The sequence below is a fragment of the Benincasa hispida genome, chromosome 3 (genome assembly GCF_009727055.1).
Source record: "Benincasa hispida cultivar B227 chromosome 3, ASM972705v1, whole genome shotgun sequence".
In the NCBI taxonomy this organism is placed as follows: domain Eukaryota; kingdom Viridiplantae; phylum Streptophyta; class Magnoliopsida; order Cucurbitales; family Cucurbitaceae; genus Benincasa; species Benincasa hispida.
This window is the reverse complement of record NC_052351.1, coordinates 46,416,972-46,489,060: the sequence shown is the minus strand read 5'-3', so window position 1 is coordinate 46,489,060 and position 72,089 is coordinate 46,416,972. Positions and strand designations below refer to the sequence as shown.

The following is a 72,089-nucleotide window of genomic DNA, read 5'->3' as shown; positions in this document are numbered from 1 at the left end:
ACTCTTTATTCTTATTATGCATTGTCATTATGTACTTCGATTATATATTTATAAAATGGAACTTGCTTATCTACATCTGTTCACTCTCTTTAAAACACGCATGAGTAGCTAAATCTATCGAATGGGTTGAGAAGTACTTAGCTAACATGACCTAGGATCTTCATTGCATGCGATCATCTTGTCTTATGTTGCGCCCAACACCTTTTAGAGCTACTCGAGAGAGAGTCTAAAGAAAGAACCTAAGACTTGAGAGAGCTAGGTTAGAATCTAGACTCGAGAGAGTAGGATTAGATCTGCATAAGCAAGAGATAGGGACTTAGAGATAAGCTCTGTTTGCTAACATGCATCGCATGCACCCTAGAGGTAGGTTATGGTAATATGCAGTTGCCTTGTATGTGTGTATGTTATTCGTCATCACATAGACAAAAATAGAGGCTTAGATGTAAGTCCTATAGACATTATTGCATATATCACATGCATTTTAAAACTAGAAGCCGTAACATTTGCATTGAGAGATGATTTACTATTGTATGTGTGTAGCATGATCGCATAACATGAATACAATCATAGGAAGTGTTAACTAACCCCTTCTCAACCCGTTCCCCCGCATATTCATCGCATCTTCCGTATTATTAACTCTTTTCTCAACTCCACCACATACATTTTATACTGTAAATAACAAACTAACCAACTCCTTGATGTATTTGTTACCGCAAGGTGATCTAAAAATTACCATCGCATATTGTTTTCCCTAGTCCCTGAGTTCGACCCTGGGCTTACCAGGCAACTCAGTAGGATTTATACTTAGATCTTACTGAGAAAACTTGCATGCTCAACACATTTTCCACCAACGCAATCCTTACCATTATTTCATCGCATAACAACATGCATCATCTATCAAATAGTCCTGGTATTCTAAATCCATGTACTCTCCACCCCGATCAGATCAAAGTATTTTAATTGTTTTACCTAATAGGTTTTCAACTTCAGCCTTATACTCTTTGAACTTTTCAAAGGCTTCAGACTTATGTTCCATTAGGTATAAATAACCATACCTCGAATAATCATCTATAAAAGAGATGAAGTATTCGTACACTCCTTTAGCCTTTATATTCATCGGACCACATAGATTCGAATATATGAGCTCTAAGGGCTCTATAACATTTTCCAGTAAAAGGTATTTTCATCATTTTTCCTTCGAGACAGGATTCACATGGAGGTAATGAATTATCTTCTAACTTGCTTAGATGTCCATTCTTTACGAATCTCCCGATCCTATCTAGATTTATGTCGCCTAATCTCAAATGCCAAAGGTATGTATCATTGTTACTTGGAGAAATTCTTCGTCTTTTAGTTTGAGTATTAGCAGTTTTAAACATCTCATGATTTAAAAGTGATTTTGATTCAGTTGGTCTTAACACATATAAGTTGTCTTATAGTTTAGCTGAACAAATAATCACACCAATTTCATAATGAACGCTTCATGTGAATTAAAATAAATTGAGTATGACTGTTCAATTAAACAAGAAATAGAAATAAGGTTCCTCTTCATTTTGGGAACAATGTATAATTTTTTCAAAAACAAAAATCTATTTCCAAAAAATAACTTAGCAGCTTCTATTGCACGAGCTGAAATGGCATCTCTCATTTCAACCTTAAGCGTCATTTCACCCTCTTCTAGTTACTGAAAGGAAGTAATTCCTTGTAAAGAAAAAAAGATGATTAGTGGCTCCCGAATCAAGTATCCAAGCATCATGGTCATTTTCCACTAAACAAGTTTCCAGGACTAGTAAATCATATTTACTTTCATTCTCTTTCTTCTTTTCAACAAGATACTTGGGGCAATTGCGTTTTCAGTGACTATCCACATTACAGTGGAAGCATTTATCCTTGTCAACCTTAGCTTTGCCCTTGCCTTTGCTAGCAGCGAGAGCTTTTCCCTTTCCTTCTTTCATTTTCTGGATCTTTTTATTACTAGAAATTGAAGGAACATATTTAATTCCAGAGGATGAGCCCTTATGGATTTTTTTTGGAATGAGCAACATTTGTCTCTCCTACTACTGGTCCCTTATCTTTCATAAGAGACTGAAAAGTTTGTAACTCACTTAAAAAGGTAGTCAGATTGTACTGTATTTTGTTCATTACCGCATTGTTGCGAAACTTAAAAAAACTCTTCCGAAGAGATTCCAAAATAAAGGACACCTGATTCTGTTCGTTTATGGCCACACCGTTCATTTCGACGACATTGAAATGGACCATCAGATCGAGAACATGTTCTCTCACTGATTGGCTCTATTTCATGCACACATTATAAATGTACTTGAGGGCCTCTTGACAGATCTGAGTGAACGGTTGTCCAAACATCTCCTGGAGGGACTCCATGATATGACGTGTAGTCATCTTGGCCTCATGCTTCTTGATAAGAATGTCAGACAGACTTGCCAAGATGTAGACTCGGGCCTTGTCATTGGCCTTCGTCCAACGGTCATAAGCATCCTTCAACACTTGAGATGCATTTCGAGCGGGGACTGGAGGACATTCCTCTATCAGGAAAAATCATAGATCATCAACAACCAGAATCATATTTAGATTAGATTTTCACATCACATAATTTTCATCGGTTAATTTCTCATTTTTAAGCAAAGATATGATTGTGGAAGACATGTTGAAACATATAACAATCAATTGACCTTATTAGTTATCTTTTTCATAACCCATTACTTAATTATCCAATCAATTTAGCAAAAAACAAATTTAATCAAAGAACCCTAATTAAACTTTTGATTTTAGTTTTTGCAACGATACTTCAGAGGTTTAGGGCAACAACCACCGAACGGTGATCAACTACTCCTTCCCTAAATTGAGATAATCTCAGCCAATTACTAATACCAGAATAACTATTATTCCTATAGTTTTTAGCTACTGTTGTTTTGGTCGATTCATTAACTGACCTTCCCATTTTTGGATCCCAAAGGTACGCTTCAGCAGGCTATCGAAGGGAAAGACAACTGTTGAAGATTAACCTAAGAAACCATATATATTGCTGGAGTTTGCGTCGTTCTGACCCCTATGATAAGGCCTTCCAAAGGAATGGTCGCTCTAGGACGACACACAGGCGAATCATAGGAATCTCACAGTGCAACCTAATGGAGGAGACCGTGGGATACGTTGACACACGTCCCTCTCCCACATGCTATGAATACTTTCCTCATTCATCTTGTTATTGACCCATGCAAATACTCTCCAAAGGGAGGCTACTCCCAGGGCGACACGAAGCCGAGCATGAACCTCATGGTGTGAACTCTTGGGAACATGCGAGCTAAAATTTGATATATCATATATACCAACTTTCTCCCACTAAAGTATTTTAATATTTTATTACACTTAGTTAAAATCCCCACTAATGAATTTTTCTAAGTCCTTTAAATTTTCTCAATATAAAATACTTCATTTCATTTATTAAACTTTTTTGATAAAATCAACCATCTATAGCATGCTTATGCCCAACTCGCCTTCCAAGTCGGTTTCCAGGTGGAGGTGTTCCATTTCTGTCAGCTTAAATACCCTTCCTAAGCAGAACATTCCTTAGACAAAGGTTTTTTATGGGCAATTATTTTATAAATTTAATCTTTTATTGAAATTCATTTTAATCCTATTAAAACAATTTTTTTTTTTTTTAAAAAAGTTTAACCTATTCCTAATCCTATTAGAAATAACATAGATCAATTTTAAACAATTTAAAAATAAGTTTGACCCATGTTTGCATGCAATCTAGATTATAAATTTTAATTTATTTCATTAATTCTATAACTCTCTATAAATTAATGAATTATCAAATCTATAAAACTTCGAGCATTCATATACACCATTCCACTATTTATTAGAACAATTTTAATATATAGTATGATGCATGAATATGCTTAGGTTAATCATACAATACTAACATAACACTTATATTATGATGCATGAGCATGCTAATTCGATCATGCATATAAAAAATATAACCCTTTATATTTATTTATGATGCATGTACATATTTATCCTAAGGTGGGCATTTTTGAATCTATATGACATACAATATGTAATATGAATTCAAATAATAAATCATTTAAAACATACATTCAATGCATAATTAAATTAAACAGCAAAAGTTAGATCGATTTTGGCACTCTAAAACAAAATTAATTGATTAAATTAATATAACCATTGTATTAATTTAATTAATTAATAAATAAAATAGAAAATTACAAAAAAGGTTAAAAGAACAGCAACCTAGACGTATGCGTGTGCCGCCTTGAGTCTGTCCATCTTCGGAGTGTTGCAACACTGTGGGCAAGACATCCACAGCTCCGAACTTGCAGCCAGACGTTAGCGACTCTGAACTTGCCTTGAACACTTCTGTTTCTTTCTGATCTATTTAGCAATCGTTGCTCTGTCGATCGACACAGAGATACAGACTCGAAGCATGAATTAAATTGCCCAAAAAATACAATGTAGTTTAATCAAATTAAAAAGTAATCTAGTGCTAAAATAAAAAACATGCAATTTTACAAACCAACCATTCAAACATTTGATAACCTAGAATATAAAAACCCACCTCTAAACGATTTTGTTAAAAAAAAAGAAGAAGAAGAAGAACGAAGATGCAAGGAATTGACTCTGATACCAATTGAAGGGATCGGATCTCGCAGCGGAAGCGTTTTCGTGTGAGATCGCCTTGCATCCCACGATTCGATTTTTACAATAAAAAAAATCGTTGTACTAGACGGAATAGATAAACACGTAAACTAGCATGCTATTAGGGAAAGGGTTAGAACGATTTTGACCTTTATGGATTCTCCAAGTGCCACAAACAATCATCTCTAAGGTTTCAATGAACGGATCTCCAAACGGTCTTAATCATGAACAACTCCTTGAGCGATCTCGAATATTACCACGAGAGTTACCTTGTTATTCTCTGGGATTCCAATAAAGAGATATGTGGTATCCAACTATTGGGAGAAGGAGAGGAGAAAAGTGTTTTGGAGAGTTGAGAGGATATTATGGCTTAGAGAAAATTTTGCACAATAATATTAAGGAGTTGCGTATTGTCAGAGTTTCTCTGTAATCAAAGTGTGTATTTAGTGCATTCTCAAAGGGCTATAGAGGGGTCTTTATATAGAGAAGGGTCAAGCATCTTTTTCAATATATTTTTCTTTTCTATAATTAATTAAATAACATTTATTTAATTAATCAGCCAATTTAATGAAATAACACTTATTCAATTAAATAGCCCAATTAAAGAACACTTATTTAATTTGCACAATTAAATATATTTAATTTTGATTTGCACAATAATTAAATAACTACTTATACATTAAACCCAATTTAATTTATACATTTAATTATCATATACATCCCATGTATATGTGCAAAATCTCTCTATTAATTAATTTTTTATGAATCTAATTCACTTGAATTAATTAATTTTAAACTTATTCAAATATTACTTTCCAATTTGATTATAGATCATATCCATAACTAATTATATATTAATCACATTAATGTATAGTTTCCTCAAATTAATTTAAACAATTCAAATTATCTCTCTTAAGTATTCTCTAGTGAGCTAACAAGGGGACCTGGTGGACCAGTAGATCGGATGCTCATATGATATGAGATTAATTAGTTAAACTCATTAACCAAGTTAATCAATATTCGTTAATTGTGGGTACACTCCATTAAAGACCCATAACTGAACTCTTCTCACTACAGATATATTTCTGTATCCATGGATATTGACCAATACCCTCAAGTTAGTCATTCACGAGTGTTCATAACTCCAACTGGGTCAAATTACCGTTTAACTCTTAGGTTACTTTTGGTTCCTTAAGTACTAGTGCTTCTTTAATGAACAACCTGTTTATGAATAAGCCAAGAAACAGAAACCCTCTCGGGTCAATGAGAGGGTAGGGCCATTTGTTCAAGTCCCCAAGACACCACTTAAGGGAACACTCATCTACTTACCCTTAAGGAGGGAATGGGTGAATTCCATCTTGTATTATTATGTTCTCAGCTCTCCACTCGGTCTTGTCTCTAAAATGGTAGGCTTATCGGGTCAACAATCTGACCACCATCACCCATACAAATCAAAGGACAATCCTTCATAAACAAGAGCTCATAATATACTCAGGATCGCCTAGGTCATCCTATTGAAATAGAAACCTACTAGTCAACGGTGTTACATCTAGTGGTTACTATTTTGCAGTCCAGTCTTATACAAACTCTTGCATAGGATACCCCACTCACATGTCACCTACACAAACGCATTGGATCATTATGTTTGTATCAAATACAAAGTGGGCCGTATACATAGTGTTACCAGGATAAGTACTCAACCTTATCCCTATACTATAGACCCTTTAGGCTGTATCTTGAACGTTGATCCCCGTGTATCACCACATACAATTCAAGACTCATAAGGCAGCCTTGGATATTAGTTTATTGGATTTAGGGTTATTTAGACAAAATAGACAATAATACAAATAATAACATCTATTGATTTAACATCTATAACTCTTTATTGGTGACAGTCAATTAATAACATTTACTATCTACGAGTTTTAGGGCATAAAATCCAACATCAAGTGCCAAAGATAAGTATTAGGAGAAACTTTTCACCTTTTATTTTGAGTTTCAGCTGTTTTAAACATCTTAGTATTCAAAATAACTTTTGCTTCAGTTGGTTTTAACACATAAAAGTTATTTTATAGCTTTGCAGAACAGATTTGAACACCTTTTAAGCTAATGAACACTTCATTAATATCAAAAGTTACTTTATAAATTTGTTCTAACAAACAAGAGATAGATATCAAATTCCTTTTCATATCAGGAACATAAAATACATTTTCAATAAAATGTATGTATCTCCAAAAAATAACTTCAAGTCTCTTACTGCTTTAGCTGAAATGACTTCTCTTGTTCCAACCTTGAAAGTCATCTCACTACTAAAGAAATTGGATTACTTGACTTTTTCCAGTGTCAAATAAAGGGTATACTTGATACTTATAAAAGTATCAACTATTCGAGTGTCAAGTATAGTGTGATAACTTGACTCGAAAAAACGTCAAGTAATATGTTTCTTGATACAATTTTCGTGTCAAGTAAGATAACTTGACATTGGTGGTATGTCAAGTTTTTAGAGTGTCAAGTATAGTGTGATCTCTTTGACCTTTTTTTATGTGTCAAGTATATGTCTTTTTGTTTTCAAATTAAATGCCCCAATTTCTCATTTTCTACCTTATATTCCAACAATACAATTACATCAAATAAATAAACATTATACATTTATGATCTATCAACTCAATATATTCATTAAAAATCCATATATTCAACTATGAACACTCACAAATTATAACAATATTTCTCTTTCACATGTACATGCACAAAATAAAATTTCAACTATTGCTTTTGTATACAAAACTCAACTTTCAACAAAAACAAAAGTGACAAATTGTTTGTACATTATTTAATTTATACATTGAGCTTTGAAGTCTAAAGATCGAGAACTAAGGGTCAAGCAAGCCATGTTCAAGCAAGTCAACCTGCAAAATAGAATAAAGGGCGATAGCATCAAATTTCAAAATATATAAATAAGTGTTAAAATACAACAACGTAATCCAACCTACGAAAAGTTCAATAATAATGGTTACAAAACGCAAATTCCAGCAACTATGTAATAATTCCAAAAGAGTTTCAAGACCTTAATACTTATCAAAACGACCAAACATTGTTAACTTTATTGGATAGTGGCTCCAATCCCTTGAAATCTTTGAATTGAACATCAAAAATTGAAAATAACTCAATTATTAAACCAATACTTCAATGGAACAAAGAACTATTAATACTAACCTCCAAACTTACAAAAATCTTGCCAAGATAGGTCTCAAACCTAATGGACAATAACTCAACTCCTTCCAACACTTCAATCTAATACCAAAAAAATGACTGGTATTACTAAGTTAATGTCAAAACTTATTGAGTGTTAAAAAATTTTCAAGTAAAACCACCAACACCAACCAAAATATTGTGGGCAATAATGGAACAAACCCAATATCAAACAGCAAACAAGATATATCTTATATACTTACCTAAAATCTTACCGAAATCAATATCAACCTGTTGGACAACACATTAATGTTCTCCGAATCTTGAATCTAAAGCCAAATAAAAAAGAGCATCAATCAATTTGGATAAAAAAACTTATGGGTATTCAAAAATTTTCAAGAAACCCACTAATGTAATTAAAACTCACCAAACTTACCAAAACCTTACCCAAAAAGACAAGATTCTAGTGAGATAGAGTATAGATCTGATGAGATAGAATGAAGCCCACACTTGAACAAATCTGTTACAAAGTTAGACCTCAACGAAGATATGGATGACCTTGACGAAAACAAGTGGATTTGGCTAGACCAACTTGGCTGAAGCGACGAAAGCGGTTAGGGGCATTCGGCTACAAATTTGGGCGAAGCTGAAGCGACGGAATCGATGGAAGCATTCAGCTACAGATCTAGGCGCGGCTAAAACGACGGAAGCGGTTGGGGGCATTTGGCTACAAATTTGGGTGGGGCTGAAGACTCGCGAACAACGTGCGCAGCTGGCCGGCTGGTGCGACTGAGCAAACGATGAGGTAGTTGAGCAGACGAGGAAGAGGGCTGACGTGGCTGAGCAGACAACAGAATAAAAACCTTAACAACAGCGGCGCGAACGGAGGCAAGGAGAAAATGAAGGCTGACGACGGCTAGGGCTCTCGGGTGTATGGAAGAAGAAAAAAATTGGGGGGAAGGGGAAGGTCATATTGAGATGGTGAAGGAGGAGAGAAAAAGTTTTTAATTTGAGAGAGGGAAATGAAAATGGGAAAGGGAAATGTTATTTTATTTGATAATTTTGGTAGGAGAGAAACCAAAATTTAGAGGGAAATGAAAATTAAAGACTCTACACGATCGTTGAGTAACACTATACGATTGCTTACCAAATGTTACATGATTGCTGAGCTCGGCTACACGATCGCTTACTCTGCTATATGATCGCTGAGTAACAAAATGCTATACAATTGCCTACCAAATGCTACACGATCGCTGAGCTCAGCTACACGATCGTTTAGCTCTGCTACACGATCGCTAAGTAATAAAATGCTATACGATCGCATACCAAATTGGATGCCTATCAAATATCCGATATATTCCGTCAATCTCCGCTTTTTTAACCCTTTTACTTGATATGAAAAAAATGTCAATAGCTTTTTATACTTGACACGTGAAACGTGTCAAGTAAGACCTTATATTACTTGACAGAAAAATAATGTCAAGTAAAGGTTCTCGTGAAAATATTCGAAATATTCCATCAATTTCCGCTTTTTTAAACCTTTTACTTGACACAAAAAAAATGTTAAGTAAGAGCTTCTTATACTTGACACGTGAAACGGGTCAAGTAAGACCTTATATTACTTGACACGAAAATCATGTCAAGTAAAGGTTCGCGTGAAAATATCTGAAATATTCCGTCAATCTCCACTTTTTTAACCCTTTTACTTGACATTTTGTTGTCCAAAATCATATTACTTGACGTTTTTTCCACAGAAACGTCAAGTAATTAAAAACTACAAGTGTCAAGTAATGTAGATTTTGTAGTCGTGTCTCACCTTCTGCAAATTGTCTCTAGGAACTAGTTTCTTGAATAAAAGTACAAATATGGTAAGCAACCCCTGAATCAACTATCCATGTAGAGCTATCTTTTTCCACTAAACATGTTTCAACAACGAGTAAATCATATTTTCCTTTTCTTACCTTTTCAGCTTTCTTCTCAACAAGGTATTTGGGCAGTTCCTTTTCTAGTGCCCATCTTCGTTTCAGTGGGAACATTTTCTTTCGTCTGTAACTTTTTTCTTGCCTTTACGTTTTGCAAGAGCCTTTCTTTTCTCTTTTCCATTGGAACACTCTTATTCTGTGAAGTTGAAGGTTCATACTTTGTCCCTAAGGACGATCCCTTTTGGAACTTTTTGAAGGTAATAATATTTCCTTCTTCTTCATGTCCCTTACACTTCATAAGAGACCAGTAAGTCTAGAGCTTGTTTAAAAGAGTTGTCAGATTATTCATCATTGCATTTATACAAAATTACAAGAAACTCTTCGGAAGAGATTCCATGATGAAATTGACTTGACTTTTTTCATCTATGATAGCGTCGTTTGCCTCCACCATATTGAAGTGAACCATCATATTAGAATATGTTCTCTAACAGAGGTTCTTTCTTTCATGCGGTAGTTGTAAACGTATTAAGTGTTGGGGTTGATGCCTTTAATCTCGTAGGGTCCTGTAGTTTGTAAACATCTGTATGAACAAACATTTTGTGATTTATAATATGAGATATTTTATTCACTTCTGTCTATGAAATATGAGATATTTTAGTTGCATTAACCACAAACCAATAAACTAAGATCCCTGGTTATCGTTGTAACTTAAGCATATATATGGATACATACAAGTGGGTCGTGCTTTAAGTGATAACCTAAATGGTCTGTAGTATATGGATAAAGGAGGAAAACCTTATTCTGGTGACATTACGAATGTGGATTCGTCTTATTGGAGAGTTGGGAGCTCAGCTACACAAGATGGAATTCACTCCTTCCCCGAAGCAGGGGTAAGTAGATAAATTTCTCCCTTAAGGGTTGATTCCAGGGCTTGAACAATGTGGCACCATTCTCTTGGCCCGAGAAGGGTTTAGTCATAATGGGACTATGATACATTGTTCATTAGAGGAATCAGTGGTACTTAAGGAGTTAGATGTAACTATAAGGGCAAAATGGTAAATTGGCCCAGTTGTAATTACGAGCGTTTTGTGAAGAGTCATCGTACTATTGATTGGTTATATCCGATGGACACAAAAATATATCTATAGTACGAAGAGTGCAGCTGTTGATCTTTAGTGGAATGCCCAATAGTTAATAGATGGTGGATATCGTGATTAAAGAGTTTAGTCAGTTATTCACGCACCGTTGGAGCTTTAAGCTACAAGTCCATAAGGTCCCCTTGGTAGCTCAATGGATTCATGTTGAGAATTGGTTTTTAGGTTAGTTTGAAGTGTTCAAATTAACAAGAGAGAATTTGATTATATATGATATAATTCAATTAATTCAATTATATGTGATATAATTGATTTAATGCATTTGATGCATTATTTGATTAAAAGAATTAATATAATATGATTTATATTAAATGCCATGAAGGAGAAAAAGAACTATGGTTTATATGTTGCATATGATGTGGTAGTAAATCTATAGGTTATAAATATAATATGATAAATTAGTTATTATATTTATTTATAATAAAATAATTATAAGATAATTGTTTTTCGATTTTTTCTCCAAATAACCACCTTAGTGGTTGGTTATGTACAGTTTATGGCAACTATTGGATAAAAATGAAAAACGTTTTCATTTTTCATTTGACGGTACGAAAAGCAAGTTAATCAGATAACTTGTCGAGAGAGAAAAGTAAACGATCGAACGAGTATCCTATACCATAGCTACTCACTGGTATACGATCGAGTACCCAAGTCTAAACGACAAACTTCTTCCTTCTTCCTCTTACTCACTCGTCTACTTGATCGTCCAGTTCCTCTTTCCCTCTTCCCAAATCCATACAGAGCCCACACCTCCTGGATTGTCACATCGAGAATACCAAGGTAGCCTCATGGTAGTGTCAAGTTTCTGTTCGAGAGTCGAGGATCGAGTTTTACTCGATTGTGTTCAAGGTTTTACTAGTTCGTGCAGTTTGCTGATTTGCTTGCATTGTGTTCGTGCTGTTGAACGATTTGCTGATTGATCAAGGGAATATTAGAATAAAAGTTCTTCAAAGGTATGCTCACTTGATCCCTTGTTTGTTTTTACATTTGTAGCATGTTGTAATTTACTCGTTGTGCATAACTATGCTGTTAGATTGTAAATGTTCTTGTTCTTTCACAATGGGATTTGGAATGATCTTCTTCTACTCATTGGTTCTCTAGATAAAGAGTTCCTTCATTAAGAACATCATGCCTAACAGATGTGGACGTTTGCCCGAACATCGTCTACAACGAATCATGATCTCCTTAGCAGTGACCATGCTCTTGTGTTTTTTAGTTGTGCTAGCTAAAATATAGCCTCAGGCCTTTTCATTTGTCTTTACCCATCTGTCATAGGCATCCCAAATATTTTGATTCATTATCGAGATGGGAGCTGGAGGAAATTTTGCCGTTAAAATGAACCTAAAATCATCAATTACTAGTATCATATTTATATTTGATTTCTATGTTGAGTTATTATCACCGTTAAACTTATTCGAAGCGAGTAGATGAATTATTGAGTTTGACATGCTAAAAATATAAACAAATTATATTAGTGAAAAATTTTATTAAATCCAATCATGTTTTAGCAAAAGTAATAAGGTACCCTATCTCATTAATTTGCAACGATACTTCAATGAGTCAGAATAACTGCTACTGAGGGATAGTCAATTACTCCTTCATTGAATCAAGACATTCTTGGCTTAATACTAATACTAGAATAACTCTTATTCTTATCGCATTTATTTATCACTCTTTGGTTAAGAAATTATTAATACTTAGTAATTATTGTAAGTGTAACTAGACATTTTCAGATCCCAGAGATGGGGATCAACAAGCTACCGAGGGGCAGACAATGCTGAACATGGACCTAAAAGACTCTATCCGTTTATGGAGTTTTCATTGTTCTAATCCCAAGTCACAACCTTCCGAATAGGTGGTCGCCTAAAAATAACACGCAGGCAGAACATGGGAATCTCATGATGCAACTTAATAGAAGAGATCGTAGGATGTATTGACACACTTCCTTTTCCTACTTACTATGAACAACTTCCCATATTCACCTTGCTATTGACCCATGCAAACACTTTTCGAATGAAGCGGTCACCTAAAAAATAACACGAATCTGAGCATGAATTTCACGGTGTGAACTCTTACGGGCGTAAGAGCTAAAAATAATATATCATTTATATCATTAATCTCCCGTTGAAGTGTTCTTAACGGTTTGAGTAAACTTTTATTTCAGTATATTCTGGCTAATTAAAACAACCTAAGTCTAGATGTTTATCCGAGTATAACTTTTATACTGGATTTAACCTACAATGTCTAAGTGATAAACCATTTATTATCTCATATCGCTCATGCATGCTCATAAAACCGGGTTAAAAAAACTCAAGAATCGGTTCAATCTCCAAGTAGTAGGTGTTTCGTAAACTGTAAACTTAAGTACCTCCAACCTTAGACAGGATCTTGCCAGGTGAGTTTGTAATAGAAACTTTACAAGATAACAACCTATTTTAACTATTAAAACAAGTTGTCATTTGTTAACCCTAGATTAACATACATTTATCTTTGTTACAGGTTTTAAATGTCTAATTCATTTTATACACTTGTAACTTACACATTCTCCATAACATACATCATACATTTCATAATTGAATATAACCACTTACATTAAAACTTAAGAAATCCTATGCATACTATATATTATAACACTTATAACATACTTTCAATGCATGTAACATGTTTTGCTGTGGTGGGATTTTTAATATACATGGCATACTTTATGCACAAACAAGATTTAATTTAATTAAACATACATTCATAATGAATAATTAATTAAACACACACTGAAGTTGACTAGTTTTGGCATCCTAAGCAAGCAAACAACTAAATTATTACAATAATAACTCAAAACCGGCTTAGAATCGCTCCTGGACACTTCGAAGTGGCCCAAACTAGCTGAAAAATCCTTGAACCAGACTTCAAAGACACCAAATCAGGTTGAACCGGACAGGAATGAGCTGAACCAAGCCAAACCGGATTAGCTAGACCGCTGCCCCTCACGTGCGCGTGTTTCTGAAAATGCTGAAGAACAACACCGCGACGCTGTTAAAGAAGCGCCACGACACTGCCACGATTCTAGGCTTGCCGAAGAATAGTGTCGCGATGCCACTTGACAGAAGCAGTTTCCAGCTACTTTTCGTATTACACCTTACTCCAAAAACTTCCAATTATAACCTAATTTCAACTCTAATGATTCTAGGAGTTTTATGTACCTTTCTTCACACATTAAAGTCAGTAAACAAGGAGCCAATTACAACAATTACAATCAAATTGAAGGAAAATTTTGATATCAAAACTGTAAAATATCCACTTCAGCAACCACAACATTCATCACATGAATTAACATCTACCAAGCTAAAATTAATACAAATTGATTCTTAAATCATGCTCTGATACCAATTGAAAGAGTTAACAACACGCATGTAGAAGCAATTAGGACCATAAGCACTCTAACTACATTAATTTTGAGGATTAAGCATGCATGTTCATAATAGAAAAATAGGGTCTGAGATAACAACCTTTGTAGAAACTCAAAATTTATGCAACTCTTTTGTTAATTCTGATCATGAATATGTCGTGGACCACTGCTAGAGTCTTTTCCACTATTCTTTGACCTTAGAACAGATTGTGTAATCCAAACTGTGGTGAAATTGAAGGGAATTTTGAGGAATTGAGAGTAGTTTATGAAAAGGAAGAACAATTCTTCTTCAAAATTTAAACTTGCATCAAGATTTCCAGCCAATTTTTCTTCTATTTATAGAATAAACACATGCAATCAAATTGCGTGTAATCTTGACTCTAAATGAACTACTAATCAGTGGGATTAAATGTTTAGCTTAGTGGGATTTGTGGAAAAACCCACTAATCCCAAATTCCATTTTTGAATTTAAATTTCATAAATATAAATTAAAATGGATTCTAATTTATTTTTTAAATTTTAATTTCATAATATTAAATAAAATTAATTCAAATAATTAATTTTAAATAAAATTAATTTCTTTTAAAACAATTTAAAACAAAAATTAATTTTAAATAATTAATTAAATCACCAATCCCGAAGATGAATTACTATTCATGTGTAATATTTAAATCACATTTAAATATTCTCTAACTCTATAATTTGTTTAATTCGACAATTAAACATCAATTATATTGCATATAATCAACAATAATTCCTAAACTGAATTTGAACATTTCAAATTCTCACATCACACTGTCCTAAGATTTAGTCCGCTATGAGCTAGCACGGGACCTAATAAACCTATAGATCATGAGTTCCAAAGATCCGAAATTAACTGGCTAAACTCTTTAACCTAATTAACCAACATTCGTTAACTACTGGGACACTCCACTAAAGCTCTGTAACTACACTCTCCTCACTGTAGATATATTTCTATCCACTTAATTTAATTATGATTAGTAAGTCGATCCTTTATAAGTTGTTTGTAATTACAACTTAGTCAAAATTACCGTTTTACCCCTGTAATTACATCTTGCTCCTTAAGTCCCACCGATTCTTTAATGAACAATTGGTTTGTGGTCCAACCACAAAACCGAGTCCCTCTAGAGCCAATGAGAGGGTGAACCCCTTGTTCAAGACTCGGAGTCAGCACTTAAGAGAACAACCTATCCACTATCCTTAAAATCGGATAGGAGAAAATTCCATCTTGCAAGACTATGTCCCTAGCTATCTATCCGGTTTTACCCTTAAGATGGAAGGCTTATCGAGTCGGTGATGTTGAGTCACTCTCACCCATGCAGATTAAAGGATGATCCCGAATAAATAGGAGTTCATAGTTAGCTCAGGATTAATCTAGTTACCTAGGTCATTGAATTGAAATAGTCAGTCTTATTAGTAAACGGTGTTATAAAGTAAAAGTGACTATTTTGTGGTCCGATCTTATGCAAACTCATTACATAGGACATCCTCACTCGCATATCTCCACATGAACGATTTAGGATCACATCATTTGTATTAAATACAAAGTGGGTTGTATTAACAGTGTCCCCAAGATAAGGTATCTATCCTGATCCCTATACTATAGATCATTTTGACTATTACTCGAACTTGATCCCCTTTTATGTCTCTACATAAAGTTCAAGTATTCATGCTATAAGCAAGGGTTCTTAGTTTATTGGATTTAGGATTAAAAGGTGCAATTCACTTATTCAATAGCATTTTTACTGAATAACCTTAATAACAACTTTATTGTAAAATAGAATATGTTTAAAGTTTACAAACCACAAGTTTTAGGACATACAACCCAACACTGACGTCGTATACTAAGCATCGGGAATTATACTTAACTCCTGATAGTATGTATTTGGGCATCGGGAGAAGGTCTTTCGATAACTCCCGACACATTCTTTACCATTTTCCGACGATTTCAAGCGTCAGAAAGTGGTGTTTTCTTGTAGTGACTCTCAAAACCAACCTAAATTATTTTCTATAAAGTGTCTAAGTGACAATTTAATTTTCAAAACAACCTAGAAATGCATAAGTGTCACTTTAATTCTCAAACCAACATAAAAAAGTGCCCATAAAGTCTCCAAGAGACAATTTGTCTCCCTAAACAACCAAATAGTTCATATGAGACACTTTAATTATCAAAACCAACTACAAAGTACCTAAAAAGTGTCTTAAGTGAAACACTTTAACTCTCAAAATCACTTAAAAATGCCCAAGGTCCACATTCAACTAAAGCATGTAATTGTCTGTTACAATTGCAGGATAGCCACAACATATTACAACTCAAACATATAATAAAGGCACTAAATGAACGAATAGGCTATCGTAACTACAAGATAGCAAATCAACAATCACTGACTTCAGACAAGAGACATTGTGTCTTTAGCACCTAGGAACGAAATTTCATTAGTCATACATTTATTAGAAAGAAAGAAAAATGACCTCAAACTCTAAAATGTTTAACACTACTACAATTTTGGCCTTTGTTGACGACTAAAAATGTCAAAAAGGACCTAACGTTCAGGAAGAATAATACTCACCTAATGTTCCAAATTGCTCCTTAGTTATTTGAAAGATTCCCAAAACAGTAAAAACATGTTCTTAAAGTTAAAAGTTAGTTTGAAACTATATTTAGAGAATGAAAACACTATTAATCCCAATATGAAAATTCTAAAATTACAAGAACTACCAAACCATATGAACTATTCCAAAATTACAAACTATATATATCCCCACCAATCCATACATACACAAAATCTAACCACGAAAAAGGTTGCACATTGTAAGAATAAAACTTCTCGGCAAAAAAAAAAAAAAAAAAAACAAAAAAAAAGTACAACCAACTGATCTTTGGTAAAAACTTTCTAATGTAATTAGTGGAACAAACACTTTTCAATGTAATATCTTTAGTAGAACACACTTAAATAAGTAATAAAATTAGTACATTCTCATAATCACATTAGAAAATCAATTGTGAAAGAACCTAATTGGCTCAAAATTCTTTTTTTAAAGCATTTAAAGTCATGTTAATATAAACATCCATCATATATTATCATAGAAACCAAAATTCTCAAAAAAACAACTATATCCCACAATAAGAATGTTCACACTAAGAAATCGAATCATAAATCTAAAAAGAACAAATCAAAAGGATTAATTATAGTACTTATTTATTTAATTAAAGTGTGGATTTTTTATTACACAAAAAAAAAATTTCGGATGACCATAGGTAACATGACATTAATCTTAAGTAAGTTGGGAACTTCTGCGTATGAGAACGGTCCTTTAATTTGCATGGGTGCGAGTGGCCAGATTGTCGACTCAAACCAACCACTTTGGGGATTCGTCTGATTGAGAAGCTGGGAACTCAGCCACACAAGATGGAATTCACTCCTTCCTCGAAGCAGGGGTAAAAAGATAGATTTCTCCCTTAAGGGCTAATTCCAGGGCTTGAATGATGTGGTGCCATACACCTTCTCATAGCCTGAGAGGTGTCCACTCATAGTAGGACTATGATGTATTGTTCATTAGAGGAATCAGTGGTACTTAAGAAGTTAGATGTAACTACAGGGGCAAAATGGTAAATTGTACTTACTAGCGATCTATGAAGGGTTATCGTATTGTTGATTGGTTATATCCGATAGACACAAAAATATATCTGTAGTGAGAAAAATGCAGCTGTCGATCTTTAGTAGAGTGCCCGACAGTTAACGGATGGTGGATCTCATGAATTAAGAGTTTAGTCAGCCATTCACGTACCATTGGAGCTTTAAGCTACAAGTCCATAAGGTCCCCTATATAGCTCAATGGATTCAAGTTGAGAATAAATTTTTGGATCAGTTTGATGTTTCAAATTGACAAAAGGGAGTTTGGTTATATATGATATAATTAAACTGGTTCAATTATATGTGATATAGTTGACATGATGTATGAGATACATTAATGGGAGGGTTTTGATATAAATATGATTTGTATTGAGTAAAGGAGAAAATGACTATGGTTTAAATGTTACATATGATGTGATATTGAAATTATAGGTTATAAATATAATATGATAAGTTAGTTATTATATTTATTTATAATTAAAACAATTATGTGATAATTATGGGTGGTTTCTCCTTTAACCGTGCGTGAAAGTAGGAGGTTATATTCAGTTTTTATAACTGAAGAATAAAATGAAAAATGTTTTCATTTTTAAAAGAATCACTTCATTCAGAGCATTACCAATCGTTTAGCTGATTAGGGACTATACGATAGCCTTTTAAGCGAGAGTCTAAACGATTGTGTAACACGCCTTTCTCTAAACGATCGTGTAAAGCAATTTACTAAATGATCACGTGCCTAGAGAGATTCTCTAAACGATCAAGCCTGTTTTTCTAAACAATCATGTACCTGCTGTGTTTTACTAAATGATCAAGCACACAAAGTCTATGTGATAGACAATTCCTTCTCCCACTTTCTTGGTCGTTTGGTTCGATTGTTGCTTTCTTCCAACCCTCTACCAAATCTAACAGAGCCCACACCTCCTGGATTCTCACTCCGAGAATACCAAGGTTTCCGAGTGGTGGTGTCTAAGAGGGTGCTCGTTCATGGAGAAGATTGTTCGTAACGACTAGACGATTGGGTAGGCGATCTGGGCGAGAGCGAGAGATTGTTGTCCAAGTTCATCACGAGAGCGGAAGATCAGTAGAAGAAGAGTTCTTCAAAGGTATGTCTCTTGTTCCCTTTTGTATTTAATTACTAAAGCACACTGTAATTTGTTAGAAGATGCATAACTAGTTTGTATGTTTGTGAATGCATTTAATTTTGTCACAATGGGCTTGGATCGATCTAGCTTCCACTCATTGGTTCTCTTTGATAAGAGTTCCCTAAATTGGTATCAGAGCCAGGTTTTGATATTTCAAATCCATTACTATATAGAATTGCATTTACTTAGTTGGTGGGTGTAAAGCTTGTCTACATTCTGTTTAAGTGTTAAATATGTTTGTGGATGTAGATTAATGTTATTTCTAGGATGATTGCCTCTGGTTATTGAATTCTTTTACTTTTTGAAAGTTATTTGTAAAGACCACTGTGTTTTTGGGAAAATTAACTTACTATCGAGTCTGTAATTCAAAGTGTTTGAGTCAGTTTGAGTCGCTCGTGATGAAGCTTTGAGGCATGGTGATACATATTACTTCGAGGAAGAAGAAGACAAAGCGTTGGTCAGGTCATATAAACGATGGGGGTAAGCGACCGTTGAGTATGGGATACTCGATTGCAAGGTGAATGCACGCGCACTAAACGATCGTGTAGCTCAGCATGCTTCATCGCATAGTCACTGTCTACACGATCACATAGTAATTGTTACTTGGCGCTTGTTCTATGATCGTCTAGACGATCATGCTTCACAGCATTGTAGTCGTCTATAGGATCATTTAGACTTGCATTTAATTTTAGTGCCCTAAACGATCGAGTAGCCTTCATGCTTCATCGCATAGTCAAAGGTACTCGATCTTAGCTAAGCGATCATGGTTACTCACTCAATTTACTAAACGATCAGGAAGAAGTCTTCTCTGGGCGGTTTAAGACCCGATTCGCTTGTGAACTGGTTTGCTCGATGGTTTTATGTAATAGATAGAATTTAATTTCTGGTTTTTTAGGCTAATCATCCCGGTCCATTAATTTTGTGAATGTACATAAGATGTATGTTTTATTATATGTCATATGGTATGTCATATAGTTTAAATCCCATCATAGGTTATGCATTGGTCATGCATCATCTCTATATGTAAGAGTTATGATATAGTAGTTTGCATGATTAAATTACTTAAGAGCATGCTCATGCATCATATAATATAAGAGTTATATTTATGCATGCATTAAGCATATTCATGCAACATCTTTATATTATGAGTTTTATAGTATAAAGGTGTATGGAAGCATGTATGCTTAGTTTATTACCAAGTATATAAGAGTTATATATAGTAATGAATGGACATTGCATGAAACATGACACATAGGTTAAATTTGTAAGAGTTATAAATACTTAGTTTTGCTTAGCAATGGGAATGGTTTTGGTTGTTTCTTTTGTAAGTGTTATAAGGGAAATTGGAACTAAAATCACTCAGAAAGACATGCATATGAACTTAGGCTTGAATCATGTTTTAAAAGAGTTTTAAAATTTGATGGAGATAGACCTAAGATCATGGTTCTAATGATATTAGAAACCTAATGTTTAATCTTTTAATCAGTTTAATAGGATTAAATTGACTAATAAGGGACCTTTTGTTTAAGGCAGGTTCTGTCTAGATTGGGTACTTAAGCTGACGGAAACGGAACACCCCTACATGGGAACCTACCTGGAAAGGTGAATTAGATAGATTTGACGCATGCATGAATTTGAGGATAGTCCGTTAAAGAGTTTAATGGGACTTGACTTGAACTTGTTTAATTATCAAGGACCAAGAGTTTTTTTTTTTAGCAAATTAAACACACTTAGATAAAATCAGTAGTCGGATGGTCTAAGTTAATGAACCCCTAAGTAGAACATTCAATGGGAGATACTTGGGGTATATGATAGTTCACTTAAACCTTTTCACGTTTCTCCCTTAATGTTCACACCGTGAGATCTATCCTCGGCCTTAAGGCACCCTGGGAGTGTCCCCATAAAGGATGGTGTTTGGGTAGGTCAATACCAAGGTGAATGGAGAGAATGTTCATAGTAAGTGAGAGTGGGATGTGTGACAACATATTCCATGGTCTCTCTCATTAGGTTGGATAACGTTTCTGTGCATCGCCAGAGGCATCCTGGAAGTGTCCCCCTATAGGATGGAAGTTTAGCATGACTCATTATTTGATCTCCTGTATAGGATAAGGTCGCTTTAGTCTCTTGTCCTAATCTGCTTTTTTCCTACAGTGGGTACATTAGGGCGAGACTCTAGGGCCGAAAATGAGGGGTTACACTTACACAGAATTGTTAAAGGTTAACAGTTCTGGACCGAAAAATGGTGATTGTTAGTGTCAGTTACAAGAGTTGTTTCTGTCTAATGGTTGAGAAGGTCTCATCCCAGTGAAGGGGTATTTGATCACTCCACTGGTGACTTTTGTCCTAACTTACTGGGGCATCATTGCGAAATAGATGTCTTTTCACTTAGGGTACATGAAAACTATTTTGCTAAAGCTAAAATTGGTGTTAAAAGTGGTAATGCATACTCATTAAGTTTGTTCTTTTTTCAGCAACATAAAAATGGCTACAACCACATTAGCTCTATAAAGTACCGATAAGTTGGCTGGCGAGAATTATGCTAGTTGGAAACACACGATAACTACAATACTGATCATCGATGACCTAATGTTCGTCCTTACGGAGGAGTGTTCTCCTATTCTGACTCAAAACGCCTCTCGAAATGTTCAGAAGGCTTATGAGAGATGGACACAGGCGAACGAGAAGGCCCGAGCTTACACCTTGGCCAATCTAAACGACGTTTTGGCCAAGAAGCATGTGCCTATGGTCTCAGCGCATAGACAACTGTTCTGGAAATGTTCCTACTGGGAGTGTTCGGACAACCGTCTAGACAGCTCAAGAACGAACCTCTCAAATACATCTTCAATTCCAAAATGGAGGAGGGTACATCTGTTCGTGAACATGTTCTGAACATGATGGTCCACTTCAATATGGCAGAGATGAATGGGTCAGCATCAATGAGGGCAGCCAGGTTAGAATTATTCTGCACTCGTTGCCAGATAGATTCTTACACTTTGTCAGCAATGTTGTGCTGAACAAAGTAGACTATACTCTTACAACTCTCCTCAACGAGTTGCAGGCATTCCAATCCTTGCTGAAAAGTAAGGAGAAGAAGGGTGGTTAGGAAAATGTTGCTTCATCATCAAAGAAGTTCCATCGGGGTTCAACCTCAAGAACAAAGTTTGCACCTTTTACTTCTAACACTTCCAAGTGGAAGAAGAAGAAGGGTGGTAAGGGGAAGGGGAAGGAACCTGCTAACCAACAACCTGTCGTACAACGGGGTAGGCGACCAACACTGATTGACAAAGGAAAGTGTTTCCATTGCAACCAGGATGGGCACTGAAAGCGGAATTGTCCTTGCTGGATGATGGAGAAGAAGAAGGCTAAGGCCAAGGCAAAATAAGGTAAATATGATTTACTAATTTTGGAAACCTGTTTAGTGGAGAATGACGATTATGCCTGGACTATTGACTCTGGGGCCACTAATAATGTTTGTTCTTCTTTTCAGGAGATTAGATCCTGATGACAGCTTGAGGCTAGTGAGATGACGATGCGAGTAGGCACTGGACACGTCATCTCAGCTATGGTAGTGAGAGGACTCCAGTTGAATTTATAGAAGAAATTTATCATTTTGAATGATGTTTATGTTGTTCCCGGGTTAAAGCAGAACTTAATTTCTATAAAGTGTTTGATTGAATGTAATTACACTCTCAACTTTTCGATGAATAAAGTTTTATTCTAAAAGACGGTGTTAAGATTTGTTCAACAAAACTGGAAAATAATTTGTATGTGCTAAGCCGTTAGCAACAAATTCCCTCCATAACATAGAGATGTTTAAAATTAATGTAACTCAAAATAAACAACTTAAGGTTTCTCCTAATGAAAATGCCCAACTTTGGCATCTTCGATTAAGGCACATCAATCTCAATAGGATTTAGAGGTTGGTGAACAATGGACTTCTAAACGAGTTAGAGAAAAATTTTGTCCTATGTGCGATTCATGCCTTGAAGGCAAGATGACTAAAAGATCTTTTACTGGAAAAGGTTATCGAGCCAAAGAGCCTCTAGAGTTAGTGCATTCAGATCTTTGTGGTCCGATGAATGTGCAAACCAGGGGTGGCTATGAGTATTTTATCACTTTTACTAATGATTACTCTCCAGGTATAGATATGTTTATTTGATGCAACAGAAGTTAGAATCCTTTGAAAAGTTCAAAGAGTTCAAGGCTAAATTTGAAAACGCATTCGATAGATGGATTAAAATACTTCGATCAGATTAGGGTGGAGAGTTTTTGGATTCTGAGTTCTAGAACTATATGATAGAACATGGAATCATTTCCCAACTCTCAGCGCCGGGTACATCTCAGCAGAATGGTGTATTGGAGAGAAGAAATAGAACCCTATTGAACCTGGTTCGGTCGATGATGAAGTACGGTTGCTTATTGGACTCGTTTTGGGGTTTTGTAGTGGAGACTGCAGTTGATATCCTCAACTGTATTCCTTCCAAGAGTGTTGCCAGAACACCTTTGGAGTTGTGGAATGGGTGCAAAGCTAGTTTGCATCACTTCCGCATATGAGGTTACCTAACACATGTGCTTGAGGCTAATTCAAAGAAACTGGAACCACGTTCGAGGTTGTGCCTATTTGAAGGCTACCTCAAATATACACGAGGGGGCTTATTTTATGATCCTGGGGAAAACAGAGTGTTTGTGTCGATGAATGCTACCTTCCTGTAGGAGAATCATATGAAGGAGCACAATCCACGTAGTAAGATCGTGTTGTGTGAACTTTCCAACGAAACTATTGAAGCTTCAACAAGAGTTGTTGAAGGGTCTGTTCCATCAACAAGAGTTGTTGATGGAAGTTCATCTGGTAGGTTTGAACCACCTCAAGTGTTGAGGGAACCTCGATGTAGTAAGACGGGTGCGAACCCACCTGTTCGCTATATGGGTTTCACTGAAATCCTAGCTATAGTAGCCGATGGCGAAGTTGAGGATCCGTTGTTTTATCAGAAGGCAATGAAGGATGTTGATCGGGATGAATGGGTCAAAGCCATGAATCTCGAGATGGAGTCAATGTACTTTAATTTAGTATGGGATCTTGTAGATCAACCTGATGAGGGTAAAACCTATAGGTTGTAAATGGATCTACAAGAGGAAATGAGGTGTTGATAGGAAGGTGCAAACCTTCAAGGCTAGACCTGTGGCAAAGGGTTATACCCAGGTGGAGGGAATCGACTATGAGGAGACTTTCTCACATGTTGCCATGTTAAAGTCTATTCGTATTCTCCTATACATTGCCTCATATTGTGACTATGAGATATGGAAAATAGATGTCAAAACTGTCTTTCTGAATGGTAATCTTGAGGAGACTATTTATAGGTGCAGCCCGAGGGATTCATAGCCCAAGGTTAAGAGAAAAAAAAGTTCACAAACTGAATTGGTCCATTTATGGGCTGAAACAGGCGTCTCGATCTTGGAACATTTGGTTTGATATTGTGATCAAATCGTACGACTTTGACCAAAATGTCGATGAGCCTTATGTCTAAGAGAAAATCATCAATAGTTCAGTAGTTTTCCTAATGTTGTATGTAGACGATATCCTACTCATTGGGAATGATTTAGGTTTACTAACATCAGTGAAGAACTGGCTAGCGACCCAATTCCAAATGAAAAATTTGGGAGAGGATCAGTTTGTTCTGGGTATTAAGATCTTTTGGAATTGAAAAGACAAAGTGCTAGCGCCGTCTTAGGCATCGTACATTGACAAGATGTTGCTCAAGTACTCAATGCAGAACTCTAAAAGGGGCCTATTGCCTTTTCGGCACAGAGTTACATTATTTAAGGAAATGTGTCCTAAGACACCTCAAGAGGTTGAGGAGATAAAATGGGTCCCCTATGCATCTGTCGTTGGCAGTTTGATGTATGTGATTTTATGTACTAAACCAGATATCTGCTAATCCAGGACAGGGTCATTAGACCACCGTCAAGAACATTCTCAAGTATCTTCAGAGAGCGAGGGACTACATGCTCATGTATGGATCTAAGGATTTGATCCTTACTGGATACACAGACTCTGACTTTCAGACTGATAACGATTCCTGGAAATCCACTTCAGGCTCAGTATTTGCTCTTAACGGAGGAGCTGTAGTGTCGCGAAGCACTAAGTAGGAGTGCATCACTGACTCCACGATGGAGGCCGAGTATGTAGCGGCTTGTGAAATTGCTAAGGAGGCTGTTTGGCTCAGGAAGTTCCTGATTGATTTGAAAGAGTTTCCAGGCATGTCTAGGGCCATCATCCTTTATTGTGATAATAGTGGTGTTATGGCGAACTCCAGGGAGCCTAGGAGTCACAAACGTGACAAATATATAGAGCGGAAGTATCATCTAATCTGCGTGATAGTGCAACGAGAGGATGTGATAGTCACGAAGATCGCTTCGGAGCACAACGTTGCTGACCCGTTTATGAAGGCTCTCATGGCTATAGTTTTTTAGGGTCACCTTCAAAGCATGGGTCAATGGGACTGCCCGCGGCTGGACTAGGACAAGTGAGAAATTTTTGTAATATGACTTAGTGCCCTAGTTTATTGTTTTGTACTTATTTTTATCTTATACACCCACTCACTTTAGGACAAATGGGAGATTGTTGGGGTTGATGCCCTAAAATTTCGTAGGGTTTTGTAGTTTGTAAACACATGTATGAACAAACGTTTGTGATGTAATAACATGAGATATTTTCTTGACTGTTGTCTATGAAATATGAGATATTTTATTTGCATTTACCACAAACCAATAAACTAAGATCCCTGGTTATCATTGTAACTTAAGCATGTATGTGGAGACATACAAGTGAATCATTCCTTAAGTGATAACCTAAATGGTCTGTAGTATATGGATATAGGAGAGAAATCTTATCCTGGTGACACTACGGATACGACCCACTTTGTAGATAGTTACAAGTGTTGTGATGTGCTACAGATGGTTTGATCCTGATCATTTATGTGGAGACATGCGAGTGGGGGTGTCCTATACAAAGGAGTTTGTATAAGACCAGACCACGAAATATTTAGTATTGTTATATAACGTCGTTCATGACAGAGACTTTCATTTCACTAGGATGACCATAGGTAAACATGACCTTAATCTTGAGTGAGTTGGGAACTCCTGCCTATGAGGGCGGTCCTTTGATTTTCATGGGTGCAAGTGGCCAGATTGTCGAATCAAACCTACCATTTTAAGGATTCGTCTGATTGGGGAGTTGGGAACTCAACTACACAAGATGGAATTCGCTCCTTCCCCGAAGCAGGGGTAAGTAGATAGATTGCTCCTTTAAAAGTTGATTCCAGGGCTTGAACGATGTGGCGCCACACCCTTCTCATGGCCTGAGAGGTGTCCACTCATAGTAGAACTATGATATATTATTCATTAGAGGAATCAGTGGTATTTAAGAAATAAGATGTAACTACAGGAGCAAAACGGTAAATTGGTCAAACTATACTTAAGAGCGATTTGTGAAGGGTTATCGCGCTATTGGTTGGTTATATCCAATGGACATATAAATATATCTATAGTGAGAAAAGTGTAGCCGTTAGTCTTTAGTGGAGTGCCTGATAGTTAACGTATGGTGGATCTTGTGATTAAAGAGTTTAGTCAGCTATTCATGTACCATTGGAGCTTCAAGCTACAGGTCCATAAGGTCCTCTTGGTAGCTCAATGGATTCAAGTTAAGAATCAGTTTGGGTCAGTTTGAAGTGTTCAAATTGACAAGAGGGAGTTTGATTATATATGATATAACTAAACTGGTTCAATTATATGTGATATAGTTGACATGATGTATGAGATACATTAATTGGAGGATTTTGATATAAATATGATTTATATTGAGTAAAGGATAAAAGGACTACGGTTTAAATGTTACATATGATGTGATATTGAAACTATAGGTTATAAATATAATATGATAAGTTAGTTATTATATTTATTTATAATTAAAACAATTATGTGACAATTGTGGGTGGTTTCTCCTTTAACCGTGCGTAAAAGTGGGAGGTTATGTTCAATTTTCATAACTGAAGGAAAAAATGAAAAATGTTTTCATTTTTGAAAGAATCGCTTCATTAAAAGCATTACCAATCATTTAGCTTATTAGAGACTATACGATAGCCTTCTAAGCGAGAGCCTAAACGAACGTGTAACGTGCCTTTCTCTAAACGATCATGTAAAAAAATTTACTAAACGATCGCATGAGTAGTGAGATTCTCTAAATGATCGTGTAAACGATCAAGCCTATTTTTTTAAACGATCGTGTATCTGCTAAGTTTTACTAAACGGTCAAGCACACAAAGTCTATGCGATAGACAGTTTCTTCTCCTACTTGCATTGTCGTTTGATTCGATCGTTTCCTTCCTCCAACCCTCTACCAAATCCAATAAAGCCCACACCTCCTAGATTCTCACTCTGAGAATACCAAGGTTGCCGAGTGGTGGTGTCTAAAAGGGTGCTTGTTCGTGGAGAAGATTATTCGTGGCTACTAAACGATTGGGTAGGTGGTCTGGACGAGAGCGAGAAATTGTCGTCCAAGTTCTTCACGAGAGCGAAAGATCAGTAGAAGAAGAGTTCTTCAATGGTATGTCTCTTATTCCCTTTTGTATTTAATTACTAAAGCATGAAGTAATTTGTTGGAAGTGAAGGAACTCTTATGAAAGAGAATCTATGAGCGGAAGCAAGATCGTTCTAAATTCATTATGACAAAATTACAAGCATTCACAAACGTACAAACAAGTTATGCATTTCAGAACAAATTACGACATGCTTCCATAAATAAATGCAAAGGGATGAGAGACTTACCTTTGAAGAACTCTTCTTCTGTCTTTCTCTCACTCTCGTGAAGCCTTGGATTAGCACTTTACGCTGTCGCAACGAATACTAACGCAATCGTTTAGTGTATCGCCTGGTCAATCACGAACAACCTTATCCACGAATAAGTAACAATTGGGACACCACCACTCAATGACCTTGGTATTCTCAAAGAAAGAATCCAGGATGTGTGGGCTCTGTTGGATTTAGTAGAGGGAAGGAGGAAACAACGATCGCACTCAACGACCAAGCAAGTTGGAGAGGTTTGTGTCTATCGTATAGACAGTGGTGCTTGATCGTTTAGTAAAGGTACACAATTGTTTAGTAAATCACGTGTGATTGTTTACACGATTGTTTAATGAAGCTCGCTCGCCATGATCGTTTAATAAAAGCTATGTGATCGTTTAGTAAAAGTTATACGATTGTTTAGACAAGGGCATGTGTACACGGTCGTTTAGACAAACACTTGAAGCTGTCGTGTAGTCTCTCGTGAGCTAAATGATAGGCAGTGTACAAGCAATGAAGGAATACTACGATTCACTTCCAAAATGAAAACAATTTTCATTTTATCCTTCAGTTATGAAAACTGAATAAAGCAACCTCCCACTTTCATGCACGGTTAAGAAGAAACCACCAACAATAATCTCATAATTGTTTTAATTATAAATAAATATAATAACTAATTTATCATATTATATTTATGACCTATATTTTGAAACCATAGTCCTTTTCTCCTTTACTTGATATAAATCATATTTATATCCATTTTCTCCAATTAATGTTTCTCATACATCATGTCAACTATATCAAATATAATTGAACCAGTTTAATCATATCATATATAATCAAACTGACCCAAAAACTGATTTTCAACTTGAATCCATTGAGCTACCAAGGTGACCTTATGGACCTGTAGCTTAAAGCTCCAACGGTACGTGAATAGTTAACTAAACTCTTTAGTCACGAGATTCACCATCCGTTAATTGTCGGACACTCCACTAAAGACCAACAATCGCACTCTTTTCACTACAGACATATTTCTGTATCCATCAGATATAACTAGTCAACAATATGATAACCCTTCACAGATGCTCGTAAGTACCATTGATCCCTCTAATTAACAATACATCATAGTCCTACTACAAGTAAACACCTCTCGAGCCATGAGAAGGTGTGTGGCGACACATCGTTCAAGCCCCGAAATCAGCCTTTAAGGGAGTAATCTATCTACTTACCTTTGCTTCAGAGAATGAGTGAATTCCATCTTGTATAGTTGAGTTGCCAGCTCCCCAATCAGACGAATTCCCAACTCACTCAGGATTAAGGTCATGTTATCTATGGTCATTCTAGTGAAGTAAAGTCTCTGTCATGAACGGTGTTATATAACAAGATTAAACACTTCGTGGTCCGGTCTTATACAAACTCCTTTGTATAGGACACCCCCGCTCGCATGTCTCCACATGAATGATCAGGATCAGACAATCTGTAGCACGTTATAACACTTGTAACTATTTACAAAGCGAGCCGCATCCGTAGTGTCAGTCGAATAAGATTTCTCTTCTATATCCATATACTACAGACCATTTTGGTTATCACTTAAGGCATGATGCATTTGTATGTCTCCACATACATGCTTAAGTTACAACGACAACCAGAGAACTTACTTTATTGGTTTGTGGTAAAGAAATTAAAACATCTCATGTTTCATAGACAACAGTGAAGAAAATATCTCATATTATTACATCACAGGCATTTGTTCAATTCAGGTGTTTACAAACTACAGGACCTAACGAGAGTTTAGGGCATCAACATCAACAATATCCCACTTGTCCTAAAGCGAGTGGGGTGTAAAAAAACAACAAGTACAAAACAATAAACTAGGGCACTAAGGCCCAGCACAAAATCTCCCACTTGCCCAAGTCCAGCCACGGGCGGTCCCATAGACCCATGCTCTGAAGATGACCCTAAAAAACTATAGTCATGAGAGCCTTCGTAAATGGGTCGGCAACATTGTGCTCCAAAGTGATCTTCGTGTTTATCACGTCCCCTCAACGCACTATCTCACAGATGAGATGATACTTCCCCTCTATATGTTTGTCGCACTTGTGAATCCTAGGCTCCCTAGAGTTTGCCACAGCACCACTATTATCAAATAAAGGTTAATGGGCCTAGACATGTTTGGAATAAATTTCAAAACAATCAGAAACTTCCTAAGCCAAACGGCCTCCTTAGAAGCTTCACAAGCTGCTACATGCTCGGCCTCCATCGTGGAGTCAGCGATGCACCCCTACTTAGTGGTTCACCACACCACAACTCCTACGTTAAGAGTGAATAATGAGCCTGAAGTGGATTTCCAAGAATCCTTATCAGTCTGAAAGTTAGAGTCCGTGTATCCAGTAAGGATCAAATCCTTAGATCCATACACGAGCATGTAGTCCCTCGTTCTCCGAAGATACTTGAGAATGTTCTTGACTGCGGTTCAGTGACTCTGTCCTGGATTGGACTGATATCTACTGACAATTCACACAACATAGCAGATGTTCGGTCTAGTACACAGCATCATATACATCAAACTACCAATGGTAGATGCATAGGGGACCCGTCTCATCTCCTCAACCTCTTGAGGTGTCTTAGGACGCATGTCCTTAGACAATGTAACTCCATGCCTGAAAGGCAATAGGCCCCTTTTGGAGTTCTGCATCGAGTATTTGAGCAACATCTTATCAATGTACGATGCTTAAGACAACACTAGCACTTTGTTCTTCCGATCCCGAAAGATCTGAATACCAAGAACAAACTGAGCCTCTCCCAAATCTTTCATTTGGAATTGGGTCGCTATCCAGTTCTTAACTATAGTCAGTTGATCTACATCATTCCCAATGAGTAGGATATCATCTACATACAACACTAGGAAAACTACTGAATTGTTGATGATTTTCTTGTAGACACAAGGCTCATCAACGTTTTGGTCAAAGTCGTACGATTTGATCGCAGTATCAAACCGAATGTTCTAAGATCGAGATGCCTGTTTCAGCCCATAAATGGACCGATTCAGTTTGTAAACATTTTGCTCTTGACCTTGGACAATGAATCCCTCGGACTACACCATATAAATGGTTTCCTCAAGATTACCATTCAGAAAGGTGGTCTTGACGTCCATTTGCGATATCTCATAGTCATAATATGAGGCAATGGACAGGAGGATGCAGATAGACTTTAACATGGCAACAGGCAAGAAAGTCTCCTCATAGTCAACTCCCTCAACCTGGTATAACCCTTGTTATAAGTCTAGCTTTGAAGGTTTGTACCTTCCCATCGGCACCCCGTTTCCTCTTGTAGATCTATTTACAACCTATAGGTTTTACCCCATCAGGTCGATCTACAAGATCCCATACTGAGTTGAAGTACATCGTCTCCATCTCGAGATCCATGGCTTTGACCCATTCATCCTGGTTAACGTCCTCCATTGCCTTCTAACAAGAAAACAGATCCTCAACCTCGGCATCAGCTACCATAGCCAGAATTTTCGTGAAACCCATATAGCGAACATGTGGGTTGGCAACCTTCCCACTACGTCAAGGTTCCCTCAACTCTTGAGGTGGAACTGACCTACTAGATGAATTTCCATCAACAACTCTTGTTGATGGAGCAAGCCCTTCAACAACTCTTATTGAAGTTTCAGTAGTTTCGTTGGAAAGTTCACGCAAAACGATCTTACTATGTGGACTGTGCTCCCTCATATGATCCTCCTCCAGAAAGGTAGTGTTCATCGATACAAACACTCTGTTTTCCTTATGATCTTAAAAGTAACCCCCTCGTGTACCTTTAGGGTAGTCTACAAATAGGCACAACCTTGAACGTGGTTCCAGTTTCTTTGGATTAGCCTCAAGCACATGTGCTGAGCAACCCATATGCAGAAGTGGCGCAAACTAGCTTTACGCCCATTCCACAACTCCAAAGGTATTCTCGCAACACTCTTGGAAGGAACACAGTTGAGGATATAAGCTGCAGTTTCTACTGCAAAACCCCAAAACGAGTCTGGTAAGGAAGCGTAACTCATCATTGACTGAACCATGTCTAACAAGGTTCTATTTCTCTTCTCTGCCACACCATTCTGTTGAGGTGTACCCGGCGCTGAGAGTTGGAAAATGATTCCATGTTCTATCATATAGTTTTGGAACTCCGAATCCAAAAAATCTCCACCCCAATCTGATCGAAGTGTTTTAATTCGTCTATCTAATGCATTTTCAACTTTAGCCTTGAACTCTCTCAACTTTTCAAAGGATTCAGACTTCCGTTGCATCAAATAAACATACCCATACCGAGAGTAATCATCAATAAATCTTCTTTCAAGAAGTTTTTCATTCACAGGAGTGATGAAGTACACATAGCCTCCCTTGGCTCGCACATCCATCAGACTACAAAGGTCAGAATGTACTAACTCTAGAGGCTCTTTGGCTCGATAACCTTTTCCAATAAAAGGTCTTTTAGTCATCCTGCCTTCAAGGCAAGATTTGCACACAAGTAAAGAATTTTTCTCTAACTCGCTTAGAAGTCCATTCTTCACTAATCTCTCAATCCTATTGAGATTGATGTGTCCTAATCGAAGGTGCCAAAGTTGGACATTTTCTTTAGGAGAAACCTTTTGTCGTTTATTTTGAGTTACGGTAGTTTTAAACATCTCTATGTTATGGAGGGAACTTGTTGCTAACGGCCTTAGCAGATACAAGTTGTTTTCCAGTTTTGCTGAACAAATATCAATACTATCTTTATGAATAAATACTTTATTTAAATCAAAATGAAGAGTAGATTTACATTGTATCAGGAATTTTACAGAAATTAAGTTCCGCTTTAACTCGGGAACTACATACACATCATTCAAAAATGATAAATCTCTTCTGTAAAGTCAACTAGAGCCCTCCCACTGCCTAATTGAGACGATGTGCTCGGTACATACTCGCATCGTCATCTCTCTAGCCTCAAGCTGCCGCCAGGATCTAATCCCCTGAAAAGAAGAACAAATATGATTAGTGGCCCCAGAGTTAATAATCCAGGAAGAATCATCATTCTCCACTAAACAAGTTTCTAAAACTAGTAAATCATATTTACCTTGTTTTCCATTGGCCTTAGCCTTCTTCTTCTCCTTTATCCAGCGAGGACAATTCCGCTTCCAGTGCCCCATCCTGGTTACAATAGAAACATTTTTTTTTGTCAACCGGCGTTGGTCGTCTACCCCACTGGGCGAGAGGCTGTGGGTTAGCAGGTGCCATCCCCTTCTCCTTACCACCCTTCTTCTTCTTCCACTTGGAAGTGTTAGAAGTAGAAGATGCAGAATTTGTTCCTGAGGTCGAATCTCGATGGAACTTCTTTGAAAATGAAGCAACATTGGCCTCACCTCCCTTTTTCTTCTTACTTTTTAGCAAGGATTGGAATGTCTGTAACTCATTGAGGAGAGTTGTAAGGGTATAGTCTACCTTGTTTAGCACAACATTGCTAATAAAATCCAAGAAACTATCTTGCAACGAGTGTAGAATGATGCTAACCTGGCTGCCCTCATCGATGTATGACCCATTCATCTCAGCCACATTGAAATGGACCATCATGTTCAACACATGTTAACGAGCAGAGGTGCCTTCCTCCATTTTAGAGTTGAAGATGCATTTGAGAGCTTTGTGTTTGAGCTGTCCAGACGGTTATCTGAAAATTCCTCGCAGGGACTCCATGATCTCATGTGCTGAGGCTATAGGCTCATGCTTCTTGGCCAAAACATCTTTAAGACTAGCCAACATATAAGCTTGGGCTTTCTCGTTCACCCGTGTCTAACGCTTATAAGCCTTCCGAACATTTCAAGTGGCATTCTGAGGTGGACTAGAAGAACATTCCTCCGTAAGGACGAACCTCAGGTCATTGATGATTAAAATGGTAGTGATCATATGTTTCCAACAAGCGTAATTCTCACCACTCAGTTTTTCGGCACTTAGTAAAGCTAATGTGGCTGTAGCCATTCTAACGTTGTTGAAAAATGAACAAACTTAATGAGTCTATACAATACCACTTTTAACACCAATTTTGGTTTTAGCAAAATAGTTTTCATGTACCCTAAGTGAAAATACATATATTTCGAAATGATGCCCCAGCGAGGGAGGATAAATGTCACCGGTGGGGTGATCATTGCCCCTTCACTAGGCTTAGACACTCTCAACCATTAGGCAGAAACAACTCTTGTAACTGACCCTAACAGTCACCATTTTTGGGTCTAGAACTATTAACCATTAACAATTTTGCATAAGTGTAACCCCCTCATTTTCGGCCCTAGAGTCCCGCCCTAATGTGCTCACCGTAGGGAAAAAGCAGATTAGGACAAGAGACTAAAGCGACCTTATCCTATACAGGAGATAAGATAAAGGGTCGTGCAAAACTGCCATCCTATTGGGGGACACTCCCAGGTGCCTCGAGGCGATGCACAGAAACGTTATCCAACCTAACGAGAGAGACCATGGGATATGTTGTCGCACGTCCTGTTCTCACTTACTATGAACATTCTCTCCATTCACCTTGGTATTGACCTACCCAAACACCATCCTTTAGGGGGACACTTCCAGGGTGCCACAAGGCCGAGGATAGATCTCACGGTGTGAACATAAAGAGAGAAACCTGAAGAGGTTTAAGTGAAGTATCATATACCCCAAGTACCTCCCACTGAATGTTCTACCTAGAGGGTGACCATCTGGCTATTGATTTTATAAGTTAGTTTAATCTACTAAAAAAAACTTTTGTCTTTGAAATTAAACAAGTTCAAGTCAAGTCCCATTAAACTCTTTAAATGGACCATCCTTAAATTTGCATGTATGTATCAAATCTATCTAATTCAGCTTTCCAAGTAGGTTCCCAGGTAGGGGTGTTCCATTTCCGTCAGCTTAAGTACCCCAGCCTAGACAGAACCCGCCTTAGACAAAAGGTCCCTTATAGATAGATTTGCTACATGTTTAATATTTTATTAGTCAATTTAATCCTATTAAATTGATTAAAAGATTAAACCCTAGGTTGCTAATCTCATTAGAATCGTGATCTTAGGTCTATCTCCACTAAGTTTTAAAACTCTTTTAAAACCATGATTCAAGCCTAAGTTCGCATGCATGTCTTTCTTATTGATTTTAGTTCTAATTTCCCTTATAACACTTATAAAAGAAACAACCAAAACCCATTCACATTGCTATGCATAACTAGGTATTTATAACTCTTATAAATTTAACCTATGTGTCATGCTTCATGCAATGCCCATTCATTACTCTATATAACTCTTATATACTTGGTAATGAACTAAGCAAACATGTTTCCATACACCCTTATACTATAACACTTATAATATAAATATAATGCATGTCTATGTATGCATAAATATAACTTTTATGTTATATGATGTATGAGCATGCTCTTATGTAATTTTAAGTCGTACAAACTACTATATCATAACTCTTACAATATAGAGATGATGCATGACCAATGCATAACCTAAGGTAGGATTTCAACTATATGACATACCATATGATATATAATAAAACATATCTCATGTGCATTCACCCAAGACTAATGAACCGGGATGATGAGCCTAAAAAAGCGAAAATTAAATTCTATCTATTACATAAATCCTTCGAGCAAACCGGTTCACAAGCGAATCGGGTCTTGAACCGCCCAGGCAAAGCCTCCATGATTGTTTAGTAAACTGGCTGAGTAACCACGATCGCTCAACTACGATCGAGTAACTTTTACAATGCGATGAAGCATAAGGCACTCAATTGCTTAGCGCACTAACATTAAACGCACAAGTCTAAACGATCGCTTAGACGACAACGTTGTTGTGAAGCACGATCATTTAGACGATCATAGAGCAAGCGCTTAAGTAACTTTTACTACGCGATCGTGTAGTTAGTGACTAAGCGATGATGCTTGCTAAGCTACACGATCGTTTAGTGTGCGCGCATCAACCTTGCTGCCGAGTATCCCATACTCAACGATCGCTTACCCCATCGTTTACACGATCTAACCAACACTTGGTCTTCTTATTCCTCGAAGTGCAAAGCAACTCCTTGCCTTGAAACTTCATCACGGGTGACTCATACTGACTCAAACACTTTGAATTATAGACTCGATAGCAAGTTAATATGCCTAAAAACATAAGGGGCCTTATAATTAACTTTGAATGTAAAAGAACTCAATAACCAGAGGTGACCATCACAGAAAACTCCATTAATTCACATCCACAAACATATTTAACACTTAAACAGAATGTAGACATGCTTTCACCCATCAAGAATGTAAATGTTATTATATTCAACAATGGATTTGGAATATCAGAACCTGGCTCTAATACCAATTGAAGGAACTTTTATCAAAGAGAACCTATGAGCGGAAGCAAGATCGTTCCAAATTCATTGTGACAGAATTACAAGCATTCACAAACATACAAACAAGTTATGCATTTCAGAACAAATTACGGCATGCTTCTATAAATAAATACAAATGGATGAGAGACTTACCTTTAAAGAACTCTTCTTCTGTCTTTCTCTCGCTTTCGTGAAGCCTTGGATCAGCACCTCTCACTGTCGCTACAAACACCAACGCAATCGTTTAGTGTATTGCCTAGTCAATCACGAATAACCTTCTCCACGAACAAGTAACAACTGGGATACCATCACTCAATGACCTTGGTATTTTCGGAGAGAGAATCCAAGAGGTGAGGGCACTGTTGGATTTGGTAGAGGGAAGGAGGAAACAACGATCGCACTCAACAACCAAGCGAGTGGGAGAGGTTTGTGTCTATCGTATAGACTATGGTGCTTGATCGTTTAGTAAAGGTATACAATCGTTTAGTAAATCAGGTGTGATCGTTTACACTATCATTTAATGAAGCTCGCTCGCCATGATCGTTTAATAAAAGTTATGCGATCGTTTAGTAAAACCTATGCGATCGTTTAGACAAACACTTGAAGTTGTCGTGTAGTCTCTTGTGAGCTAAACGATAGGCAGTGTACAACTAAATTAAGAGATACTAGGATTCATTTCCAAAATGAAAACATTTTTCATTTTATCCTTCAGTTATGAAAACTGAATAAAGCAACCTCTCACTTTCACGCACGGTTAAGGAGAAACCACCAACAATTATTTCATAATTTTTTTAATTATAAATAAATATAATAACTAACTTATCATATTATATTTATAACCTATAGTTTTAAACTATAGTCATTTTCTCCTTTACTTGATATAAATAATATTTATATCATTTTCCTCCAATTAATGTATCTCATGCATCATGTCAACTATATCAAATATAATTGAACCAGTTTAATCATATCATATATAATCAAACTCACTCTTGTCAATTTGAACACTTCAAACTGACCCAAAGACTTATTCTCAACTCGAGTCCATTGAGCTACCAAGGAACCTTATGGATCTGTAGCTTGAAGCTCCAATGGTACGTGAATAGCTGACTAAACTCTTTAGTCACGAGGTCCACCATCCATTAACTGTCAGGTACTCCACTAAAGACCGACAGTTGCACTCTTCTCACTATAGATATATTTCTATATTCATCAGATATAACCAATCAACGTACGATAACACAGATGCTCGTAAGTACAACTGGGCTAATTTATCATTTTGCCTCTGTAGTTACATCTAACTCCTTAAGTACCATTGATCCCTCTAATGAACAATATATCATAGTTCTATTATGAGTGGACACCTCTCGGGCCATGAGATGGTATGTGGCATCACATCGTTTAAACCCTGAAATCAACCCTTAAGGGAGTAATCTATCTACTTACCCCTGCTTCGAGGAAGTAGTGAATTCCATCTTGTGTAGCTGAGTTACCAACTCCCCAATCAGACGAATCCCTAAAGTTGTAGGTTTGAGTCGGCGATCTGGCCACTCGCACCCATGTAAATCAAAGAACCACCCTCAAAGGCAAGAGTTTCCACTCACTCAAAATTAAAGTCATGTTACCTATGGTCATCCTAGTGAAGTGAAGGCTCTGTCATGAGGCGTTATATAACGAGACTAAACACTTCGTGGTTTGGTCTTATACATACTCCTTTGTATAGGACACTTCCGCTCGCAGGTCTCCACATGAATGATCAGGATCAGACTATCTGTAGCACATCACAACACTTGTAACTATCTACAAAGCGGGCCGCATCCATAGTGTCACAGGATAAGGTTTCCCTCATATATTCATATACTACAAACCATTTTGGTTATCACATAAAATATGATCCACTTGTGTCTCCACATACATCTTTAAGTTACAACGACAACCAGGGATCTTACTTTATTGGTTTGTGGTAAAGCAATTAAAACATCTCATGTTTCATAGACAACAGTGAATAACATATCTCATATTATTACATCACAAGCGTTTGTTCAATTCAGGTGTTTACAAACTATAGGACCCAACGACAGTTTAGGGCATCAACCCCAACAAGAAGATGCATAACTTGTTTGTATGTTTGTGAATGCATTTAATTCTATCACAATGGGCTTGGATCGATCTAGCTTCCGCTCACTAGTTCTCTTTGATGAGAGTTCCTTCATATCAAAGCCATAAGATTTGATTGCAGTATCAAACCTTATATTCTAAGATCTATAAGCTTCTTTCAGTCCATAAATAGATCGTTTAAGCTTGCAAACTTTTTGCTCTTGACCTTGGGTTATAAATCCTTCTAGTTGTTGCATAAAGATGGTTTCCTCAAGTTGCCATTCAGAAAAGCAGCTTTGACGTCTATTTGCCAAATATCATAGTCATAATATGCGACAATAGATAGGAGTATTTGGATAGACTTTAACATGGAAATAGGTGAGAAAGTCTCCTCATAGTCAATTCCCTCAACCTAGGTATAACCCTTTGCCACCAATGTAGCCTTAAAGGTATGAACCTTACCATTAGCACCCCTTTTCTCTTGTAAATCCATTTGTAACCTATATGTTTTATCCCATCAGGTTCATCTACACGATCCCATACTAAATTGAAGTATATAGACTCCATTTCGGGATCCATAGCTTTGATCCATTCATGTTTATCTACATCATCCATTGCCTATTTATAAGACAATGGATCCTCAATTCCTCTAATAGATATGACAGTTAGGGTCTTTGTTAAACTCATATAATGAGCAGGTGAGTTCACAATCCTCCCACTATGTCGAGGCTCTCTCTACGGTTGAGGTGGATGTGATCTACTAGATGAACCAACATCAACGACTCTTGTTGATGTACTAGATTCTTCAACATCTCTTGTTGAAGGTTCAGTGGTTTCGCCCAAAAGTTCATTTAATACTATCTTACTATGCGGTTTGTACTCCTTGATGTGGTCCTCTTCTAAAAATGTAGTGTTTGTCGATACAAATACTTTATTATCTTTAGAATCACAGAAGTAACCACCTCTCATGATAGTCCACTAATTTCTGCCACTTCCGTTATTACTGTTGAGTTGGCTGTCGAGCTTGCTTCTATTGGACCTGGGGTTGGTCAAGGTACTACTGCGGGCTAAGCTGTAGAAGGGATCGCGAGACAACCCAAGGTGGAGGGAAAAATCTGAGGTACTTTATTGCTTAGTCTGGCTTTTATGGAAGCTTTAACTATTTATGGACCGGTTGTAGCATTAGCACTTTTATTTGTGAATCCTTTCGTTTAATCCTAAAAAAATTACGTATTTTTTTCATATTTTATTTACTTGGACTTGCTGCTCTTGCTTTTTCGAATTATATGAAGCTTTCACTCCAACAATTACTTATTCGTTGGGACAATAACCTATGGGAAAGATTGATTTGAGGATGGGGCATTAGCATACTGACTCGCCTTCTTCCTTCCCTTTCTTAGTCCAATCTCGAATGTAACTTTCTTTTAGGATTGTTACAACATATTTTTTACTCTGGGACAGAAGGATTCGAACCTCCGAATAGCCGGACCAAAACCCGTTGCCTTACCACTTGACCATGCCTCATTTATATTCAACACTAATAAACACTAATATTGGTAGTGGTTGGTCGTCAATTCCAATACAAATATTTATCGAAAAAATTAGATTGTTGCTCGGATTTTGATACGTTTATAGATCCAACTAAACTCAATTTATTGATCATTACATATAATTGCATTAAGATATTGTATGAAAGTAGGATTTCTTCTATTCTCCGTTGGGGCAACCTACAAATAGGCATAATTTTGAATGAGGTTCCAATTTCTTAGGATTAGCCTCAAGCACATGTGTTAGGCAACCTCAAATCCTAAAATGGTGTAAACTACTTTTACGACCATTTTATAACTCCAAAGGTGTTTCAGAAACACTCTTAGATGGAACACAGTTCAAAATATAAATTGCAGTCAGTATTGTATAAACCCAGAACGAATCAAATAAATGAGCATCACTCATCATAGACCGAACCATTCGGTTTCTCCTTTTTTTATATACCATTCTGCTGAGGTGTACCAGATACTGAGATTTGGGATACAATTCCATATTCTATCAAATAGTCTTGGAATTTTAAATCCATATACTCTCTAATGGAGTTGACATTCAACCAACAGAAGCTATTAGGATCTGAAGCACTCTAACTACATCAATTTTAGTGGATTAGCATGCATATTCATGGTTTTCCAGATTTTAGGGTTTCAAGAGAATACCTTTGTAAATTCCTCCAAATTGCTCCAATCAACCTGTGATTTCTTCTCAAGAACTTGTTATAGATTACCACAAAGATCTTCTCTACTAATCTCAGGCCTTAGATTGGAATTGTGGGATCCAAATTGAGAGGAATTTTGAGATGGATTTTGACAGTTGGAGAGAAAATTTGACAGAAATATTTTTTTTCTTTAAAAATTCAGTTTCCATGCTCATTTTTCCTGAAATAACTTGTATTTATGTATATTAAACATGCAATTTAGTTAAATGGGAGATTGACACTAAATATCCCACCAAATAAGTGGGTTAGGTGTAATTGAAATGGAAAAATGTGGGAAAAACACACTTTCCATTAATTTAATCATATTTCTTTTAATTAAATTTAATTTTTCGATAAAATCAAATTATATTTAAAATAAATTGAATAGTTCTAAATTTGAAATTTTCATATTCAAATAATTTATTTTAAATAATTAATTAATTTAATATCAAATATTAAATTGATAAAACACCTATTCTGAACATGAATCCCTATTCATGTAATTAATATTTAAATCATATTCGAATATTTTCAACTCTCCAATACCATTTTATTCGTTAATTAAATGTTAATTATATCGAATATAATAATCCAAACTCTAAATCGAATTTGAACATTTCAAATTCTCTCAACACGCTATTCTAAGGTTTAATCCATTTACAAGCTAGTAGAGGGACCTAATGGACCTACAGATCATGAGCTACAACAATTTGGAATCAATTTGCTAAACTTCTTCAACCGAATGAATCTATATTCTTTAACTACCGAGACACTCCACTATAGCTTAATAGTTGCACTCTTCTCACTGTAGATATATTTTTGTCCATTTGATTTAACTATTATTAATAAGTCGATCCTTCACATGTCGTTCATATTTACAATTGGGTCAAAATTGTCGTTTTACCTCTGTAATACATCTTGCTCCTTAAGTATCCACTGATCCACTAATGAACAATTGGTTTATGGTCCTACCAATAAACCGAGTCTTTCTCATCCATAGAGAGGGTGGGGCCCCTTGTTCAAGACTAGAAACAATACTTAAGGAATAACCTATGTACTAACCCTAAAATTCTATCTTGTAGGATATGTCCCCGTTTATCTATTCCGTTTTACCCCTAAAATGGAAGGCTTATTGAGCGGCAATATTGAACTACCCACACCCATGCGGATTAAAGGATAATTCCGAAAAAACAAAAATTCATAGTTAGCTCAGGACCGAGATCAAGTTACCTTAGGTCATCGAATTGAAATGGTCAGTTTTAATAGTGAATGGTCGTTATAAAAAAAAAAAAAAAAAAAAGTGACTATTTCGTGGTCCGGTCTTACGTAAACATCTTTTTCATAGGATTCCCCCACTCGCATGTCTCCACATGAACGACTTTGGATCACATCATTTCTATCAATATACAAAGTGAGCTGCATCCATAGTGTCCCCAAGATAAGGTACCCAACCCTACCCATATGCTTATATATCATTTTGACTATATACTCAAACTTGATCCTCATTTATGTCTCTACATAAAGTTTAAGTATTCATGTTTGTAGTCATGGATTCGTTAGTTTATTGGATTTAGAAATCTAAAATTACAATTTACATATTCAATAACAACTTTATTGAATAAACCTCAACAATAACTTTATTGCAAATAGAATATGTTTAAAGTTTACAAACTGCAAGTTTTAGAACATATAACCAACACTCTCCACCTCGATCAGTTCGAAGTGTTTTAATTATTTTACCTAATGCATTTTCAACTTCATCCTTGTACTCCTTGAACTTTTCAAGGGCTTTAGACTTTTGTTGCATTAAGTAAACATACTCATACCTTGAACAATAATCTATAAAAGTGATGAAGTATTCAAATCATCCTCTTGCCTTAACATTCATAGGACCACATAGGTCTAAATGTACAAGTTCTAAGGGCTCTTTGGCTCTATGACCTTTTTCAGTAAAAGGTCTTTTAGTCTTTTTGCTTTCAAGACATGACTCACATACTGGTAAAGAATTTTCTTCTAGCTCGCTTAACCTCTTAATTCTATTAAGATTTATGTGACCTAATATTAGGTGCCAAAGTTGGCCATTTTCTTTAGGAGAAACTTTTTATCTTTTATTTTGAGTTACCGTAGTTCTAAACATTTTAGTATTAAGGAGAGCCTTAAATGCTCACGACCTTAACACATAAAAGTTATCTTCGAGATTTGCAACAAATTTAAACACCATGCTTGTAAATAAACAATTTATTTACAACAAAATTTAAAGTATAGTTTTGTTCTAACAAACACTTTATAGAAATCAAGTTCCTTTTCAAATCAAGAACTACATACATATTATCTAATAATAAGTAAGATTTGTAAAATCAACCGAAGCCCTCCCACTACCATAGTCGAGACGACATGCCTAGTTCCAACGTGCATCGTCATCTCCCCAGTCGCTGGCTGCTGCTAGGAATTAATTCCCTGAAAGAAAGAACAACATGATTAGTGACGCCTGAATCTACTATTCAGTCAGAATTATCATTCTCCACTAAACAAGTTTCCATAACGAGGAAATCATATTTACCTTGTTTGGCCTTCTTCTTTTCTGACAAATATATAGGACAGCTCCTCTTCCAATGTCCTTCTTGGGTGCAGTGGAAACAGATTCCCTTAGCAACATTGGCCTTCTTGCCCTTTTGAATAGCACGAGGTTAGTTTTCCCCTGACCTCTCTTCTTCTTCTTCCACTTTTTGGTGCCAAAAGAAGAATGTACAGACTTTGTTCCAAAGGTCAAACCTCTGTTGAACTTCTTTGAGGATGAGGCAACATTTACCTCATCCTTCTGTTCTTTAACTTTCATCAAGGATTGGTATGTTTGCAGCTCGTTCAGGAGGGTGGCTAGGTTGTAGTTAAGCTTATTCATAGCAGCGTTGCTATGGAACTGAAGGAAACTCTTAGGCAGAGTTTCCAAGATGAAGCTAACCTGACTGGTTTCATCGATAACAAATCCATTCATTTCTGCCACATTAAAGTGGACCATCATTTCCAAAATATGTTCACAAACAGAAGCCCCTTCCTTCATACGGGCATTGAAGATGTACGTAAGAGCGTCATAGCAGAGTTGTGTGGACAATTGTCCAAACATCTCCCTCAGCGAATCCATGATCTCACGAGCTGTGATCATAAGTTCATGATTCTTAACCAAGATTTCAGATAACCTGGCCAAGACGTGAGGACACTCCTCAACAAGGACAAATCTCAAGTCATCTATAATTAGCACAGTGTTAATAATTTTCTTCCAACTTGTGTAATTATCGTCGTTCAGTTTATTAGCAGAAAGCAAGTTTAAAGTAGCACTCGTCATGATGATAGTTGTTGAAACCAAAAAGTTTATTTATATTAGTTATTCATGCATTACCCAATTCAAACCAATCAATTTAACAAAAAAAATTAATGTACCCTAAGTGACATCTATATTACAATGATGCTTCAGTGAATCAAGATAAAAGCCATCGTAAAGTTATCAATTACTCATTCATTTAATTGAGACAATCTCAACTAATAATTACACCAGAATAACTTTTATTCCTATAATAATTAGTCAGCATTTTTCGATCTAGAAGTCGTTAACTTAACAATTTCTTGTAAGTATAACTCTTCATTTTAGATTTTAGAGTTCTACCTTAATGAGTCAACTAAAACTAAAGTAATCCTATCCATTTCTGAAGTTTGAGTAAAATTTCATGCAAACATGATCCGTATAAGGACACAAGCAAAGGTGCCTCGAGGCGAAGCATGAATGTTTACTGTAAATTAATGAAGGAGACCATGGGATGTGTTGACACATGTCCCTCTCCCATTTACTATAAGCACTCTTTCCATTCACCTTTGTTATTGACCTATACAAACACCATCCGTAGGGAGACACAAGCAAAGGTAGAGATATCCAAAGGGCAGGGCGGGGCGGGGCAGAGGATATCATTACTCATCCCCGTCCCTGCTCCCCATTTCATTCCCCATCCCCGTGAAATTCCCCACGGGAATAGGGTTCCCTACGGGGAATTTTTTCCGGATATTTTTTTTTTTTTTTTTTGTAAAAAGCTAATTAATTTAAATCATTAATGTGAGAAAATTTTAATTAATAATTAACTTTATCACTAAATTTTTTATTATGGCTAGTTTATATTGACAATTTGGATTTAAAGTCAAATTTGGCTTCAAAAAGCTAAATAAGTTTTTAGTTAGAAATAAATAAATTAAATCAAATTATTCACATATATAATCTAATATAAACATTCAATTTTAAACATATTCATTATGTTTCCCAATAAATATCAATTTGAAATTTAAATGTAATATTTATATAATATAATAATAACATAACATTAGATAACTAAATACATAAAAGTTTATCGAGGCGGGGATGGGGAACGGGGTGGGGTCGGGGACGGGGAATGCATTCACTGTCCCCGTATCCCCATTTAGCTCACGAAAATTTTTTTTCCCCCATTCCCCGCCTAATCAGGGAAAGTTCCATGGGCCCCGTCCCCATTGGGAAATTGGACATCTCTAAGCAAAGGTGCCTAGGCCAAACATAGATCTCACGGTATAAATTTTTAGGGAGAAATGTGAAAGGAAATGGAAGTATTACATACAACATTTTCCTCCCACTCAATGTTTTACCTAGGGTTGATTAACTTAGAAAAATTTGACTAATAATGTTTATTAAGTGATTGTTAACTTTGCTAAATGTAACAATTACACGTTAGTTTAACAATGTTGATTTAAGTTTATTAAACACTTTAGTAAACTTTACTCATTCATTGCATGCTTATAAAAAATTTATCTAATTCACCTTTCACGTCAGTCCCAAGTAAGGGTGTTCCGTTTCCGTCAAGTTAAATACCCCAGCCTAGATAGAACTTTTCTTAGACAAAGGTCCCTTATGGACAAATTTTTTATAAATTTAATCTTTTATTTGAATCCAATTTAATCCTATTAAATGGAATTAAAAGATAAAACATATTTCTAACCATATTAGAAATATTATGAACATAGGTCTAATGTGAAATCAATTTTATATTATTTAAAAAAAATTAACCTTTATTTGCATGCAACTCTTTATTATAAATTTTAATTCTAATGTTATTTAACTTATGACAATCATAAAGTTTAATGAAACAATTAAAACCTATAAATGCATCTAATGACGTACTTTTAAAAAATATAACAATTATATTTTTACTAAAGTGGAGTTATGCTTCATGCATTCCATTTTCATTACTACATACATAACATTTATATAGTAAGGTAATGAAAATAAATTAACATACATTCATCAATCCATACTATATAACAGTTATAATATAAATTATGCATGTACATATTATTAATGCATGCTATCATATCATATAACTTTTACATACATAACATTTATATAATAAGGTAATGAAAATAAAATTAACATACAACCATCCATCCATATTATATATCATAACAGTTATGGTATAAATTATGCATGGATATGTAATGCATGCTATCATATCATATAACTTTTACATACATAACATTTATATAATAAGGTAATGAAAATAAAATTAACATACAACCATCCATCCATATTATATATCATAACAGTTATGGTATAAATTATGCATGGATATGTAATGCATGCTATCATATCATATAACTTTTATATAAAGGATGTGTAATCATGTTTTTCATTAATAATATAACTTTTATATTAAGTTAATAAAACTATATCAAACATGTATTCATAATATAACTCTTATATTAAAAATACATGAGCATGTTAATAATTCATACAACTATATAATATAACGCTTATATTAAATATGATGCAGGAATAATGTTTATCCTAAAGTGGGAATTTCAAATAAAACCATATGGCATACATTATGCTACATATATTTAATTTAACCATACGTCAAATACCAAAGTTAAATTAAACAGCAAATTGGACCGAATTTTAGCACCCCTAAAAAATTAATTAAATTAATATAGCTAATTTTATATTAATCTAATTAATAAAAGAAATAAAAATACTGCAAAAAACCAAAACCAGGCTCGAACTCACGACCTCACGAATGGACTCGCGCGCCTTCAACATCGGAACGTTGCAATGCTAGGGTATAACATTGAACTTGCACCAAATTGCAACATTCTTCATCTTGATCCTCAGCAACACTTGCCAAAAGTGAGACTTGAACTTACAGACTCGATAGCAATAAAATAAACGCTCAAAACGATGGACCCTTTACAACTTTAATCAGAATTAAAGCGATAAATTCTAAGGTACCAACATTCGAAAAATGCCCAATTGCAAAACACACATTCATAATGTAGAAACATTCATCACATTTATAACGCATAATGAGAAATCCCACCTAAACTTTGATTTTCAAATCAAATTAGAAAATTAAAATCGTACAATTTGACTATAATACCAATTGAAGGATATGTAAATTCCCGTGCAGAAGCGTATGAACGTCATGTGATTCAATTTTCAATTTGATTTTTAAACAAAAAATACAAAGAAGAACACGAAACGAAATTTACAGGATAAACATTCTAAAAAACAGCATGCTTAAAAAGGAGAAAAGAAAGAGAATTCTACTCACCCTTGAATAATGACGTTCTTCTTGCTTCCTCTCAATCCACAGCACGAGATCGATCCTTCCTGGGGATCACCAACACAAAAATGTACAACATTAAAAAAACCCGAACACCACCACGAGGGCTTCTTCTTTATTCTCTAGGATGAGAAGCGAAGCGGAGTTGTGGGCTCGCTATAGATCAAATTTGGGAGAAAGGAGATAGAGAGAACCACAATCTTCACAGAGAGTTTTTTTTTTTTTTTTTGAACACTCGAGGTTAAAACGTAGGAGGAAGAAGATGAAGAATCAAAACCACTCTGTGAACAAAAAACATGGAACTCTTTTCACGTCCCTTAGATTGAGAGATTAAAGGGGGGAAGTTATAAAATAGCTCTCTCAAATTTAAAATGGCTAGTTGCATAAATAGAATTCAAGCCCAAAATAATAGAATATGTAGTACAAGGATAAAATAATTGCATATATAGATCAAAAAATTGTAAAAGACTAAAAAACTCATGCCTAGCCACCATTTTATTCGCTTCTTCCCAGTTTTCTCAAATTAAAAGCTATTACTGATAGCAGCTATCAGTGATAACCACGGATAGCTACTATCGTTGATAGCTTCTATCAATTACTATCGATGATAGTTGCTATCAATGATAGCTTTCAATTTGAGAAAAACTAATACAATCTTGAAATTAGCTTTTAATTTGCTATCAATTATTAGTAGCTATCATTGATTCACTTTCATCAATTGGAATCAACATTGAAATATTACTACTTAAGGCTATCAGTGGCTATCAATGATAGATTTATAAATAATGATCAACTTTGAAAGAAGACCAACAACTTTGATTACCATAGTAGTTATCACTAATAATCTCTTATCATGGCTATCACTGATAGCAGCTATCAATCGTTATCACTAATAGACTTTCATCAATTAGAATCAACCTTGAAATATTAACACTTAAGGATATCAATAATAGACTTTTATAACTGGTTATCATTTTTGAAAGAAACTCGATATATAGATATCACCTAAGTTTTATCACTAATATCACTAACATCACTCATATTGTGGTTATCAGTGATAGCTTCTTTCACTGATAACATCACTAATAGATGCTATCAATGATTTCACTGATATCATGCTATCAGTGATAGTTCTCTATCACCGATAACGTGCTATCAGTGGTAGCTTCTATCACCCGTAACGTGCTATTGGATAGCTTCTATCATCGATAACATGCTATTAGTATTAGCTTCTATCACTGATAACATGCTATCAGTAGTAGTTTCTATCAATCATAGCCACTGAACACCTTTTTGCCTCTTTCTTATCCTTTTCAAACATTTATAAGTCTCTTTTCTTTTCGATGATAGCTTCTATCGCTGATAAACATGTTATTAGTGATAACTTCTAAGCATTCCACTTACATTTTAGTTTGAGATTCAACTTTATTAATTAAATTCACTAAGTTGGCTATCAATGATGGATTTCTATAAGTGGCTATTAACTACGAAAATATAATCAGATTAAGCTATCAATGATAGAAAATATTAATGGCTATTACTGATAGACTTTCATTTGCTATTTATATTTATTATTTGTTATAATAATCGAACTTGATGATTGGCTTGTTGGTGTTAAGTCACTTATGAATTGGGTATTTTCAAGTCCTGCATATGGAACTCAACCTCATAATTCTTGTGAAAAAAAGGGGAAGAAGAAAAAAAATCAAATAAAGGAAAGAAAAATTTTAAAAATAAGAGAAAGTGCAGAAGCAAAAACAAAAAAACTAAAATAAAGAAAAAGAAAATGAAGAAGCAAAAAATCGGAGAAAGAAAAGAAAATAAAATAATAAAAAAAAGATAAGGAAGAAAGGGAAGAAAATAAAAATAAAAAAGGAAATAAGTAAGAGTTGAAGAAAGAAAATAAAAATAAAAAGAAGAAAGAAAAGGAAATTTAAAAAAAGAAAAGAAAAGGAAAGAAGAGAAATGAAAGAAAAGAAAAAATAAAGGAAAGAAAAAGAAAGGGGAAAAGAAGGAAATGAAAGAAAATAAGCAAAAATCGGATAAAAGAAAGAATAAAATAAAATAAAAAGAGAAGAAGCAAAAACCAAGAAAGAAAATAAAATAAAAAAATGAAAATAGGGACGGAAGAAGCAAAAATCAAAAAAGAGAAATAAAATAAAAACTATAAATCATATACATTATATTAATTATATAAAGTTTTAATGAGAGAAAGAAATATTTGAATAATTTTATATAAATCATATACATTATATTAATTATATCCATATAATTAATTCTCTTAATTTGAACAATTCAAACTAATTCAGAATTAATTTGATTCTCATTAATCCTAATTGAGCTAATGAGGGGACCTTATAGACCTATAGATTGAAGCTCCAATGATATTGATTAATTAATTAAACTCTTTAAATTAATCAACCTTTATTAACTACCGATCAATCCACTAAAAACTGACAATTGCACTCTTTGCAATATAGATATATTTTTATGTCCTTTAGATATATACAATCAACATAGCATTGACCCTTTACAAATTACTCATAAGTACAGTTGGACCAAAATTACTATTTTGCCTTTATAGTTACATCTAACTCTTTAAGTACTACTGATCCCTCAAATGAACAATAGTTATAGTCCAACTATGATTAAACCCCTCTCAGCCAGGAGATGGTTATGGTGCCACATTGTTCAAGCCCTGAAATTAGTCCTTAAGGGAGCAATTTCTCTAGTTACCCTAATAGAAGGGAATGAGTGGATTTCTTCTTATGTAGCTATATTCCTAGCTCCCCAATCAGACGAATCTCCAAAATGATAGGCTTATTGAGCCAGCGAATCTAGTCACTCTCACCCATACAGATTAGAGGACCGCTCATAGGCAGAAGTTCACAACTCACTCAAGATTCAGGTCAAGTCACCTATAGCCATCCTAGTGAAATATAAGCCTCCTCTAACAACGGTGTTATAGAAAGAGACTATCCATTTCGTGGTTCGGTCTTGTACAAACTCTTTGTATGGGATACCCCGCTCACATGTCTCCACATAAATGATCAGGATCAGATTATTTGTAGCATTTTATAACATTTGTAAGAACTACAACGCAGGTCATATTCATAGTATCACTAGGATAAGGTACCTAACTTTATCCATTTACTCTAGACTATTCTAGTTATCACTTAAACATGATCTACACGTTTGTCTCCACATACATGTTTAAGTTATAACAGATAACCTTGGATCTTAGTTTTTTGGCTTTGGTGTTAATGTAACTAAATTTAAATAAAATACCTCTTATTTTATTAGATAAATAAAATCTTTGTACAAATACAATTACAAAATACAAGAGCACGAGATTTAGGACATCAATCCCAATAAAGATGAAATCACTCCACCGGTAGTGAGCAAGTAGGCGTGTGACGGCGAAGAGAGAAAGTGATAGGTAAATCACTCCACCGGTGGCAGTAGACGAGCAGTCGTGCAACGGGGAGGCATGTGATTAGGCTGCTTCATATGGCACAGGTGCGATAGGGTTGCTCGTGACAAAGCAGCGTGCGATAGGCAGCATGCGACGACAGCAGCAACAGTGATGGACGTTCTTTAGTAGGTTGTGCAACCGATTGTGAGATTGGAGAGGAAGAGAATGGAAAGTGAGATTAGGGACTCCAAAAAATGAGGAAATAATATTTTGTGGGGAGAAAAAAAATATATTAAAATGTGGAAAAAGTGTTAGAGGGAAATCCAAAATAAGGGGTGAAGGAACTGTGAGTTTCGATGCGGAAGCACGTATCATTCCCATTTTCGTTTTTAAAAGTAACTAAAATTACAGTACAAACAAATTATGCATATGCACAGAATAATTTACAACATGCTTTAGAATAAGAGGAAAGGAAGAAGGGTTAGAATTCGACTTACCCTTGAAGAAACTATTCATCTTCATGAAAATCCTCCCGAAAGGTCACAATCACTTCGAACCATCAATCTTTCAAAAATTACAACAAACCAAAGAGATACAACCAAGAGATAAACCTTTGTATTCTCTGTAGGAGATGAGAATCACAGGAGGTGTGGGCTCTATGTTCTTTTGGGAAGAGGGAGATAATTTGGGAGGAAGGAAATTTTCTTGGGAGAATTACGTTTTGCTAAAGAGAGATTTTTTTTTTTTTTTTCAGAGCCCTCTCTACTATATTCTTAAGATGAAGAATGTAAAAACTGAACAACCCCTCTACCACGATCGTCTAACTAAGAGAAAATTAAAGGGAGGGAAGTTGTAACTCCCTTCCTTTAATTTTAAAATTAAAATTAATCTAATTTAAATAATATCTATATATATAACAACTAACTTATTATATGTATATATAACTATATGTTATATCAAATATAACACATCACCTATAGTTTTTATATTGTATCAAATACAATTTAACCTATAGTTTTATTTCTCTCAATAATGCATGGTATTTAATATAAATCACATTTATACTAAATTTAATTATGTGAATCTCATTCATATAATTAGTATTTGAAACACATTAAAAAATTTAATTCCTCTAAAATAAACTTTTTATTATAATATATCAAATACATTATATTAATTATATCATATATAATTAAGTTAAATTAATTATATCACATATAATTAATTCTCTCAATCAATTTGAACAATTCAAATTAATCAAAAATTAATTCTCAATAATCTTTGTTGAGCTATAGAGCGGACCTTATGGACCTGTAGATTGAAGCTCCAATGGTATATAGATAATTAAATAAACTCTTTTAATTAAATGATCCAACATTCATTAACTGTCGGTCGCTCCATTAAAGACCAACAGCTGCACTCTTCGCACTACAGATATATTTCTGTGTCTATTAGATATAACCAGTCAACGGTGCGATCAGACGAATCCCTAAAATGGTAGGCTTATTGAGTCGGCGATCTGGCCACTCTCACCCATACAAATCAAAGAACCGCCTTCATAGACAGGAGTTCACTCACTCAGGATTCATGTCATGTCACCTATGGTCATCCTAGTAGTGTAAGTCTCTACAATTAATAGTGTTATATAAAGAGACTATTCATTTCGTGGTCTGGTCTTATACAAACTCTTTTATATAGAACACCCACGTTCAAATGTCTCCATATGAGTGATCAGGATCAGATCATTTATAGCACTTTACAACAATTGTAACATCTACAAAGCGGGTCGTATTCGTAGTGACACATGGATAAGGTATTCAACCTTATCCATCTACTACAAATCATTTAGGTTATCACCTCAACATGATCCACATGTATGTCTCTGCATACATGTTTAAGCTACAGAAGATAACCTTAGATGTTAGCTTATTAGTTTTGTGGGTTAATCCTACTAAATGTCAAATAAAATATCACATATTTTATTAAATAAATAAATTGTTTGTACATTGCAATTACAAACTACAAGACCCACTAGATTTAGGGCATCAATCACAACAGGGGATAAAATGTGAGGAAAAAATGAGGTGGGTTAGGATTTTTAGAAAATATACGAAAACTTAAAATGTGGGCTTAAGGGGTTTTTGCCCACACATTGTGTCGGTAGATACTGAAAATTTCTGCCCATGCAAAACTAAAATAAGTGTCAAACAAAAACTTAGCCTAATGATTTTCACCAAGACCACAAAACTTTTTGCCCACGCATATATTTTTGTCGGCAAATATGATATTCTGCCCATGCATTAAAAATGCATCGGCAAAACATAGCTATGCTGACAGTTTTTGTTGCGTTGGCAAAAAAATCGTCAGCAAAGACAAAAAATTTTATAATGCCTCCTTAGCACCTTCATCATATCCTCATCTCATCGTTCATTAATAAATCAATAAGTACAGAGGGAGAAAAGAGCAAAGGGCTGGACGAAAGCCCCAACAAAAATGTGAAGATTGCATAAAAGCTATAGTTTAAAGACTAAACTTGTATAACCTTTTAATTTCCATCAATATTTTAAAGGAGATTTCTACTTATAATTTTGAAATATTTATAAAATGTTAAAGATAGAGCAACATTTGAAGGAATAAAATAGATATTTTTTAAACATTCAAAGTATTTTGAATATTATAATAGAAAATAGATGCCCATTGCTTATTGTCCCAAAGGCCATGTGTCACCATTCATGTTGTCCATGTGCCTTGTAGTTATTCGAGTTTGTGTTCATATAAGTCCACATTCTACTTGTCACTTTGTCTATAAATAGTGGTATTTGGTGGATCTTAAAATCACTGTGAGAATTCCACTTCCACTAATTTTCATATTATCCAATTTCATGATTTTGGTTATTTTATGTTTTTAGTTATTTTATTTTATAATTTTAGTTTTTATTTATTTATTATTATTATATAAAATATATTATATTTTTCATATCTATATTCCCGTTGTACTCCTCAATTTCATAACACGTTATCAGCACGAGCTCCTTTTGTTTTCCCTGTTAAAGGTAGGTCCTAAAAGTATGTCGATTTTTCCTTCTTCGTTATAATTAATAAATTTAATGTTGTTTTGTGTATTCAATATCTATTAAATTTCTAATATAAGTATAATATTTTATGATAGTATTGCCATGAAAAATCTCACAAAATTATAATTTTTCGCTCTTGATATTAACGACAATAATTATTTGTCATGGGTACTTGATGCTGAAATACACCCGGATGTTATGAATCTTGGGGAGACTATTAAAAAAGGAAATACAACATCTGGTCAAGACAAAGAAAAAGCTATGATTTTCCTTTGTCATCATATTCACGATGGATTGAAAATGGAGTATCATACAATAAAAGATCCTCGTATCTTGTGGAAAAAATTTGAAAGAGAGGTATGATCATCAAAAAATAGTTATTCTTCCTAAAGCTCGAGTGGATGATTTGAGACTACAAGATTTCAAATCAGTAAGTGATTACAACTCTGCATTATTTAAAATCAGTTCAAAATTGTTGTTATGCGGAGAGAAAATTATTGATGTTAATATGTTAGAGAAGATATTTTCTACATTTCATATCTCAAATATGCTCCTACAACAGCAATATTGAGAGAAAGGTTTTAAATAGTATTCTGAATTACTTTCATGTCTTCTCATAGCCGAACAAAATACGAGTTATTGATGAAAAATCATGAATCTCGATCAATCGGAACAATACCATTTTCTAAAGTGAATGCTGTGAATTTTAGTAATAATCATGGTCGAGATCGTGGTCGCAGTCGAGGTCGTGACCATGACAGAGGAAGAAATAATTATATTTTTGTGGTAATCATTTTGATCATTTAAATTTCAAAAGAACCACACAAAATGATGATCACAAAGGCAAGCTCCACAAGATAAAAGTTCATAGAGTGTTGAAATAATGCTTCCGATGTGGAATGACTAGGCGTTGATCACGTACCTGTCGTACGTCAAAACACTTGGTTGACCTCTATCAAGACTAAGAGAAAAATGTGGAAGCAATTTTTTGCATTCCAAGATAATGACATATTTGACCCATCTCATATGATAAATTTGGATGTGGCGGACTTTCTTTGAATCTCATGAAGAAAAATTGGCACAGTTGGTGGCACCTCAAGTGTTTCTTTTGACTTTGAGAATTCTAACTTAATGTTGTTGTTTTCTTTTATCTATCTTCATGTTTTTTTTTTTTTTTTTTTGAAACTTTTGTAAATTTTAAGTGTTGTTTTTCTTATTGTAATTATTTTCTTTTAATGAAGAAACATTGATCATTTTCATATGTTGGGTGACTCAAAAATGAGCAAAGAAGATCTATGTTTGGCAGATAATGTAACTACACATACAATACTTACAAATAAAAAAATACTTTTCAAAATTGACAATGTTGAAAGCAAAGTAAATACAATATCAGGTTCTGTAAACTTAATCGAAGATTTTAGAAAAGCAAATATTATTTTGCCTAGAGGAACAAAATTTACAATTGGCAATACATTGTTCTCTAGTCAATCAAAGAAAAATCTTCTAAGTTTTAAAGATATACGTTATAGTGGTTATCATATTGGGACTGATAGTAAGAATAATATGGAATATTTATATATCATATCCACTGTCTCAAATGAAAAACGTATATTAAAAGAGTTGTTTGCTTTATCTTCTGGATTGTATTATACTCATATACGAGTAATTGAAACATGTGCAACAATGAACCCGAAGTTCATGAAAAAAGATATATTTATAATTTGGCATGACTGATTGGGTCGTCTAGGATCTATAATGATAAGAAGAATTATTGAAAATTCAAATAAACACCCATCGAAGAACCAAAACATTCTTCAATTTAATGAATTATCATGTGATGCTTGCTCTCAAGGAAAATTGATAATTAGACCATTACTAGCTAAAGTGGAGACTAAATCACCTGCATTTTTAGAACGAATTCATGGTGATATATGTGGATCCATTAACCCACCAAGTGGGCCATTTAGGTATTTTATGGTATTAATAGATGCGCCCAGCGGATGGTCACACGTGTGCTTATTATCAAGTCGAAATCTTGCATTTGCAAGATTACTTGCTCAAATAATTAAGTTAAGAGCACAATTTTCTGATTATACAATTAAGACTATTCGTCTTGATAATGTTGGTGAATTTACATCCCAATGGGATAAGTGTTGAACATCCTGTAGCTCGTGTTTATACACATAATGATTAGCAGAATCATGTATAAAACGATTGCAATTAATTGCAAGACCATTACTGAAAACTAAGCTTCCTTCATCTGTATGGGGACATGCTATTTTGCATGCAACGTCACTTGTACGCATTAGGCCAGTAGCATATCATAAATACTCTCCATTACAATTAGCTTATAGTCATGAGCCAAATATTTTCGAGCTGAGAATTTTTGAATGTGCAGTATATGTTCCAATTACTCCACCATAACGCACTAAGATGGGTTCTCAAAAGAGGTTAGGAATATATATTGGATATGATTCCCCATCAATTATTAAATATCTTAAGCCCCTGGTGGGTGATGTATTTACTGCATGATTTGCTGATTATCATTTTAATGAGACAAAATTTCCAAAATTAAGGGGAGGAATTAAGAAGCTGGAAAAAGAAATTACATGGAATGCATCGTTATTGTCTCATTTAGATCCCTGTACAGATCAATGTGAATTTGAAGTTCAGAAAATAATTCATTTGCAAAATATAACAAATAAATTACCAGATGTCTTTATAGATGCAAAGAAAATAACTAAGTCACATATACCAGCTGCAAATGTTATATTAAAAATTGATATCCCCAACACAACAAGTTGTCACTAATGAATCTGGAACACACCAGAAGCGTGGTAGACCAGTGGGTTCCAAAGATAAAAATCCTCGAAAACGAAGAATAATTAATAGGAAAAAAGACTTGGTTGAGGATATAAATACCCATAAAGAAATCCTCGATATGACTAGTGAAGAAGCTGAAATACCTAAAGATAATAATGAGATTTGAATAAACTATGTCATGACAGGAAAAAGATGGAATCAAACTAAATGTAATTTTTGACAACATTTTTGCATATAATGTTACTCTTGATATTATATCTGAAAATGAGGATCCTGAACCAAAATCTGTTGAAGAATGTCGACATAGAAAAGATTGACTTTAGAGGAAAGAAGCAATCGAGGTAGAATTAAACTCACTTTCAAAACGTCAGGTTTTTGGTCCTATAGTCCAAACACTAGAAGGTGTCAAACCTATGGGATACAAATGGGTATTTGTGAGGAAAATAAATGAAAATAATGAGGTCATAAGATATAAAGCAAGACTAGTTGCACAAGGTTTTTCACAAAGACCTGGTATTGATTTTGAGGAAACGTATTCTCCGGTGGTGGATGCAATCACATTAAGATATTTAATTGGCTTGACTGTGTATAAAAGTCTGAATATGCATCTTATGGATGTAGTCATAACATATTTATATGGATTCTTGATAATGATATTTATATGAGAATCCCAGAAGGATTTAAGGTACCTAAAACATATACATCAAATTCCTGAGAATGGTATTCAATAAAATTACAGAGATCACTATATGGATTGAAACAATTAGGACGGATGTGGTACAATCGCTTGAGTGGATATTTATTGAAAGAAGGATATCAAAATAATTCAATATGTCCGTGTGTTTTTATAAAGAAATCACAATCAGAATTTGCTATTATAACTGTATATGTTGATGACTTTAATATAATTGGAATTCCTGAAGAGCTTTCAAAGGCAATAGAATATCTTTAAAAAAAAATTGAGATGAATGAACTCAGAAAGAAAAAATTTTGCCTTGGTTTGCAAATTGAGCATTTATTCATCAGTCAACTTATAGAGAAAAAAATTTGAAAAGATTTTATATGGACAAAGCACATCCATTAAATATTCCAATGGAAGTCCATTCATTGGATATAAAGAAAGATATATTTCGACCTCGAGAAGATGATGAAGAACTTCTTGGTCCTGAAGTACCATATCTTAGTGCAATTGGTGCACTTATGTATCTTGTTAATAATACAAGACCAGATATTACATTTTCAGTAAATTTATTAGCTAGATATAGTTCTTCTCCTATAAAAAAACATTGGAACGGAATTGAGCATATACTCCGTTGTCTCCGAGGAACAATTGGTATGGGTTTGTTTTATTCAAATAAATCAAATTTTGATCTAGTTAATTATGCAGATTTTGGATATTTCTATAATCCACACAAAGCTAGATCTCAAACAGGTTATCTGTTCACATGTGACGGAACTGCTATATCATGGCGATCGATAAAACAGACTAATACGGCCACTTCCTCAAATTATGCTGAAATTCTTGCAAGTCACAAGGCTAGTCGAGAATGTGTATGGCTAAGATCAATGACTCAACACACTCGTGAAACGTGTGGCTTGTCTTCTAATAAAAACCTTCCAACAATATTATACGAAGACAACACAGCTTGCATAGCCCAAATCAAAGGAGGATGTATTAAAAAAGATAGAACAAAACTTATTTCATCGAAACTTTTCTATACGCATGATCTTGAAGAAAATTGCGACATCGCTGTTCAACAAATTTATTCGAAGGATAACCTGGCAAACTTATTTACAAAGGCATTGTCAATTGCAACTTTTGAAAAATTGGTGCACAACATTGGAATGTGACGATTCAAAGATCTTAAGTGATGTTTTCATTAGAGGGAGTAAATATATTGTTTTTTTTTTAAGAGTATTATGTGAAATGTACTTTTTTTCCTTCACTAGGGTTTTTCCCATTGGATTTTTCCTAGTAAGGTTTTAACGAGACATATTTCATATATATATATATATAGGCATCTAAGGGAGAGTATTATGAATATTATAATAGAAAATAGATGTCATTGCTTAGTGTCCCAAAGATCATGTGTTACCATTCATGTTGTCCATATACTCATGTTTGGTGTCCATGTAAGTCCACCATCCTACTTGTCACTTTACCTATAAATAGTGACATTTTGTGGATCTTAACATCACACGTACATTGGTGAGAATTCCACTTCCACTCATTTTCATATTATCCAATTTCATTATTTTTGTTATTTATGTTTTTAGTTATTTTATTTTATAATTTTAGTTTTTATTTATTTATTATCATATAAAAATATTTTTATATTATATTTTCATATCTGTATTCTCGTTGTACTCCTCAATTTCATAACACAAAGTTATTTTTCATAATTTTTCCATTTTCTTATATTTTATTTCTATTATATTTTTCTCTTTTCTTTTTTTATAAGAATAATATACTACCATAAAATCTTGACTATTTTTTTAAAAATAAAATCTTGACTATTTTTTTAAAATAAAATCTTGATAGCTATTTATTGGCGTTTATATAGTATATCATATCATGTTTTTCACTTTAATGGATTTGTCCCTTTCTTTTCCTCACGTTTCTTTCCGAAAAGACATAGTACTATAAAGGATGTACACTGTTTTAAATAACTATACACATGGCCTAGGAATTACGTAAAACCTTATTATGGATGAGATTTATTGATAGCCCCTTTTGATTATTATAACGTTTCTCTAATCCTGGCTTGAATTTTCTTAAAAGGAAAAATGGGATGAGAACAAAGATAAAATATTTTCACTGTGACGGGGTGGGGAGTGCATTCCAACCTGAACTTACCGGTTTGTTATCTCTCATGAAAAGTAGTCGATAATCGAAAGATATTACCACTAAGCAACACAATGATATTTGATATATATAGTGTTAGATAAATTTAATAAAATTTAAACTCATGATTTTTCCAAAACTATAAGGTATTAGAATTATCTAGAACTTTATCATAAACTACAAAGCGATATAGTTTTATAGTCTTCTTCAACTATGCAACTTAGACTCGAATGGATAGTCCCTCTTTATCAAATGGGGAATAGAAGACTAAAAAAGCATAGGATTTTGAGGACCATAATTTTGTATGTATAAGTTGATCCTAGGGTTCTCATAATCCCTTAGTATTAATGGGCTGGTTTTTGCTCAGCACACCATAATTCTTCTATATATATAAAAAGCTATGGCCTATGATCAAGATCGTGTCACACAATATGTTCAATAAATAGCTCAATTTGCTATTTAATTTGCTATCCATATTCCAACATGTGATTGTTTTTTACAAGGCATTATTATTCTAGCCTACAAGAAAGCTCCCTGAAGAGCTAATTAGGGACAACTCAAATATTGTATTGGCAAAACTAATTAGGTTATTGCAGTGAAGGTGATTTGAGAATAATTCGATTCATTCATGTATTATATATATTTAACTAAATAGAGAAAAATAAAGAAAAGACACATAAAATTTCAATTTTAACATTTAAAAAAATTCATATGCAAATAAAAATGGACCACCCAAATATAATTTAACATCTATAAAATTGTGTAAAAAAATACAGAAAATTATATCAAATAAAAGGCGTCTCCCAACTTAATATATTTACACGGTTGAAAATTAAACATATTTTAAATAGATGAGTTATAGATAAATTAATTTATGAGAGTTGAAAAAAAATAAAAGGTGAGAGTTAATTAAGTATGTTAACGTAAGAGTTAATTTAGTAGAATTTCACATTAGTTAAGTGTGGGATTTTAATTGTTCTATGTATATTTAATTAGGGAGTGAGTTATGTATTTAAATTTACCCATGACAATCCTATAAATAGGATTGACATTGACATTGTTGATGTATCCAAGTGTGTAGAGAAGAACACACAAAGAGAGTTCAATCAAAAGTGTGAACCAAGTTTGAAAAGTTTTTCAATTAAAAGTGTTTTTGTTTCCTTTCAAATAATCGTCTGTTGGTTATTTATTTGTGAATGTCCATCACACGCTTCCAATAAAGTGGTATTAGAGCTTGAGTTTGAAAAAAACTAATTGTTTTGCAAATGGCAAATAACAATTTGGTTCCCTTCCAATTGCCTCGACTTATGAAAGAAAATTATAGCTGGTATATTCGTATGAAAACTCTACTTGGTTCACAAGATGTATGGGGTATTGTCAATAATGGTTATGAAGAACCAGAAAGTGATGCAGACTTTAAATCAAGCTCAATGAGAAGCTTTGCAAAATACAAGAATGAAAGACCAAAAGGCTCTCACCATCATTCATCAAGTCATTGATGATCTAAATTTTGAGAAGATTTCTGGAGCAACTACTGCACAACAGGCATGGCAAATTTTGTAGAATACATACAAAAGAGTAGATCGAGTCAAGAAGGTTCGCCTCCAAAAATTGAGAGGTGATTATGAATCACTACATATGAAGGAATCTGAATCGTTTCAGATTATACTTCAAGACTGCTAGCAGTAGTAAATGAAATGAAAAGATATGGTGAGATGATAGATGATGAGCAAGTGGTAGAAAAGATACTTTTCTCATTTGATGAAAAATTCAATTTCATCGTTGTAACTATTAAGAATCAAAGGATTTGAGTGCAATGACCATTGATTAACTTATGGGTTCCTTACAAGCCTATGAAAAGAAGCTTCTCAAGAAGAACAAACAAACAACTGAACAACTTTTTCAAACAAAGTTGCAGTCGAGACATAAAGAAGATAGCCAAGAAAAAGGCAATCAAGGTCAAGGACGTGGTAACAATCATGGATGTGATGATTTCAAAGGTTGAGGTCGAAGAAATTACAGTCAAAGAAAACTTGATAAGAGTAATTCAAACTCTAATTCATTAAGAGATCATTGAAGACAAAATTATTCAAGGTCAAATGGAGAAAGATCAAATAATGAAAAAAGATATGATAAAAGATAGGTTGAATATTATAACTGTCATAAATTTAGCCATTATTCCTGGGAATGTAGGAATAAAGTAGAAGGAAATGGAAATTATGCTGAGAAAGATGAAGAAAGCGGTGAGTCATCTTTGTTTTTGGCATGCAAAGGTGAAGAAACATTAATAATGCATAGTATCTTGATAGTGGTGCAAGCAATCACATGTGTGGATGTAAGTCAATGTTCGTGGAATTTGATGAATCTGTTGATGGTAATATCATATTTGGTGATGCCATAAAAATTCTTGTTAAAGGAAAATGTAAGATTTTGATCAACTTGAAGAATGGGAAGCATGAGTTTATCTCTAATGTTTATTATGTGTCTGATATGAAGAATAATATTTTGAGTTTGGGATAACTCTTAGACAAAGACTATAATATTTTGATGAAGAATTATAGTCTTTCGATAAGGAATAATCGTCATAATATGATTGGTAAAGTGCAAATGACGAAGAATAGAACGCTTATATTAAACATTCAAACTGATGTTGCTAAATGCTTGAAGTCATGTTTGAAAGATCCATCTTGGATTTGGCACTTGAGACTTGGGCATTTAAACTTTGATGGCTTGAGACTGTCATATGTCAAACATCCAGATCAATTTTGGGAAGGTTGTCTTTATGGCAAGCAAGGAAAAGTTTTCCACAAGAATCTTATTTGAGAGCAAGGAGACCACTAGAGTTAGTTCAAATTAATCTTTGTGGACTAATTGAACTAAGTTCTTTCGGTAAGAATAATTATTTCTTATTTATTGATGATTTCAGTCAAAAAACTTGGGTTTATTTTATCAAGGAGAAATCAGAAGTATTTGGCATGTTCACGAGATTTAAAGCTCTTGTCGGAAAAAGAAAGTGGTTATTACCTAAAATCCTTGAGATCATATAAGGGAGGAGAATTCACTTCAAATGAATTCAAAGATTTTTGCACTGAAAATGGAATTCGTCAGCCTATGACAGTTCCATGGACTTCTCAACGAAATGGTGTTGTTGAGAGGAAGAATAGAACGATACTCAATATGGCTCGAAGCATGTTGAAAAGTAAGAAAATGCTAAAAGAATTTTAGGCACAAGCTATTGAATGTGTTGTATACTTGTCCAATCGTTTTCCTACTAGAAGCTTGTGGAATAAAACGCCTCGAAAAGCATGGATAGGAAGAACATCATCCATTACTCATAAGAGTATTTGGAAGTATTGCTTATGCACATATACCTGATCAAAGGTTTAGGAAGTTTGATGATAAAAGTGAAGCATATTTTTATTGGCTATGATACAAACTCAAAAGGCTACAAGCTTTATAATCCTACTATAAAGAAGACGTGGTAAGTAGAGATGTTGTGTTTGATGAGGAAGCAACATGAAATTGGAATGATGAACCAAAAGACTATAAGTTTTTACTTTTTCCTAATGATGATGATGAGTCTAGTGACACTGCTTCTCCATCAACACCACCAATGTCGCCAATCACTCCATCATCTACAAGCTCAAGTGAAGGGCCTCATAGCATGAGAATCTTACAAAACATATATGATGAGACTAAAGAGTTAAGTTAAAGTTTTAATAATCTTACTCTTTTTTGTCTATTTGGTGACAGTGAATCATTGAATTTCGAAGAAGCTTTGCAAGATGAAAAGTGGAAGACTGCCATGGATGAAGAGATAAAGGTCATAAAGAAGAATGATACGTGGGAACTTTCTACTTTTCCAAGTGGAAAGAAAGCAATCGGTGTCAAATGGGTATTCAAGACAAAATGAAATGAAAAGGGAGAAGTGGAGAGGCATAAGGCAAGATTAGTTGCAAAATGCTACTCTCAAAGAAAAGACATGGACTACAATGAAGTATTTTCTCCCATTGCTCTCTTAAAAACCATAAGGTTGTTTATTGTTGCTCAAAGTAAATGGAAGATCTCTCAAATGGATGTTAAATCGGCATTCTTGAATCGATATTTGGAAGAAGAAGCATACTTAGAACAACCTCTTGGCTATGCTGTAAAAGGTCAAGAAGATAAAGTCTTGAAATTAAAGAATGTGTTGTATGGATTGAAACAAGCACCTAAAATGTGGAATAGCAGAATCAACAGATATTTCCTTGATAATGGGTATTTGAGATGTCATTATGAACATTCTCTATATATTAAGACTAATGATTGTGGAGATATTTTATTGATAATGTGGATGACTTAATGTTTACAAGAAATTGTACATGTTTGAAGATCTCAAGAAAGCAATGACCCAAGAATTTATGTTTTTTAAGAAAAAAAAATCTTAAGATCATTTTAATTATGTTCTTAAGAAAAAAACTTGATATTATGTTCTTAAGAATATTTTCCCACATCATAATAATATTATATTCTTAAGAAAAAATCTTGATAAAGAGAGAAGATCATTAAGATCATTTTAATTAAACAATATCTTTGAATTTAAGTGTCATTAACAATGATTCAACTCACAAAAAAGTCAAACTTTTATCAGCTGATACATATCCCAAATTAATTAAACCCTCTTTTATGGTTAAAAATTCCTAAAAAATAAAAGTATAAATTAATCATAAAATGAGATGAGAGAGCTTGAACAAGTACATACCTTTATAACCTTATATCTTAATTATTATGTGAGGCTTCTCAACAAAGCTGAGATCAAAGCATCTATTTTCTGAGCCCTTGCTTCCTCTTTTTCTCTTCTCTTCTCTTCTTTTTCTCTCCATAATATTTCCATCATCATCTTCTCTCTCTCAATGGCTTCCATTTTCATTCTCCATTCTTCCTCTTTTAACCTTCTCTCTTCCTCTCTAACCCTAAATGCTTCTCTCCATTGTCTCTCCATTTCCATCTCTCTTTCCACAAAACCCTTCAATATTTCCTTCAAATTCCTCTCATCTTCTTCTTTCCTCCATTTCCCCTTTTTTGTACCTTTTTTCGTTTTCGTTGACCCGAATGTTTTGTCTTCGTCTTCGTCTTCATCTTCGTCGTTTTCTTCGTTAGAGAATCGCCCTGTGGCTTTCCTTTTGGAGCCTCCTGATCGGTCTTCGGCTTCGATCCACCAGTTATTTTGTATCCTTGCAGTAAAAATGGTGTGAAGATCGTTGTAAAACGGAAATTGCTGCTTTTGAGCTTTGGGATCCATAGTTTCACAACCCTATATATGTAAAGGTTTTGACATATTAGTAAAGAGAGAAAAAATTATTTGATTAACAACATATTCTCCTATTTTATTTTGTGTGTATTCTTTTAGCTCTAAGTTGAGAGATTCGAATTTTTAACCTCTCAAACTCGTATTTGATAACTTTTTTATCTTATATTTTTTAAGATAAATAATGAGGAATAATATACTTGTGAATGTGTGTTTGGTTATTAACATTTTATCTTTTAATTACTTAATTCTCTCTTTTTAAAAAAAAATATTATTTATAAGTGAGTTTCTTTGTAATTATTAAAATATTTATAGAATTTTTTTCGTTGATATTTAGCAAAACTATATATTTTTTATAGTTATAATAACTAACTCAAAAAATGACTTGATAGTTTTGAATAAATTAAATTCAATTATTATATATAGGAAGATAATATTATTATTCAATATCTTCTTTTTTCAGATACGTTTAACATGAAATATTATATGATTGATGCATCAAATTATCCATTTATATTATAAAGTTCATTATTTTTATGATTTTTGATACATAAATTATTTAACGAGTAAACTTGTACGCTTCCTTCTCAAAATTAAATATAACACTACATTCTATTACTTCAAGACTGCAAACTCCTTTCATCATTATTTTTTTTAATTCCCTGTTTCTAAACAATCAAGTCAGTATATTTGTTGCTAATAGTAATTATAACAAATAAAACAACAAATTCCATGCATTAACCTTATAAATATTACTTTTACTTATAATTTAATATATTGTCTTATAATGTTTCCAAAATGTAGTCAAGTTTTGAAAATTAAATTAATAATAATAATTTTAATTTTGTTTTTGAAATACGATCACAAATTCAAATATTGATGAAGATCATAGAAAATAAATATAATTTTTAAAAATCGAAAAACCAAATGATTATAGAGGTTAAGAATTCCACCATGTATCATTTTTATAGTTTTTCAATTTCTAGATTATATCATCCATTTAGGATAATAATCAGTGCGCAACCATTTTTCGTATCAAGAAGAAAAAAAAATTATTAAAAAAATCAATTTGTTTGAAAATAAAATTTGTCACATGATAGATTATTGATTAGGTTCTATCTAAATTGCACAATAGATGAATGTAATTTGGATTGCACTAAGTTTATCTCATTTGTTTAAAATGGTAAAGAAAATTGTTAGATGTGATGCCTTAACTCTCAGATTTGACACATGATTGAACTCTTAGTTTTCAAGAGTTCAGATTGATGATGAAAATTGTAAGTTTCAATTATAAGTTGTTTGTGTCTACTTGGTTATGAAATTTTAAAAATATTTAATAACCTTCAATTTTATATGTAGTATAATGAGTTGCTGAAATTTTCAAAAAATTAAAAAATTAATTCATCTATTACATATAGATTTAAATTTTACATATGTTTTTTGAAATTTTAAACTTTCCTATTAATGTCGAGTAATTTGTGAATTTAGAAAAAAAAAATGAAATTTGTAGTTTAATGTACTAAAAAATTCGTAATTTAATAAAAGTATAATTGAACAAAGATATTGATAATAAGATTAGTGGTTATCAAAAACCCTAGAAAATCACAACACTAATAAAAAAAATCCGTTACCTTATAACGAGTGACGAGATTTTTCCATTTACACTTACACTGCTCATGGTTCCGATTGAAGCCTTTGGCCTTCATTTTATCGGCCACCGAAATCCAGAGCATCCTATTTTGTTTCATTTCCGAGAAGCTTCTATCCAACGCCGCTCTGATCGCAAGCAATTCCTTCGTCTCCGGTACACTCCACGGCGGAAACCTATCTCCCGCCGCCACATTAACGCCGATTCCATCCGGCCGCCGGTAAAGAATAGCACGGCGGACATCGCAATAATCTTCCATGGCGAATAAAAAAACAACGAATGGCGCAATGATCGCAGAAAGATATCGGGCGATTGGATCGGCGATTTAGAAAGAAAAAATAGAGAGAAAATATAAAAATGGGTGTGAATTAAAGATGGTATTTTGTTAGTGTATGAAAGCGTAAAAAAGAGAGAAATAGTAGAGTTTGTTATTGATTAGTGAAGTATCGTGTTTATCCTTCCACGCGATTTTCGCTTGTGTCATTCATTTCGTCGACATGTCGTCACGCTTACAACAAATCAAATTATATGTGTATGTCCACACCTAGCAAACTTTGTCTAACCCTTTTTTTAAAATTTAAAAAAATAAATAAAAATAAAAAAAGAAATAAAATTAGAAAAAATCAATTTAGATACTTCATATCGATAATAGGGGTTAGGGGTGTTCAAAAAATTAGATAACCCGAAAAAACCGATCAACCCAACCCAACTCGTGCGGTTTGAGTTGGGTTATCAACTCATTTGGATTGGATTGGGTTCAAATAAATGAAAATAGATTGGGTTGATTCATGGGTTCACCTAACATAACCCAAACCAACCCGAACCAACCCAAATTTATTATTAACTCTAAAATATATATTTTTTTGTTACTTATAACATAATTATTTATACATATATTGATTTTAATTTTATTTAATTTTAATATTTTTTTAATAATTTATTCTTTAACAACTCTTAAAATAGTTTATTTACACTTTAAAAAGAAAAATTTCACTAAATAAATTAAAATTGAGTAGTTAATCTTAATTTAATATATGAAAACAATTAAATTAAATTTTTACATATTTATGTTTTGTTTCCTTTTAAAATAAAATTTTAAATAAATGACCCGATTAACCCGAACTAATTCAACCTAAATATTTTATAGTTGGGTTGGTTAGGTTCATTTTTTAATATTTGGGTTGAAGAAATTTACAACCTTAATAATTGGATTTGGTCTAAAAAGTCTTTCAACCAACCCAACTCATGAACACCCCGGGTGTTCAAATTACCCGAAAACTCAAACAATCTAGATTACTAGATCCAAAATGTAAGAATTAGATTAGGTTAATTTTATTTTGGGTTGGATTGGTCCAAAAAATACCCTCAATTCAACTTAAATACTGGGTCAAACATTTTGGTTATACTTATAAACAAAACCGATAATATATATAACCGAAATATGTAGAGTAATTAACCTAACATAACAAGTATATTAACTCATTTTCAAAAAGTGTAGAAGGTTTATTTATTAATTTAGTGATACGTGTTTGAATTTTTTTGTATTTTAAAATTTTCTATAAATATCTATTGACAACTGATATTTTTATTGACGTTTTCATTTAATTGAGACCTCGACATTTTCACCAACATCAACATTTTAAACATTGTTCTTCACACATGATATAAATTATTTTAATATTTTTTTACTATATTTTGGGGTTTGGGAGAAGAGACGAAAATTATGATAGTTTGGTTTTAATTAATATAATTATTAGTTTAGTTTTAATGATACAATTTTTTTTCTTCTTCTCCTTTTGTCTTCTTCGGATTCTTGGGTTGGGTTGGCATATGCAGGTTGAAACAATGTTATATATATTAGTTCAATAACAATATATTGGGGTGGAAAATTTTTCGTTTGATCGGAATTAATGTTTTAATTAGTCAAGTTATACTTAAAAATAGATATTCAATGAGATTTTTTTAGAAATGGTATCTATTTAGGCCTTATATTATAAAATGATCTAATTACTTTCACTATTAAATTCAATAAATACTTATAGAATAAACCCCATCAGTTTAACGCTCGTGCTATCAAATGTTTGACTAAATTGAAACCTCACTAATCAAATAGAGTACCGAACCCAAACCACACGTTATAAAAATGTAATTTTCGTCCCACAATCTATGATTTATTAACATTGACTAACAAGCCATTAATTTTTAAATTTTTGTTGTTTCTAACAAATTCTTCAAAAGATTTATACCTAAATGATCATATTTAAAGAAATATTTTTTTATATATGGTTAAGTTAATTATCATTATTTTTAAAAAGTAGATTGCATTTGCAATATAAAAAATTTCTTTCTTTCAATTTTTTTCCCTAAAACATAAAACTATGAACATATATAAGTAATTGAATTTAGTTTTTATGACTTTTTTTTTCTCTCTCCTTTCTAAATTTATTATTGTTCCTGTGTCGTGAAATGTCCATTTTGTTGCCGAACTTGGTTTACCTTTTTATTATTCAATGTACCATTGTATTATAATACTTAGTCTTGATTTGAAATTTTAAATAAGTATTTTCTAGGTTTTGACACACTCTTTTTTTTTAATTAAAGAATAGTATTAGTTTTAAGATGTTTTGATTGATATCTCCACATTTCTATGAATTTGACATCAATATGAGGAGTAAAATAACATTGTCGTTATATCATAAAAAATCTCGAAAAAAAAAACGAAAAAAATGTTATTGTGAATACAATAAAACAATAAATATTTTCACTAACTAAAAAAACATAAATACTTATTTATTTATTTAATATTTTTTAAGAAAAAATTATAATTTTTTTAAAAAATATCCATCAACATCAATATTTTCTCCATATTTTCATCTAATAAAATCGAAACTTCGAAACTTTTGCCTATACTGACCTTTAAAACCTACATTATACTTTGCACTCATTATATAGAAGAAAGTATAAAATTAATAATTAGATATATTCCTCCACGCCAATGGCCATGGCTTAATCAAATACCCATTCAAATAAGTATTCAAATTGTAATAAGTTTTTTTTTGGTACATGTATGAATTTAATTATTAGGCGTAACATTTTTTATTCTCCTACTAATTCTTTGTGACAATAACGATATAAAACTATCTATTCAAAAAAGAAAAACAATATTTTTAAATATATATACATATATTAAAGAAAAATTCTTATAAATAGGAAATTTTCAAAAATATTTTCATTTTATACCAAAAAAAATTAAAAAATACAGTACTTTTGGAATTTTAAATATTTTTAAATATTTTTTTATATTATTAAACTATATATTTGTTTTTAAAAGTATTGTTTATATGGACCGACAACTAAAGTTATATAAATAGATTATTTTTTATTAAACAAAAATGTCTGGTTGTAATGATGAAGAATTCTTGAATTCAAATACGTCAATATATTTTCCGGGATTCAACCAGGATTCGTTTGAACATTTGACTTTTTTGTATTGAGACAATAGCTTAAATTTAGAGAGAAAATCTTCTTATATGAGGATTATATTTGACAATTTAGGTAAAGTTCAATTCGTTGAATATTTTAATTTATTATTATTAGGGTTCAAATCCTCCATATATTTTTTAATTTATTATAATTAGGGTTCAAATCCTCCAAAGCTATAAATATATGGTTGTTAATTTTATATTGTTGAATATATGAGAGGACAGCAAATATATCTCAAATTTATATCTAGTAGTTATTAGGAGATATACGGATTTTCAAATCTAACATTCAACTTTTATTAAAAGACAATGGGTGGACTCCCCCTCTAACTACCTATAAATTACTGTATATTATAAGTAGATCAAATAAGCTAAGGAGGTTAAATAAACAAGTTATTTTGGCTCCATTTGATAACTATTTATTTTTATTTAAAAAAAAGATTATAAACATTACTTACACATATTAGTTTATTTATTTTTTTGTGTGTATTTTATGTGTCTTCTCAAAATTAAAGTCGTGTTTTATAAACTTCTTTTTATTTTTTAAATTTGGCTAAGAATAAATGTTTATTTAAGAATGGTGAAAGTTATTAAAAAATAAGCAAAAATTTGGAAAAACCAAATGATAATTAAACCAGATCTTAGATATTTTGTTTACATTTTTTTAAAGTATATTTATATTCTCATGGGTATGTAATCATGCTTTTCATTTTTTTTTTTTTTCCATAGTATATAATCATTTGAATTCTTATTCAAAAGAACTACTTCCTAAAGAGTAGGCAATAATGTGAAAGAGAGATCAAGGCCCACCTTTAAGAATACTGTTGGAGCCAAAGGCCCGTTTTGTAAAAACAAAAACAAAAACAAAAAAACAAAAAAACAAAAAAAAAAAAACCTTGGCCCAAATATCGCGAACTATGAAAAATAGTCTCATGTTCCGAGTTGATTAAGAGTAATTCCATTATATAACACTTTTAGGATAATAATTATCTTCTACAAGCGTAATTCTAAAATCGAAATGTTAGTCCAATTTCAAAGTATTGGGAAAATCCTAGAATAGAAGCATTTAGAAACTTATTTTCATTTTAATATTAAGTTTATATGCTATTTATTCCTTTAGTTCTTTTAAATGCTATTGAAAAAAAAATACTCTTCATTAAGATTTCATATTTTATTTATTAATTAGCTTATAAAAATAAAACGAATGATAGGGAGCTAGTTTGCCTTTTTAAAATAAAAATTAAAGGTGTGTTTGGAATATATTTTCAAGTATTTAATTTAAAGAATTAGTCATTTTTCAAAAAAAAAAAAAAAACAGTGGAGTGACAACCACTCAAAATAGTTTTTCGAGTGTATTTTAATCAATTTTTATCAAAAATGTTTAAATAAAAATAAATTTTTTAAAACATTTTTTTCTCAAATCAATCCAGACCCTAAAACTCAAATCCCTCATATGAATTAGATAATAATACTTCTAGTTCTACTTTCAGTTGTCTAAATTTAGTTCATATACTTTTCATAAATCTTAAATTTAGTCATTCAAAGTTAGTTTTTGTTTAAATTAGTTAAATACTAATAATAACTTTTATGCATTAAAAGACACTATTAATATATATATCTAAAATTTATAAAGTTAGGATTTTGAACCACAAACCTCTTAGTCCTAAGTTCAAATTTTATACCTTCCCTACTTATTTTAAGATACAAATAAATTGTTCTCCCTCCAGAAAATGTGACCATAAATAAATGGTCCTCTTAAATTTATTTAATGCATCCCGATTCCCACCAAATTTATTTATTTTTTAGTACTACAATTGTAGATGAGAGATCAAACCTTCCACCTCAAGAATGAATGGTCATGTCAATTATCATCAGAAAGAAAGAGACATTGGTCAGGCTTGGGATTAAGCCGGAGACCAAGAGGATACCAGTAGAAACGAACAAGGTCTTACGTTGAGCTAAATTTATTTGATCACCAAGCATTTGTGAGAGATGCATCAATTTTAATGTAAGATTAATCCAAATGTCGATTTCATTTCTATTACTTTTTGTTATTTGACTAGAAGTTAACATGTTTGATCTTATCACATGAATTCGAGTTATCTTTATTTTTTTTAGATTAAAAATCACTTTGGCCCCTAAACTTTAAATAAAGTAACAATTAAGTTCATGATCTTTAATTGGTAAT

General features: G+C 33.7%; 1 protein-coding gene across 1 annotated transcript; it reads right to left on the bottom strand.

Moving 5' to 3' along the window:
- Positions 1 to 64,130: 64,130 nt before the first annotated feature.
- Positions 64,131 to 66,806, bottom strand: LOC120074541 (trihelix transcription factor GT-3b-like). The gene is made up of 2 exons (XM_039027695.1): positions 66,403 to 66,806; positions 64,131 to 64,777 (listed from the first exon to the last, which is right to left on the bottom strand). Exons 1-2 carry the CDS (start codon positions 66,676 to 66,678, stop codon positions 64,250 to 64,252), a joined length of 804 nt encoding a protein of 267 aa, XP_038883623.1. The 5' UTR covers positions 66,679 to 66,806; the 3' UTR covers positions 64,131 to 64,249.
- Positions 66,807 to 72,089: the final 5,283 nt, after the last annotated feature.

Coding starts and splice junctions, on each gene's coding strand:
- LOC120074541 (XM_039027695.1), bottom strand. CDS start 66,678: ATGGAAGATTATTGCGATGTCCGCCGTGCTATTCTTTACCGGCGGCCG. Junction 64,778..66,402: donor ATCTCGTCACTCGTTATAAG/GTAACGGATTTT, acceptor TTACATATATAG/GGTTGTGAAACTATGGATCC.